Source organism: Dermacentor silvarum, chromosome 2, assembly GCF_013339745.2.
Source record: "Dermacentor silvarum isolate Dsil-2018 chromosome 2, BIME_Dsil_1.4, whole genome shotgun sequence".
Taxonomy (NCBI): Eukaryota; Metazoa; Arthropoda; class Arachnida; order Ixodida; family Ixodidae; genus Dermacentor; species Dermacentor silvarum.
Genome location: NC_051155.1, coordinates 36,369,125 through 36,441,213, shown reverse-complemented (window position 1 = coordinate 36,441,213; position 72,089 = coordinate 36,369,125). Strand labels below are relative to the sequence as shown.

Genomic DNA, 72,089 nt, shown 5'->3' with positions numbered 1-72,089 from the left:
TTTGCGGAATGCCCGCTTCATCTGTGTACGCCAACTGAAAGCATGCTGTACGTTCATGCACATACGTTCATGTAGACATAGGCAAAGAACATATTTTTCAAAGGAGATTGATTTATTTACAGTACAACAAAGTGCCCAGCATAGATTCACTGTAGGTACTTAACACGGAATGGGGACTTATATACCAAGCTCGGAAAGTAACAAGTGAATGTGAAACACAAACTGCAACAGGAAATACAAAAGCAAATAGGCAGTGTTAGTTCCTGCAGCTTTTAAAATGTTCAACAAGCCTAACGCATAAACTTGCATGAACTTCATGCAGTTGCGACCAACCACAGTTGGGCCTCTCAATTCACCGTTTTCTCGTTTATTAATAAAGTTTTGTTTATAAGCAAAACTATGCAAAAAAGCAGATAACTACAACACGAGGAACAGACCACACATAAGTAGTAAACTTACTGTAAGGCCAAATTTTCTAGGGATAAGTCATCTAATGAGAAATTCAGAAAGCTAAGTGCTCGCAGCTTTAAAGAAAATATAGCTATCCACGACTAGCATGAAAAAAGAAAGAATAAAGGTGCTGCATGAAAATGTACATGTCTTAAAAAAACACTTGAAATACCACGCCGACCGGCAGAGAGAGCACGCTGCGGCTACAGAACGCATGTAGCAGCGGATTTAGTCAACAAACTGCCCTTTACCGCGTTTGGCTCTGACCTTTATTTGGTGAGCTACAGTCGCCGAAGTGAGCCGGTGCACAAGCTTTTGTCGGATTGCTGCCAAGGTAACAATAAAAGCTGTTGAAAAACACCGTGTGTGTGAAGTTTTGCTACAAACTTGGCAAACTTTCACAGAGACATTTCAATTGCTTAACGAAGCATATGGGGAAAACTGTATGAACCGCACTCGGTGCTATCAGTGGTTTGAGCATTTTCAACAAGGCAAAAAGTCGGATGGTGACGATCCCAAGCCTGGACGACCTTCCACGTCAACAGATGATGACCATGTCGAGAGAGTGCATGCTGTGATTCGTGGAAATCGTCGTTTAACTGTTCCAGAACTAGCTGACGAAGTGGGCATGAGCGTATGATGATGGCATCCTATTGTGAGTGACAAACTCGAGATGCGCCGTGTCAGTGCAAAATTTGTGCCGCGTTTGTTGACAGATGACCAGAAACAGACGCGTGTTGAAATCAGCCAGGAAGTGCTTACCAGTGGCAATGACAATAAAAACTTCTTTAACATCATAACAGGCGATGAGACGTGGGTTTATGGCTGTGATATTGAAACGCAGGTGCAGTCGTCGCAGTGGGTGGGTGAACGGTCTCCTCGTCCAAAAAATGCACGGATGAGTCGGTAAAAGATCAAGGTAATAGTGGTGTTTTCTGATTGCAAAGACATTGTCCATGAGGAGTTCGTACCACGTGGTCAGATGATAAACAAGGAAGTCTACCAAGAAAATCGAGCGTGTTTGCAGGATGTTGTGCGCAGTAAGAAGCCTGAATTGTGGGAAGCCCAGACTTGGTTGTTGCAACATGACAACGCGCCAGCTAACGCGTCGCTCGTTGTCTGCAGCTATCTAGCAAACATCACACTCTCATTGTGCCTCATCCACCGTACTTTCCAGACCTAGCCCCAGAAGACTTTTTCTTGTTTCCTTAACTTAAAACCACGTAGAAAGGACGTCATTTCCAAGCCATAAAATAAATTTCAAGACAATGTGACAAGAAACCTACGCGCCATCATGGAAAAAGCGTTCCAAGAGGCTTTCCAAAAATGGCAGAAATTATGGGAACAATGTATTGCCAGAAGTGGGGACTAGTTTGAGAGGGACAGTGCCTAAAATGTTGTACAATAAGCAACGAAGATGTTAAAGCAAAAGTTTGGTTTCTTTTCGAACACGCCTCGTACGTATTTGAATTGAAGAACTCTTTTAGGAGCCAAGCAACATAAAAAATCTTCTGTCCTCCGGAGCACATTCCGCATACATGCCGCAGTGGTTGGGTTAATGCATAGAGATCCGAGTGAAGTTTTTTTTATGTATACATTGCTAACAAGAGAAAAAAGCGTTTTTAAATATGTGTTTCATTTTGACATAATTGTTCCGTCGTCTCAAACACATTGATATCATTCACGTATACTCAGAGTTATTTGTCCTGATGACTCCTGGACCTCCAGGTGACCGTCGTACCTGGAAGGAAAGAGAAATTCCGCTCATGTTAGACAATTCCGAAAACTGCTTCACCGTCGCCCTGCTAGGGCTATGTATTGTTCAATAGTTGTTCGAGGCCAATATAGTTGTGATCTTGCACGAAACGGATCTCAATGTTAACCTCTAACTTCTGAGTGTGCGAGATAACGAACCGAGGTCTTTTATTTTACTGCCCTTATTGTGGTGTGGCTAGAAAACCACACTTGACCGCGCTTAATTGCACCTTGGTGGGGGAAAGAAGCATTGTTCAGACTGTGTTCAACACCCATTGCATTGCCCTGCTACTTGACATTTGGATTGTTGCTGTAGTGCACGGCATCGCACTGATGTGCACACATTCCCTTCTTGTACATTTTAAATCTCGGCTCTCCTGTTTCCTTTCATTTCCTTTATTCCCCTTCCTCAGCACAGTTGCTTGTATTTACACTGGTGAACCCGCCTGTCTTCCTACCTTTCTACCTCCTTCCTCCAAGAGTATCTATCAGCATTATTAAACTAAGTGTCCATGACTTGCTACAGACAACAGAACATTCTATATGACGCACTACAGGTGTGAATAACTCATAAGAGATTGTGAACGACATACGAATGGGCCCGACCTTTGAAGTTACAGCATTTTATTTGAAATTTCAGTGGTATTATTAGCACTAAAGTCATCTTCCCCAAATAATCTGAATACAATGAGCGCATCCACAGTATAAAAAAAGTAATCAAGCCATGACAATAGACACAAACGAATAATGCACTGTGCAAGAAACTAAACAGAAAAAAATACGTTCAGTTGCATCTTCGCATTATGCACAAACACATTTCCCATATACTTGGCCTCTTCAAAATCAACTCAATGTGCTTGGGCTTATGGTTTATTGCACAGTCATATTTCTTCACACCTGCAGGTAATAATTTATTTGCCAAAATTGTCAGCTGGCTCTCAGGGGCACTTATGTCCCTTACACTAACTGGCATTCAGTTGCACTTGCATTTACACTCGTCTAAACTCAGTGACTTCCCACTATTGTGAAATCAGCAGAAATTAATAAAAGGCTCTCGAATGTGCGTCTATCTGTAGTGATATTATAGCTCGTGTAAGTGCTTCAATGTCATCCGCATGCAAGCATATTGTAAACACTTGTATCTTTCTGAACCCCACATAACTTTTGAGGTGGCGAAATATGACCCTTTATTCGTGTGCTTCTCTTCTTCTTTCTATGGTTTTGCATCATAAGCATATTGGCACGTGTACTTGTTTATCTTTCACATGTGGCCGCTTTCCACTGGCTGACAAATGTTAACCGTTATCGCTCGGCACAGGACGCGCCTGCATGTGTCGGAAGCTGCTCGAATGTTATCGATGCTTCTATCCGTCGTCTGTGGTCACCGACGCTTATGTAATCTGATTGTATGAGCGACGGGAATGTCTAGTACTTTATCGAAGACACGCAGGCACCAGGGATTTTCTGGAACCTTCGATGACTCGCGTATAAAAGCCGATGCGTTTCGCCGCTGATCGGATTTCGACGACCGCCGACTGTGTTCGCTGCTATCGTTGTGCTTCGAGTGCAACATGCTTTTGTGGGCACAGGTACGCCCAATAAAAGTCCGTTTTGTCATTCACAGTTTTGCGACTGTTTTCTTCAGCCGTCACTACTACGTCACAATATGATATTTCCGCGCTGCACTGAACAGCCATTCTGGGCCTGATCTTCGCTTACCGGTGCTGTGGTCCAATCTATGGTGAATTCCATTGGCAGATTCGGAGCACTTCCGGTAGCAGTTTTTCTGCTCCACGCGGAGCAAGTCTGTTCATTGGCAGATTGAGAGTGCTCCCTCTATGTTTCATTGGCAGATCTGGAGCAGCTCCGCCGCGAAATCCACTCCACGGAGCAGCTCTCTTTACTCCGCGAAACGCGGCGGATTCGACCGGAAGTCGCAAGCGCCCGGCGCGTGCGCAGAACGTGGCGCACCGCGTGACCAACGCTTCGCGCTGCGCGGGCAAGCCCGGGCGTGCCCTGTCGCAGCTCGGAAGCAATCATGAGTGGTGCATCGCAGCGTCAGCTCGCGCTTTACTGCTTGCGGAGAGCGACGATTCTAGCTCTAGTCCGAATCGACCAGTGAGGACTCAAGCGATGAAGAAGCTAGAATATACGAAAAGGTTTTCGACGTCATGTTTCGGCCGCCGGAGAAGAAAGCGAAAGTTGCGAGTTTTGTCGACGACGTCGTTCCTGCAGTACTCAGCGCTGGTAAGCTCGGAGAATTGAAGCGAGATAAAGTGTTTGCGAAAATGTTTGGGCGCAATTAAAAAATCCACAAGAGACTTTTGCTGCTTTCATGCATGCCAGTTCCAGCAGCATAGCTGCAGTGCTTCATTGATATAGGCACTTGTCCTGTGGAAAAAAAAAAAAACTAGCCTTGCTGATTTCATTCGTGTGTACAATCTGATCGCTTCTTTTGATATTCATTTCCACCCTCGTTACTTTCGTTTTTATTTTTCTATATCTATATGGCTGTGAAAATACTGTGTATGAATGTATATACCGCATTACGTGTGAAACTCGCAAGTTTATATGGAAGTGAACAAACAAATGCTTAATAAAATCAGTTTATTTATTTTCTCTTTCACTCGTCGCAGTTATTCCAAGGAGACGGCTCAGCATTGCCATTTTCTCCTTGTGCTGTCTCGCCTTCTCTTCCCGGCTTTCTTCTTTCTGCTTTTTTCTTTCCTCGTGTCGTGCTGCTCTCTGTGCTTCCTTCTGCGCATGCAGCTCCTTCATTTCTTCAAGAAAAAATTTCATATCTTGCAGTCTTGATGTGGAAACACGCGGGGACCTGGTTTTTTGTCTTTCAGCGGTGTTTGTCTGCCCTGTCGATGAACTACTCTGAGTACTCTGCGAGCTTTGAGATTCTTCAAATTCCGGCGTCTCCTCCGCCTTCTCTGACGAACTATAACTACCTTTTTTGCTGGACACACTCCCAGTATCTCTTCTAGACACAACGCCGTAGCCATCTCGCAACTCCTCTGGTTCAACGCTGTCGTCTAGAGCAGCTATCTTGGCCAGCTCCTCGTCGTATGGCACATCGCTGGGCGAATTTCCCGACTTCTTATTTTGGGTAGTTGCAGACGTTTTGCGCCTAATTACAGTCTTAAAGCGACTGCAGCATTGTTCTCCGGTCCTCGTTATGCCCATTGTTTTATTGAGGTTTTCCGCGATGCGGCCAAACATTTCCTTTTTATTTCTAAATTTCTTCATGGGTCCCACCTGGGGGAAATATTGCTCATAATAATCAAGCATCAATTTCGTTTCGCCCTCCGTCCATTCGCAAGCTGCACCTGAAAAAGTTAAAACCACAATTAGATACGTCATATGAAAATTAGCGGTAAATGGGCTTACTGCGGCGGCTGGTCCTCTGGCTTGGTCCCGTGGCTCCATGCTGCTGTAGATCGTCCACACTGCTTCCAGGATCTGAGACTGAAAATTGACATTGAAAATGGATGAGAATGAGGGCTTGGCTGTACAGCGCTGAGCCACCGCGGCAGGAGAGACGACACCGTGACGGCTGCAATCGCAAAACGGCTTCCGTGCCGAGAAACTGCGAATTCACCGCACTAACGCCACTCTTCTTTTTAATGTTAATAATTAAGCAGTTTAGTAGGAACCTGAAGAACGTGAACGAATTTGATCGAACGTGAACGACAAAGAATACAGCATCCTTTTTTTAACAAACTCTATTTTTCACTGGGATATCAAGCAAGGTAACCGACTCATGAATATTCATTATTGCATCGGCTGTTTTTGCAGGCACCTGCAAATAAAATAACAAAATGGCTTGCGCAAGAGTATTGTTACCAGCGAATTACAGGGTACACATCCAAGGAAAGAAAATAAAACTTAAATTATGGCGTTAGATCATGTTTCTAGCTGTTATTCAACAAACGACGTAAAAGGGGCTTAAATGTAAGATAAGACGCATCCGTGCTACCGTTCCACAAACTTCACACACACTGTGGCAAAAAAGCAATGAGAAACATTGCGTCAGCCCGTGCACAGCAGGCCACGTGTACGGAACGTTTTTAACGATAGCCAAATCCACTCACCTTCCGCGTCGGTACGTGCCCGGTTCACCATCGACAAGAGGAGGACACTTGCACGCGGTGTGACTTCCATCGGAACACAGGAAGCAAAAATTCAAAAAGGAAGCAAAAATTCAAAACGGAACTTCTTTTCACGTACACCTCGCGCGCGAGTTCATGCCGAACAGGTTGGGGAAAACAGCGCGAAACGCAAGGAATGCTGGGCGCTTCCGGAAGCGGATGTGCGCTAGCGCCCCCTACCATTTGCTCCGGAGGGAGCGCCTGTGTTCCATTGGCAGATTTCCTTCGGTTACCCTCCGCCGGAGTGGAGTGCTCCGGCGCAGAGTTCGTCGGCCACTCCGAATCTGCCATTGGAATTCACTATAAAGGTTCACTGGAGTGCCCGGAGTTCTGCTTTCCTTGATGGCGTTTTTATTAGTGTCGACCTCCTGCTTTCATCCTGTATAGAAAAAAAATCAGTTGAGCGAGAACAAAAAGAAAATGCAGAAATTTGATAACTCGAGAAGCATAAGCTCGCAAAAAAGACCTTTTTATGGCCTATGTAGGGGCTAGTGGGCACCTCATAGTCGCAAATCAACACTGCATAGGAATCACCACTTGAAACAAAATGTCCGGCTTATGTTGTTTTGCTTCTTTCATAGTTTTTTCAGCTATGGAGCGCTGCTTTCTCGCAATATTTATGAAATGATGCAAATACTGAGAACCAGATTTTTCTGTCTGCTATAAAACTTGAGACTGCTACAACTGACATGGCATATCTCACCGTTGAAATTTTGCCAGTGGCATAGACCTTCGCCCCTTGTACAAGTAACGAGTGTATTGCTCATCTCCGAGAGATATTATGGCAAATCCTGCGGCTAGTGCAAACCGACACTATGGTGGCTAGATTGAGGTAGGTGCCTGCCGAGCGTTGTTCACCACTTCTCCGCATCATGACGCTGAAGTGGCGCTGCGGACGGTATAACGGTTCAGCTGCGCCCAACGTCGGCTTCGCTGTGTAAAAGAGCGGCGTTTTTTATAGTATCGCTGCCTTTAATTTTAGCATTGAAGTACGCGTTATAATACCGTCCTGACCAGTGTAGGCCAAGCCAGAATGAGGAATTTGTTGTCGTCTAGTCAGACAAAAGCAAAATGCTGAAGTCAATTTTGTAGCTTGGCGATTGGTCACATTAGTATGAACGCGGCGCTCCAGCCGATTGCATTGAAGATGTAGATGCATTTCTTATGCATAAAAATACTGCAGTGGTTTTATACGGTATATGGAAACGTGTTTACGCGATATAAATGAGTTCTAATGTTTCAATTTTGAGAAATCCAGCCATTGTGTTTTATTGCTTGGTATGGCAGCCTTATATGCATGGCTTTACTGCCTTGGCATGGCAGCATTTTGTCTACATCCACAAGGAGAGAGCTGCAGATTGAATTAACAGTCGTTGCACCACCGTTCCTTGGACAGCAACATTTGCTCGCAGATATGATCACACGCTTCCAGGAGGATGACTTTAGTGAGCTTGATGCTGTTTCCATTTTCACGCAAATTGAAAGCACGGAAGCCGTTATACCGTCCACTGAATGCCGTGTCCAGCGGCCGTGAGGCAGAACCACGGAGGAAGAAAAGTTTCTTGCTCAGTGGGCAGAACACACGAGCTGACGATCTCAGCAAGCGTAGGTGTAGAAAACTGGAAGTTGTCGTTGCCATTTGCACAGGCTTCATTTACATCTCGTTCCTGGGATCTCTCCGCATTCTCAGAACAGCTTGATGTCTTAATCACCTGTTGTGATCGCAGTCCCAAATAATTCTTCGTTTTCCTTTTTTTGGGCATCACTTTAGAAAGGAAGCAAGAGCACCTGGCAGAATTGATGGCACTGCATCGTTGGTAAGCCATGGACGCTACCTTGGAATCATGTCAGCTCTCCGTTGACCACATCGGTGAAATCGAGCTGAATGAAATGTTCTAGGAAGTGTCGCTCGCACACAACTGATGTCGGCTGCAGTAGCTTGTCCGCTCGATGAAGGGCCAGTTCCCATTTCCTAAAATGGTCAGGGTCGTTTGGCACCGAAAACAAGGCTATTTAGGCCTCTTTCTTAGAGATTTAGAACCCGACATGCACTTCAGAGCGAAGCAGTGTGTCCTTGGTGGTCTTTTTTGATGGAGCAATACCGCCGCTAATCTGGCCGGTCATTTTTCCGACCAGGAACATTCCACATCTTTCAGGAACTTTCAAACAGTAAGAGAGACCCGGAGCTCTTCACCTTTCAAGCTGGCACGAACAGACGACATACAACTATTCCAATTCGGGCTTTATTTTTCGCGCGCCGTCTGCCACTTGTACCAGACGACGTGCGCTACGCAGCCGTTATATTGACCACAGCGCCAATTTTTCGGCATGACGCGGAGAAGCGGTGAACGACGCTGCAGACGCGCCGGTCGCCACACCTACCCATCTAGCCCCCGTATCGACACCTCGGAGCAGCTATTTGCAGGGCTGCATATAAACGCTGCGTCCGCTCGCGGCTGCATATAGCGGGCCTAGCCTGCCGCTGCCCGACGTTGTCACGGATTATCCCAGGCAGCACATTGCAGGGGGCCAACTAGTGCTCATGTTGGTTTTGAGCCGCCACTGGTGGGGCCTGGGAAGGCCCGCTGTGGCCTCCGTAACGCCAGTGCTGGTAATGCCACGGTATCCGACATCCAGCGCTGGCCCTGGCTTGCCGGCGGTGAATGCTCGTTAATGGCTAAGTCGGGCAACGCAGCTGGCTATCCGGGCCTGCTTTGCCGTTAGAGTGCCGTCATTGACTGTACGTCTCCAAACGTTGGCTAACAACGTCCGTTCAATGCTATAGGCATTGCCACATTGTTTAGCAGTTTTGGTAGACCCGTCAATATCGTCTGGTCAAACAGGACGGCATATTAACATTAGCTTTCTCCTAGTATTCGCTGGCCATTCCTGAGTGTATATGTTATACACCACCCAATATTGATTTTATTTTTTAGCGATCACGCTAACAGCAACTACATCACTCGGCCATTTATTTTTTTTTGCTTCTCACGAAATTACGCATGTTGTGCATATTTTTTTTATTGCGAAGGCTGTTAATTTTGACGTAATTGTTCTTATTGTGTTGAATCGTTCGATCGGAGATTGTTTACAAGTGGCGCAAGGGCAAGGCGTTATAACGCATCAATGTGCGCTTTCCGTGTGCATCCTTGAAAGGCGCAATAAAAAATTTATGGGGGTATAGAATTAAAAAGCATGTGCCCTTACACTTGCGTGTTTCAACAGTTTTGAGGATAGGGAATATAAAAATACTCACAAAATACTAGGTAACTTTATGATGCAATCATCCGTGCACTTTCCGGTAGTGCCGTTGCTAGCTGAACTTCCTTAGTGACTATAACTTTTTGCTAGTACAATGCAAGCCATTGCAAATGACTGCGCCCTGTACTATTTTTCTGTATAAGAAGCGTATCGCACCGCATAGCAGTGTCTCCTGCTTCCCGCTTAATTATAAGCTTAGGTCATTTCCCGAAAGCTCTGTCTAGCGTTCCTTTTTTTTTGATACTAGATTATTTTTTAAGTTTTTTTTTTGTCACCAACTGGCACAGCAGGCGTAAATTCCTACCCGCAGAATGAATCCGGAAAGAAAGAGGCGCCATGCTGTAGGAGAGTTTTCTGTTGGTACATATTTATAATGAAAAACAGCAAATACAAATAGAACGTCTAACAATGTGAGACAAATGCAACACTAACTTATAGTTCAATGTTTATTTTGCACGACGCCAGATATATGTACACTGAAGAGAAGGGGGAAGGCGGAGAGGCTGAGAACAGACAACACCACGACAGAAATAGGGGGGGGGGGGGGGGAGAAGAGGTTTGGTCGGACGAGCCACGACTACACAAGACACCCTCTGTTGGAAGGGAAAAAAAAGGAACGTTAGAGGCCCCCCGCACCATCACAAATCTTGGTAGACGGCTGAAGGGGTGAAGTTATCGGCCTAAAGAGAATTAAGGCAAGGTCACGTGGCAAGGGGCCCAATAAGGACTGAGAACAAAGAGCGAGTATAAGATTAAAGGATATTAAAGAAAATAGAATGGCAAAAGAAAGAAAATAAACGCTACTGGATACAAATGTAAGCTACTGAATAACATTAATTTCTGGTTTAAAAATGAAATAAGCGTAATAAAAAGGAAAAATACGAAAAAAATATTTTCAAGTAGATGAACTCTTTTTGTGAGAGGAACACAACTGGCTTCCTGACACACGTTTCCCTCTCACAAAAAAAAAGCGTAGGCCTCGAAAATATCCCGCACGTGTTGGTCTTCCATAGTGCCGAAACGAAATGCTCCACCAACTGAGTACGGGCCCGCGTCCACGCGAGCTGCACTGCAAAGGCGGAATCCTGCTTGAGCGAGCTGGTCGTTTAAACTCCACATCGTTTGCTCTTATACGACCAACCGCTAGGCAGAGGTACTTGGTACACCACTTCCCTGCGGCACAAAAGAAAAACCGTAACGTCTTTCATGTCTCATGGTGCAGGCCCGCCCGACTCGGCATTCACCTTCTATTGCATTGGCTACACAGGCGACCCGAATTTAAAAACACAACGCGCACTTCAACTTTCCCCATCATACGTTTCATCGTATTCGACACCTTGTGCACGTAGAGTGTTTTGGCAATGTTGAAGTTGTCCTTGTTTTATTGCGATAGCAATTATATGGACACTCCAAAGCAGATTTCTGCCGTCGGCGTCGCCGTCGCCGTGAGGTTCCGTATGACGTCAATGGAGATGAAATCGTCGCCGCGCGCCGCCGAACGCTGTATGTGCGAGTGAAAGGGCGCGAGGGATGCGCGCTTTCACGGGGAGTGAACGCACGGCGGAGAACAAACGCGCGTTCTGTGCCGTGCTCCCTTAAGGGCTGCAGAAGTAGGCGTCTCTTTCCTCCTTTACAATCACCATATATGTAGAGCAAACGCGCCTTCTTTTGACGCACGAAAGGCCGTTGGGGGGGGGGGGGGAGCAGGGAAGGGAGGCGACGTTTAGCTGCGGCACCAAGTGCCTATTTATATCAGAGGCTCCGGCAACAGTCACCAACGCCGCACGCATTTTGTGCGAACGCGGGAAAAACGCCGACGGCGTCGACAACAGTGCTGTGTGTTGCCGGTGCTGCTGCATGTCCAAGTTTGTACAGCGGATAAAACTACTATCCTTACTCCGTATAGCTCTCTACTAAGTTGCTATCGCAATTGATGCTTCGCCTTTCGGGTGAAACTGCGACAACTTTTTCTTGGGACCATGGTCTCCAATACGCGGTTACACGAAGAGTAGCTTCTTGGTGATACTGCGCAGGTGGTGGCTCTAGAACGGCTGTAAACATGCGCCCCTGACACCACTTCACCCAGGAAAGCTCCAACGACATGGTCAGTTGTGGCCTGGTCATTAATTGTGGGCTGGTTGACTATTTGGAATTCTTTTCAATAGTCGATTAAACTGTTCGCTGACCTTTGTTTCTTATATAATCTAATCAATAAATGAAACGATGTTTTGCCTTTGCATTGGCATATATAAGCTCTCGTCTTTGTGTTCAAAGTGTCAAAGAAAGAGTATTGCGCATTCGGTATCAAATTCAGGCTGCCACTTACCCTCAACCGCACACCTCTAGTAACTTTTTCCTCTTATAGATATATCAGGCTACACATCACACACATTTTTGGAATATACGTGTTGAGTTCTTAATTAGCAATGCCAACCGTATGCTTGGTATTTTTCTCTCACGTGTAGCCAGTGCGTCATCTATAAAATCATCGCTTGGTCTACCATGTCTCGAATCACGGCGTGTGTTATTTCACTTGAGTTTGTTTATTATGATTTATTTTATTACTCCCGCTCCTTAAAAGACAGTTTCTTCTACCTCCCACCTACGTTTCATCTCACAGCGGCCACTAATTGAAAGTGGTACATGACGTAATAACCATTTTTACCGCGCACGAGCAAAGACTCGAATCATCTCATTCCTTCTTCAAAAAAGCCGCGTTTTAAGCTTTTCTGTTTACGAAAGAAAAAAACTGCCCACTTTTATTATGTAAAGCTTTCGGGCTTTCTCACACTATACAAACGTAAGTAAATTAATATGGCCAACTTGAAGAAGATCCCTGTGCCCGCTTCTTGGGCATAACTTCTACGTTATGCGCCACGCAAGGTTTTGTCGCGAGGTTGCTTAGATACGGCTGCCGCTGCTTCGTTTCTATTCATTTCTTTTTTCTGAGGGGGGAGGCTGTTTTTTTTTTTAGTTTGAAGCAAGAAATGCAGGGGGCACGTTAGCAAGTGATGCTGTGCGCCGGACTACCCCCTTGCGCACACGTTGTCTTGCTCTACCATTCTCCTGGAATGAGCAGCGCAAAAACCAAAAGTGTTCTACAGCAACATTTGTCATCCTTTACATTTCAGCTATAGTATATAATAAAATCAGCACAAATGCTAGTGCTCGTTCAGCCACAGCACCTTCTGCAAAATAAATAATAATAAGTAAATAAATAAACATAAATAAACAATTAATATTATTAAAAATAAATAAAGAGAATTAAATGAAGATGAAAAAATTTTTACGTGTCGTTCTGGACTACTGCCAGCAGAGTATGGAAACACGCAGTACGTAAGCAGGTGAAGTGACGTCAAAATACCAAGAATGCGTTTCGCTCTCACAGCTTTTCCCTCCGTCCCCTCGCTTTGCAGCACCGAAGGTGTGCGCTCTCTATTATGCGTGCAGCCGAGCCTGCGCTGCTACTCAGAACCGGATGGGTGCCGGAAGAAGCGTGAATGTCCTGTCAAATTTGTTGCTCCCTACGCGGACCTCGCCCGCATCCAAAAAAAACGTGGTGACACTCGGTCTCTCGGAGGAGGAGGGACCCGTACACATTGTGCTGCTGCCTGTGTGCTGTCGTTGCCCACTTGGCTTGCACCACGTTTTGCTTGGGAAACATGCATCAACTTGCCCAGCAAGGTGTTCAGCACCAGTGGCACGACCTCCGCGATTACAAGCTTGTTGCCGCTCTGCTATGGGGTGAAACATGAACTGGGCAAACGTCGCAAAATCGCACAGTCGGAAAACTGCATTTACTGCGAAATAAGATCGTGAGTACCAAAAGCCAAATTATTGCAAGGTAAGTACAATTGTCTTATTTTTATTGACAAGTATATTGTTTCTACTAAGCGCATTGCCTAATACTTGCTTTTTTCACAGACATAATGTACAGAGGCTTACGATCATGGTAACTATAGCACCGCGGCTGTTTTTTTCTATCTATAGACGGTGCTTCAGCGTCAGCTGAAACGCACTATGTGTTCGAAAACACGCATCACGGCACATTTCGGCTGGGACACTCAAGAAGACCAAAGTTGGATTGCCGTAATTCCTTATTCAGGAAGTACATTCTGCCAGCTGACTGGCGTTCAGAACTTCCCGCATAGCTAGAATCTGTTTTATAGCTTGGGTGTTTAACATGAAATAATTCACCCTTTCTTTGATATCTCTGTTCTAAAAGCTTATGCATTGCAAAAGACTGAGTACAGCTAGCCACAAGCACTTACGAGAAGTCTTGTGATAAAGGCCAAGCATAATTCACCATAATTGGCGAGCTAGAAGAAAAAGCGCATATTGTGATGCAGCCTCAAACCCCTGTGCCGTCAGAAACACAGCTTTCGTAGTTGGCCCGCAGGACTGGGAATACGAGCAACAATCTGTATCAACCTATTTTACGACCAATAAAGAAACTATGCTTCATTATTTGGTGATTTTATGGTAGAGCATGGTAGGTTGCATTGCGCTACCATGCAAAATTTGTACGATTTAAAATCGTAGGGAATAATGGCATCGCCTACATACATCGCTACCTGCCAATATGCCCATGCCAGTGGGTAATGCGGGACAATAAATAGGCTAAAAGCGGCAGAGCCGGCTATTGACCAATACCGACACTGCCAGTAGGCAAGGTGGGACATTAGAATGGCAATTAATGCCCGCACTAGGCCATTCCTGACGCGAGTAGCGCTGCCTGCTTCGTGCCTATATTTGTGCTGCTTTTTGCGCAGACATCGCCGTGCGGGGGCCAGCCTGGTTGTGCTGACTGGGATATTGCTTGAAAGTCTATTTATATGCGGTACTTTATGCTGGAATGAAAATATACCGCATGTGTGCCGGACGTTATACGGGACTTGACGAAGAGTGTAGCGACAGAAGAGACAATGTGCAACGCCTTCTTGAATCCCGTATTCAAAAACCAAGTGTGAGCGTTGCCATGTTTGCTGAAGTTATGGCCCGCATTTTCCGCAGAGAAGACCCAGAAATGTCGGTAGAAAAGAGGTTGGGCTATCTCTTGCGGGGAGTGAAGGAGCAACTGTTTGCCGGACTCATGAGGAATCCACCGACGGCAGTGGCCGAGTTCACCAAGGAGGCTACCACCATTGAACGGGCGCTACAGCAGCGGTACCACCAATATGACCGCACTAACTCGCAGATGAATGCTTCAATTCTCCCTGAGAATTGTGGCACATCGCCGCGTGAAGTCATCCGAGGGATTGTGCCAGAGGAGATCCGGCAGTTGGCTTGGCTCCTGTGGTACCAGCGGTGGCTTCTGTCAATGATGTCGTCCGGGAGGAAGTTCGACAGGCCTTTTCTTCGCGCGACTGGCAGTCGGTGCCGCGACGATTCACTTACGCGGGAGCTGTTTGCAGACCACTTCCCGCCACTTGGATGGATGCTGCTAACACCATCGACCAATCCGCCGCCACCCCCAACGCCCTATTGTCGACAGTCACCGCCACCACCAGCAACGTCGTATCGTCGACAGCCGATCGCTGCCCACCTCGGTCTTACGGAGAATTTCCTGCTGGCTACCCACTTTGGAAAACCGATTTGTGGCGCACCGCTGACCGCAGGCCACTATGCTTTCATTGCGGCGAAAGCAGGACATATTTACCGAGCAGCTGGGTTTCCGAGATTCCTCTCCAACTACGATTATCCTCTCTTTGAAGGTGCTCCACGTACCTGCGACGACAATGCTCCTAACTTCCGTCGGAAGGTTCAACGACGCTTCGATCGCGTTTCACTTCACCAACCCGTCGTGCTTTTCCTGACGTCTCCAGGGGCAGGTCCCCTAGCCCGCGCCGGGGAAACTAGAGGAACCGACCTTCGAGGGTGAGGTTGCAAACCGTCTAGCTTCCCAAGAGCCCCGCCCCTCATCACCGCCGATCGACGACTCTAGGACTACGACGACTCCCAACACACCCCATGTAAACGACGACGTCAGCGCCGATCTTGTAGTTTGCATTGATGGCCACAATGCGACCGCTCTAGTTGATACAGGTTCCCATATTTCCATAATGAGTCTAAAGCTAGCCGACAGACTCAGAAATGTGAAGACGCCGTAGATCGGGCCAAACAGTGGAACTTCCGGGGGCCAGTTGATGACGCCGATTGGAAAATGCACAGCCAGAATAGTTATCGCCGGTTCAGCCTTCGTCGCCACCCTCGTCATTCTCTTTGAGTGCTGTAAGGAAGTTATTTTGGGGATGGATTTCTTCAGGGAGTACGGTGCAGTGATTAAATTCCGCGACCGGATGCTTACATTTTCTACGAGCTCAGGCGACGTCGACCCGAGCAGCGACATCGACCTGTGGAACAGCAGCGACCGCCCTTAAGCATCACCGACGACGACGTGACGCTTCCGCCGCGAAGCTGTTCCCTAGTGCCTGTAATCTGCGACAACTTATACATCGGGACTGGAGTCGCTGAACACATCAAGGCAATGGTTCTTAGTCACGGCGTTTCCATCGCCAAGGCCGTAATTAATGTACTCGACGGACATGCTGAACTCCAGGAGACCAATTTTAGCAAGGAACGTCGACACATTGTTAAAGGCACTGCTGTTGCTTACTTCGTCGAATTTGCCCTAGTACAAGACTGCCTCTCAGGGCAGCTCGCGGCGTCCAACGTGCCTATGTCCGCACCTGTGGTTTACGTCAGTCTAACTTTATCGCCCGTCGAACGCAACAGCCTTAATGAGCTCTTTAGTCAGTTTCACAGCTGCTTTTCATCTACGTCAAGAGTTAGCCAGATGCCACTCACCAGGCACCGTATTATCACCGACGCCGACGCAAGACCCATTCGGCAGAATCCTTACCGTGTAGCACCAAAATAGCGCGGGGCAATACAAACACAAGTGAAGACGATGCTTGAGGGCGGGGTTATTCGCCCATCTAAGAGTCCTTGGGCATCGTCTGTTGTATTGATGAAAAAGAAGGACGGTAGCCAGCTCTTCTGCGTCGATTATAGAAAACTCAGCTGGATTACAAAGAAAGACGTTTAGCCAATACCACGTATCGATGATTCCCTGGACAGGCTACGAAACGCACGTTACTTTTCGTCGATGAACTCGGAAAGCGGCTACCTGCAAATGGAAGTTGATGAGAGAGACCGTGAGAAGACCGCTTTTGTGACGCCCGACGGACTCTACGAGTTTCCGGTGCTTCCCTTCCGGTTGTGTTCTGCGCCAGCAACATTTCCGCGACTAATGCACATGGTACTCTCAGGCCTCAAATGGCAAACCTTCCTCATGTACTTCGACGACGTGATTGTTTTCTCCGCCACGTTCGAGGAACACTTACGGAGACTGAAGATGGCCTTTGAAGCGATACGCTCAGCTAGTCTAACGTTGAAACCTGACAAGTGTCGTTTTGTTTTTCAAGAGCTTCAATTCCTCGGTCACGTCGTTAGTCATCAAGGTGTCCGATCTGACCTTGATAAAGTCGCTACCGTCACTAATTTGCTGACGCCGTCTGACAAAAAGGCCGTGCGACGTTTTCTGGCCCTTTGCGCCTACTACGGGCGGTTTGCTGGGGAATTTTTGCGCATCGCGTCGTCATTAACACATCTTACCAGAGAGGATGTCCCCTTCGGGTGGGGCGAAGACCAGCAACGGGCATTTCACGAGCTCCGGCAACGGCTGCAACACCTTCTGCGCTCGCCCACTTTGACGAAGACGCTCCGACGATTCTTCATACCGGTGCTAGTAATGTCGGCCTTGGCGCAGTTCTTGTGCAGCGGCAGGACGGCATCGAAAGAGTTATTGCTTACGCCAGCAGGACGCTATCAAGCACGGAGGCCAACTATACTCCACTACAGAAAAAGGATGTCTCGCAATCGTATGGGCCGTCCTGAAATTTCGCCGATATTTGTATGGTCGCTGTTTAACTGTTATCAGTGATCAACATGCATTTTACTGACCGACTAATTTAATAGATCCAGCTGGTCGGCTTGCGCGCTGGAGACTTCGGCTCCGGGAGTTCGACTTCACCGTTGTTTACAAATCGGGGAAGCGGCACGCCGACGCCGACTGGCCGTATTGCTGTCCTGCGCACGAGGATGACGACACTGCTTTTCTAGGCATGGTCGATACTGTCGCCGTTGCACGCCAGCAACGCGAGGACGCAGAACTAGTGCCTCTTCTATATTACTTATAGGGAAGAACAAGCAGCGTGCCGAGGTTATTCGTCAGAGGGCTGCCTTCGTTTTGCTTGCGCCACGACGTCCTCTATAAAAAGAATTTTTCACCTAGTGGCAACAGCTACCTACCTACTCGTCATTGCCGCACCTCTTTGGGACGAAGTCCTACTTGCCTGTCACAACGAGCCGACCGCTGGTCACTTGGGCTACACCCACACATTGCCACGAATCAGGCTAAAGTACTACTGGCCAAGACTTGCCCCAGTCGTGAAACGTTATGTTCAGACATGCCTGGATTGCCAGTGCCGAAAAACTCCACCCGTCAAGCCAGCTGGACTGCTGCATCCTGTAGACATACCGGACAAATTGGCATCAACCTTTTAGGTCCATTTCCAATGTCTGCTTCCGGAAATAGGTGGATAATCGTCACCACTGATTGTCTCACTCGATACGCCAAAACAGGCGCTCTCCAACGGGAAGCAGCAGCCGAAGCAGCATAATATTATCACCGCTGCAGGAGCGCCATGCCTAAGGCATGGCGATCCCGCAGCGGTGATAACACACAGAGGCACTGCGTTCACGGCCGTACTTCTGGAAACTGTTTTGCGACTTAGTGGTACCAGTCACCGAAATACAACCGCTTATCACCCCCAAACCAATGGGTTGACAGAACGTTTGAATAAGACTCTGGCAGACATAATGAGTATGTACAGGGTCGTCCACTCTTAGTACGAACACGGCGCCGCGTGGCCGCGCTCCGCGGAGCGCCAGCGCACATGGCGCGGCCGCGCATCGAAACTAAGCGGCGCAGGCGCACAGGGGCTTGGAGTCGGTGCTTCGTGTCGTCTGCTAAAGTGCGCGAGTGCGCTGTGCTTTAGTAGACAACAGGCGGCACAAACACGGCTCGCTCGCGCGCTTTAGCAGACGACACGAAGCCCCGCCTCCAAGCCCCTGTGCGCTTGCGCCGCTTAGCTTCGATGCGCGGCCGCGCCATGTGCGCTGGCGCTCCGCGGAGCGCGGCCACGCGGCGCTGTGTTCGTACTAAGAGTGGACGACCCTGTACATCGAGGTCGACCACAAGAATTGGGACGAGGTTTTTACCTTACGTTACATTTGCGTACAGCACGGCTCGTCAAGAGAAAACACGCGTGACACCTTTCAGCCGTGTTTACAGCCGGGAAGTTACAACAATGTTGGACGCGATGCTCCTACATGAGTTCGGCGATGGTGAGACTGGGGTCGAGGAGTTTACGCAACGCGCAGAAGAAGCCGTCAGAGGGCTGCCCCATGGCCGGTATTTTGTAGCGATGCCTTTCCGATGCTAATGCCTCTTAGCGCTTGGTCAGAGGTCACAGCGACGGTCCGCTCACGTTATCAACGGGATCAGCCGGCCGTGAGCGGTGGATGATAAGAGTATAGCATAAAGCATAACGCAACGCTACAAAATGCAGGCCCATGTCTACGTTTGGCGCGCCGAGTCGCCGACGCCGCGCACCGGCTTTCATATACTGAACGAAGGAGCACGTCTCACTCGCGGCGCATGCGCAGAAGCGCGCAGCTGGTGGAGACGTCGTAGTGGAAGTGGGGCGATTGCTATGGATAGTGTACGGGCGCGAGTGCGACGCGCCGGGATGACGTCTCATCGCATGCGCAGTAGCACGCAGCTGGCGGGGCTCGGCGGAGCCGTGCCTGTGTCGGGCCGCGCGCCAGTCGAGCCCGGCCGTGGTCGGGCGAAGTGAGGGCGCGTTCACACTGAGACATTCGGCGTCTGGAGCGGCGCGGAACCCAATTCGGCGGCGGCGAGATCCGCCGGAATAGCCCTTTCCGCGCCGATCGGTCTCGGACCGATTTTTGCGGCAGCTGCCGCCGGATTCCCTCACCGCGGACCAATCAGAGCACGAGTAAGAATTTCGAAGATGGCGGCCGAGTCGGACGCGCGCGCGTTGTCGCAGTCGTGTCTGTCGCGACGTCGCAAATGCTGATCGAATTGGTCCGAAACTTAATATTTGTTGTCACGAATAACAATACATCTAAACTTACTCTCTGTAGTACTCCACGTTGCGATCTCGCAGAAGGGGTAGTAGTTTGGTGGCGTGACCAAGCTTTTCGCGCTTTTGCAAAGCAGCATGAACACACCATCGCCGCTGGCGTCGTCTCTTCTGCGAATACTTCTGCGCGTCATGCATCGCCAGAAAGGTGCTTGCCAACAAGCCTAGCAGTACTGCCTCTTCTTGATCAGGGTTCATTGTCGTTGCTTGCAGCGATGAGGCGCAAAAATAAAACCACGCGAACTCTACGCGAGCGGAGATAACTGCACAGTTTCGAGGCTGCGGGCACATCCGGTATATCCGGCGCTTGTTTGGAGGTTAGCGCTTTACACCGCAGATGGCGCTATTCGTGTTCCGGCGTAGGGTGCCTCGATGCCAGCGGCCGCGGCGCTGGCATCGAGGCACCCTATTCCGGCGGCGCGGTGGGCTAGCAGTGTGACCGGCGCAAATTTCGGCGGCAGAAGAATTCCGTTCGCTGTAGACGCCAGATTCCCTGTGTTAACGTGCCCTGAGCGCGCACCTGCGCCGGTGGTTACTAGGCAACGTGACGTGACGTCATCGCTCCGGGGAGTTTTCTGTTTACGACTGACAGATTACGCTCGGCATAAACAGCTCCGCTGCTAAAAGCTGGTGGCGCGTCGGACAACGGGATGTGGAATGAATGAATGAATAAACCTTTATTTGAAGCAGTGAGTTGGCAGTCGAGGTGGGAGGGTCCCTTACTCCAGGAACCCTCTGGCTTGGATCGCCCCCCGGGCCCGGGCGACGAGTTCGCGCAGGTCGACCAAGGTCGCAACACTACATTTGCTAGTAGGTACAGCGTTTGACCGCTGGCGCCACGCTGCGCCGCTCGCACGTACCGCGTTTCTAGGTGGTTCCGTTCACCGAGGGCGCTCGAACGCAATGATATGGGGCGCGATCTTGTATGCGTTCCAAAATGGAACGGAGGCGTTCCGTTCCATCGAGCCGCACAGGATTGGTCAATTTCAACCGCGACGTTCAAATTGACCAATTGTGTGCGGCTCGATGGAACGGAACGCCTCCGTTCGATTTTGGAACGCGTACAAGATCGCGCCCATGGTTTGCACGAATGCAGCCCTTGGTAGCGTGGCTGTATGGCTGAGTGGTTACGGCGCTCGCTTCCGGATCTTGCGTACGCGGGTTCGAAACCCGCCTGCTCTGGCTACTTTTTATTGTGTTTTTTAACACGAAAGTGTTTCATGCCGGGGTCCACCAAGACTTCACTAACGTATTTCCGTCACGGAAATACGTCATACGGAAATACGGAATGACGTTCTTACAGAAAAAAAAGTTCCACAAAGAAAGAAACCAGAAGAAAAAGTTCCACAAACATGCAAAATTTGGAAATCGAACCCACGACCTCTCGGTCCGCGACGATAGATCGCCGAGCGTTTAACCCATTGCGCCACAAACGCATTTGCAGAGAGCTACACAGACGCGCCTTATATATCTAACACTCCTCCGTGTACCCGCGCTCTTGCTCGGGGCGGTGCCGCCGCCTACGAGCAGAAAAGAGAAGTACTGCATTATGACACTAACGCGCACCGACAGTGAACGCTTCGGTGGTCTCAGCACTACGACGCCTCGATGCCAGCATTCGAAGGGACGCTGGCATCAAGAAGCACTACCAACGCCACCTAGGTGGCGTTCACCGTACTCAGCACAGCGGAGCGTGGCCTCCGCAATTAGCTCTGAAAATGTTTCTGAAGTTGATCGCGGAGGCTGCAATTACGACGCGCTGTACGCGCTGATTTGACTCGGTGACGATTCAGTTACGTGCTTTGTCTTGTGCGTTTTTTTTATATCACGCTTTGCCCTTTTTTTTCTCTCACTGTTTGCCAGCGCGGTCCGCGAAGCGGCGGTCGTTGGGGTGTTGCGGAGCGCAGCGTAGCAACACCCCAAATAAAAAAATGTGGTTGATCCCTCTTATATAGGAATCCGTATAGAACACGAAAGTGAAACGTGTCTTCACAGAAGTAGTGTAATGTTTATTGCACATTGATATATAATGTCTATTGGTGTTTTGTGGCTAAAGCGCTTTTAGGCGTTGATGCACCCACGCTGACGCCTGGTGGCACGTCTCCTCCATCACGACTACCAACGTCGATGACCATGAGCAACCGTCGTGCATATGGAAGCTGCACTACGCTGCACACGCTAGCACAACGCGAAAGACGAAGCACGTGACTGACACACTAATACAACCTAATACCTAGGTGGCGTTGGTAGTGCTTCTTGATGCCAGCGTCCCTTCGAATGCTGGCATCGAGGCGTCGTAGTGCTGAGACCACCGAAGCGTTCACTGTCGGTGCGCGTTAGTGTCATAATGCAGTACTTCTCTTTTCTGCTCGTAGGCGGCGGCACCGCCCCGAGCAAGAGCGCGGGTACACGGAGGAGTGTTAGATATATAAGGCGCGTCTGTGTAGCTCTCTGCAAATGCGTTTGTGGCGCAATGGGTTAAACGCTCGGCGATCTATCGTCGCGGACCGAGAGGTCGTGGGTTTGATTTCCAAATTTTGCATGTTTGTGGAACTTTTTCTTCTGGTTTCTTTCTTTGTATTATGTTCGTGTACATTGTAAGAACGTCATTCCGTATTTCCGTATGACGTATTTCCGTGACGGAAATACGTCAGTGAAGTCTTGGTGGACCCCGGCATAAAACACTTTCGTGTTAAAAAATCACAGCATATCCAAGGGGTGAATGATGATGAGTGGGCGAAGCTCCGGAGGCATAGAGTTTCTAAATAAAAAACCTAGAGGGAAAAGTGGCGCTAGTGTCTACGGGGGTTCTCCTGAACGTCGCCTCAACCTACATGGGAATGATGGGAAGTACAGGCTTCGGATTGACTTCTGTCTTGAAACTGGTGGCGTTTGCATGTGGCGCAGTAAACGAAGCTGTATTAAAACATTTTCGTGCAAAAATTAATTTTATTTATGTTGTGTTTTATATAATGCATAATACATTGAATAAAGTTTGTATGACTTTGAGATTGAAGCATGGTTTACCACCAGGGTATGCATTGTTCTGCCTGATTTAGCGCCATTGAATAATTATTTATTTACTTTCACAACAGCAATAACAACCGTGCATGTGCTTATATAAAAATACTCATCAAATATTTATGGAAATAAAAATTTTGTATTATGAGAAAAGTGTTGCGCCTTTGAGAGAAATGTTACAAGTGTCGTCTGCTACGACGCCTGCTCGCTGCGAACGCGGGGAAAGTGAACTTTTCTCGCAGACGGTACGCACTTGCGAACTCTCTCGCTCTTTCGAAAGGCTGCATCGGCTGTCACGATTGATGAACGCCTTCGAGTACTTTTAAACACATCTGCTGCAGTGCTATCTTAGACGCTTGTGGCCTCTTACGAGCATGCTTTACTATATTTTATGTTGACGTACCGCTTCTTCTGAAGTGCGCGCCAGCAACTGTTACGTCGTGGCTTTGCGCTTACCCGTTTTGCGACAGCAGACTACAGCCAGGAAACAGCAACCTTTCTTACCACAAGTAAGTTTGTGTTCTCAAATGTCCTGAAACAACCATTTCAATGAACACATGCAATGAAGCCCTCAATCAAATTTGATTGTCAAGCCAGTAGAAGAGCAACTATGTAGCAAACAAAATGCTTTATGCAAGCAGTCAGCAGTCTTTCCATTGCACTCTGCATCATGAGCAAAAAAATATTACTGGCAGCTTAATTAAACACCCAGCATATGTCTGCAGCTACACTTAACAGCTTTAAGGCTAGCAGCATGTACAAGAAGCCAAAGTGCTGTAGCAAAGCAGAAAGTTGCATCTACGTACTGACCACACAAAAAACGACTGAACGAAAGTTGTTAGGTGCAATGGTAAGAGTCAGGAAGAGAGCAGTGTGGATCAGAGAGAAAATGGGGAAAGCCGATATTCCGTTTCATATTAAGAGAGAGAAAAAAAGGAACTGGGGCAGGCCATGTTATGCATAGGGCATATAACTGTTGGACTATTACAGTTACCGAATGGGGTGCCAAGTGAAGGGAAGCGCAGTCGAGGTCGGCAGAAATTTTGGCGAGGTGATGAAATTGGAAAATTTGTGTGTGCAAGTTGGAATCGGCTAGTGCAAGACTGGGGTAATTGGAAATCTCTAGGAGAGGCCCTCGTCCTGTACTGTACATATAAATAGACTGGTGATGATGATGATGACTGACCACTTTCTGCACTTTTTGTGTTCAATAAACAGGTTTCCAATTGACAATCCCATCCTCCTGCAAAAATGGCTTCAAGCCATGGGTCTGAGAGGCTTTGCTCCAACCAGACGTCATGCTCTGTGCTCTGCCCACTTCGAGCAATCTAACTTTTGCGGTGGTCTACAACGACGCCGACTGCGTGAAGGGGCAGTGCCGACTTTGTTTCAACCAAGCAGTGACAACACAAGGGTAGAAGTATGTTTGTTTATTTCATTTCAACTTTCAATTTATTTTCACTGCATACCAGGGAAGAGAAAGGTGTAGCAGATCCCAAAACGTCAGTCTCTCTCAGGTCCTAAAGAAACATGGAAAGAAATTCACAAAGATTGTTAGCAGCTGCGAAGAGCAAAACTGACATTAAAGAGCAAAATTTATGAATATATGTTGCACAATATAAATGTTCTAGCAAAACATGGCAAACCCCTCCAGTTCACAGTAACGATGATTTCACATTATGTTTTTGTCTCGAACTCACTATGTTCATGCGAATGAACTTATCAGGGAAGAAACTGTCTGATGGGATCAAGAATACTGAAGAGTACTGACACAATTTTTGTCCCCTTTTCTTTCTTTGTATGTCTATTCCAATCTAATAACCAAGGTATAAAGCTTCAACCCCTCAGGCACACAAGCAAAAATTATAGGTTCCTTTGACTTGAACACTTGCAAACACATGCCAAATTACATGTGTCTTCATACCACTGGTAACTTCACAGGAACAGCATGTGTGACCTTGTGGGATGTCAAGCTAGTGATGCTTGTGCCAATCACCAGATGAAGCATACACTGAGGCCACATTGCCAAATTACCCCATCCTAGCCATATCACATGAACCATATTCATGTTCTGAAGAAAGTGAGGGGGATGCTTTAGGTTGCAAGAGAAGTGATGGCAAAGAACAGTATAATTCAGCCTCACTGCATACATGCTGCCCCACAGGACGAGAAGGCTGGGCTAACTTCAAAGGGCAGAGATCCTGTCATTCCTGTGATGTCACTGTTGGTGGACACTGCGCTTAGGATGTTTTAAAACATTCGTATAAAAGGCAGATATGAATCATTCTTGTGCACAGTATGAGTTGAAGTTTCGTATCATGATTACTGGGTCAAATGGCATCTGATTTTCAAAAAACTTAATTTTATAACATAATCCTAGGTGAAAACTAAATTTAGCTAAGAACTATTTATAGTTGGGGAATTCAAATTCAAGGGCGGTTAAGAAAAGGCCTCTGGTTAATATATACAACCTGGGGCCGTATTCTGAAACGTTCCACTTCGGCGGTAGTTCGCCTTTCGCCCTCAGGCGCGCACTGATTGGCTGGTTGAGCAAAATTGAATGAGGTCGGGCTATATAGTATGCAACTGCAAACACCAACATAGCCGATTGTATGGCCGATTTTATATGTGCTGCAATCAGAATTCTACACAGCACAGATAAACAAAATTATAATTAAATCAAAATTGCAATTGCCTACAGCGACCAATTACTGTCCTACCAAAACATTAAGTAATTACAGAAACTAATACATCTTACTTTACCAATATTTTCCTCGAAAAATACACTAAATAGAACAAGCTGGCCTTGCTGTTTTAGTACGTCCACTGAAACCCTTCACACACGGATGAACTTTAGTAACACAATATTTTATATTGTTATACTATGCTACACTATTGTTATATGCTTTTTAAAATTGTCTTTTGTCTTCTACCCTCGATTTCTTGTGAAGGCATCAGCAGCAACACTTGAAGCTCACTCGATGTGTTCACCGGAAGGATGGGCAGCGTTGTAATCAACCAACACGTTGTGCACAAGATTTTGGTTGCTCAATGCTGTGTTGCTCGCATCTAGGTCTTCTATGAAGTGCACACTATGACATAGTTGCCGGGCCTCAAATGAGGAAGCGCATGAAAACACGGACACGAGAAGAAACGAAGACGAAGACAAGCGCTAACTTTCAACAACAAAATTTATTTCGTCTGTCTTACTGTGTTTTGCAAGCAAACCAAAAAACTGTGCTTGATTGTCCTATTTTCCTTTTGCTACGATTCCTTCAACTGTCAATCTTATGTAAACCCTGGCAACATTACAAAAATGAATGACTACAGCGACACATATACACACTGCATTTATGTTAATACTAATCTCTAAACTAAAAAGTATAAGGAGTCAATTTCATGCGGACATTAACCAAGTTAAATTGCAAGGAGCAATGACAGCACGACACCACCACACACTTCCAGGTTTTGCAATGCACCAATTTTATGAGCAAGGAATTGGTCAACCTCATTACTATAGTGTTTTTCTTTCTTCATCTGAGCTACAGTATTTGAAACGCACCATTTTCTTTTTCAGTTATCACATGCAACATTCTTCCGTCAGTCAAGTGGCACTGCGTTAGTAAACTAGACAGGAAAGTAAGAGCAATCGCAAGCTGAAATATAAATGAAAGCTGCAAGCTTTCATATAATTATGAATGTTGTGCGCCGGAAACGTATGCTGCATACCCCCATAATCTAACGAACGTAGCTGGTACGGATTTCTATGGGCTCGTGTAAAAGCGAGCGTACTTGACACACTACAACGGAACCACAACCGATCAGACATCCCACACGTAAGCCATCACTAGATGCAGTATCGCGACGCGTTACAATGATCGCATACGCCGGCCCGATCAGTCATCCCAGGAATTTTAATGAAATCCGCCACTGAAACTTATTTGTGGGGATATGCCACGTTTTCTACGTGCTTTAAAGGTTTTAAGCAGAGAAGATGTGCGTAGTACTGTGCTTTAAAAATAATTATGGGGTTTTACGTGCCAAAACCACGACATGATTATGCGGCACGCCGTAGTGGGGAACTCCGGAAATTTGGACCACCTGGGGTTCTTTAACGTGCACCTCAATCTAGTACACGGGTGTTTTCGCATTTCGCCCCCATCGAAGTGCGGCCGCCGTGGCCGGGATTCGATCCCGCGAGTACTGTGCTTGTATGTTACCTTCTTTTCGATCTTCTGAAGTTTGATAAAGCGGCTAACGCTACGGCGTCAACCTAACACACTTAACAAAGCAGGGTCAAAACAGTCAAAACACGTTCTCTCACCTTTTACGATGCCGTCGCTTTCTCGTCAGGGCTTCGTCAACACGCCGCGACACAAGCATCGTTCCAGTCGCTAGCTCAGCACGCTATCGCCATAGAATAAAGAACCCTATCGCTACTTCGAGCGACCGAACAAATACAGAGAGCTCGAGAGTTTTGCGCCGCACTGCCCCACTGCGGATTGTAGCAACTGCGCTTGGAGCAAAACTAGCGAAACCAAAACTGACAAAAAAATACCTGTAGACTAGTTCGCCAGTCAACAGAATACCAATCCGTAGCCTGTACTTCCCATCATTCCCATGATAGTTGAACGATCGCAGCGCCACATTGCCCTCTAGTTATAGTAATATGAAACTCTATGGTGCCGGCGAACGTGGGCGGAGCCAAACGTTGGGCGGAGCCTACGCGACGTCGCTATAGACGATTTGCAGCAGCCGGTTTGTGCAACTGAAATCAGATGGCGCCACCGGAGCGCCGCGCGGATTGGACATCTCTGGCCTTGGGCGCGCAAACGAAACTACCATTGCTCAGTCGCGAAAGCGTAGCCAGCGGCGTTTAACAAGCGCGGTTTGTAAAACGTCGAACAATATTCTGCTCCATGTGGAGATTAAGAGGGACAACGTGTGCTGTGGTCGGATGCAGAAACTGTGATGGCGACATTAAGCTGTGGAACACGTCGGTGTGTGAAATACACGCGCCACAGCTGCATCAAGAATGCCCGTGCCCGAGGCCGTTTTCCATGCGCCGATTTCCTCAAGGAGAGAAAAACAACCTCACCCGACAATGCTGGATAGCGAACCTACAGAGAAAGAACTTCAATCCAGGCACATCGGCAAGAGTAAGTGGCAGATCATAGTCTCGAATAAGCGAACGCGCTCGGCTTGCGGAATAGTGGAAAAACTTTTCCCATCATGCGCTTGCTGTACATTAGAGAGTTTTAGAATAGGGGCCCCAAAAGTTTGGGGCCCCAAAGAGCTTTGCGGGTGTTAGCGTTGGGGCATGCAAGAGTGAAGAGTTTTAGAATAGGGCTTTGCGTTTGCGAATAGCGTATTGCGCTTGCAGCGCCACTACGGTGTCAAAGAAAAACTATTATAAATATTAAAATAAACTATACCATTTTATGATAGGAAGAGTAATTTTGACTTTCGTGGTTTTGCGTTTAAATACAATTGAGAGGTTATTCTATTAGCAGCAAGCAATATGTTGCGCCTAATTTTGATTAACCAACTTGACGTGCCTTCACCAGCCAAGCTAATCCATGTTAGGCCTACGAGCGATGAAATAGACAATCGAATTCGGAATCAGCGGCGTCTAATGAATCAATCTTCATTACACACGTTAGTTGAGAGAAAGCGATAACCGCAGTCACTTCTCTTAGCTTACGAACTTCACGCGTTACCAAGAATCAAGCCGAGTTTGGTACTCGGAGAGCCGTCGCTTCGATGGGTGCCGCCATGTTTGTTGACGCAAAGCTTTTGGGGCTCCCGCTAAATCGGTGAAATAGCGTGCCCAACGCAAAACCCAAGCGCAGTTAGCGTCTCGCGCATGCGCAGTGGTGTCGACGGTATTTCTTTGGGGCCCCAAAACGTTTGGGGCCCCTATTCTAAAACTCCCTATTATGGTCACCGTGCGTTGTTTCCGTGGCAGAACACAAGCATTAGCGATGTCGTATTGGAACAGTCACCTGCTATCAGTGATGTTTATCGTTAAGCGAAATTACACGCCACGACGTGCGTGATATATATGCGCCGGGATCGGTGCCAATTAAGGCGTACTAGTTGTCGCGTGAGAACTCCTGCAGATAAGATTGGAAAAGTGCCATCTGAATCGCATTTTTAAATCGTTTAGCTTTACGAATTCCTGCCTGCGCGTCTGATTTTACATATGTTGGTTTCGCTGCTGTATCGGAGGCACGGTGTGATCAGAACGTAGACCTGGCGTTGTTTGTGGCCAGCAACAGGTGCGCGAAAGCTCGCTGTGCTGACGCTGTAGGACAAAATAATTGTTTCAAACAAGGCTAGAAGCGTTGGTTGCGTGTTTATCGTTAAGTGATATACAATAATGTCACAATTTCGTGATGTCAAGAGAAAGCATGAAAATAAAAGTAAATAATTTCAAACTCACCAGTTTGACATTATTTGATTAGTGGCATTTTAAAGTAGTGGTAACTACAAATCAGCTGTTTCCTTCTGCCTTGTGTCTTTCAGGGTTCCCCTAAAGCGCATGCTGAATATATGTATTATTTACTTGAATTTTCATAGCCTCTTTTGACATCGCGAAATTGTGACATTATTTAATTGACACTATGAAATTATGACATTATTTGTGATTATGGAAAAGACATTGGCAGCACATTGCTATTGCCTTTTTTTGTCACATTTGTGGCAGTTTGCAATAAGAACTGCATGCGTTACCCATGTGCGTGCTTTTTATTTATGTGGACTCCTTTATTCCTATGTTCAAATAAAAGCAAACCATTGTAAATATTACATGAATCACCCTTTTCTTTCAGGTATATTCTATTCACTTTGTTGATGGGCGTCCAACCAAGGACTATCCCTACCCAACACTGCAGCTTGGAACACAGCTTTATGCTGCAGATGCCATCCTTGGATTGACACAAAGCTTTCCCAACATTGCCACTGTCAAAAAAGGTTGATTCCCTCTGCAAACCCCTTGTAGTTCTGTGCAGGTTTCCCATCTTGGTCGATTGCCTTGACCATGTAGTCGTAGACAACTGAAATAGGGGAGAAACATTTGTATGTACTGTGGTAATAAAAAAAATGGCAATGAAAGAAAGCTGATTTTTTTATTTACTCAAGACATCTGCAGATGTTTAAAAGAACTAAAATAACACGATAGATAAAGTCTTATATTAAACTGATTGTTTGGATTTATAAATTATAGTTCTGGCGTTTCAATAATTATTACATATTTGATTACTAAGCTGGTGCTGGTCTCCTATGAAGAGTTTGAAAAGTTGAAACGCGAGCTCTCATTTATAAAACGCTTGAGTTACAGCCAAAGTTGTGCCCCTGTCACATGACCACTTTCGATCGCGATCGAGCCTCGATCCGGCTCGGACTTTCGATCGCGATCGAAAATGATCGCTGCTACACAGTCCAAGGTTTAGGATCGTGTTGTTTGGGCTCGAACGCTTTAAGTGTAACTAAGTCCGAAGCAATTAATAAACGTGCCTAATAGGTAGTAAAGGTACAAATCAATTTACAGAAAAATTAATTTTTCATTCGGTATATTAGGTAAACGACGTGCCACGTCCGCCGATTCTGATCGTCTGCAAATCTCAGAACAACGTGCATGGCGTCGACGCAGCACAAATTAATTTTCAAAATTATACGTGCATAAAAGTCTTTTTTTTTTGCACTGTCGTTAAAAACGGCCTTTTTAGAGGGTTATTTCTTCGGATCTCTTTCTTTCTCGTTGTACCTCGTTTTCTGTCACACTGAGCTAGAAGCTGCTTAATTACGTCGGCCTCCGATCGAAATCGGACACTTCGATTACGATTTGCGGATCACGACCGACTGGATTCGGATCGAGGCTCAATTGCGATCGAACGTGCCCGTGTGACAGGGGTTTTACTATGAAACAACACCCGTTCGGGGGCATTCCGTTAGTACATCCAACAAACACAATCTGCCGCTCTGAAGTCAACTACGCAAAACTATTGCGTGCCCGCCATACTGGTGAATTCTGCAGAGGTCAGTGCACCAGTATCGAGGCAAACGCTTACCTCAACTATGTCGGAAGCTAAAATACCAGCGAGCGAGATGTCAACACACAAGCGGACACGGATTTTTCACTCGGCGCTCAAGCATACACATTCGAGGCCGTCAAGCAAAGCGCGAGAGGCTGGGCAACCACTTCAAACAGCTCAGATCGTAGCTTAAGTACACCGCACTAGGCACAAAAAGAAAAAGAACTAGCGAACTGACGTGAACGCCGCACAAGAGGCCTACATGAGCTTGAATCGCTCGGCGCGAACGAGCGACGCGCATGCACGATGATCGAGCGCCAGAGCGCTCCGGCGCGAGCACATACAACGTTAAAATGACAAACAATGGTTCACTTACATGATCATTGAAACATGGGCCAGAGCTTTGTGTCGTCGAACCAGCCGCTGTCCATCTGTGGACCCGAAACAACGCCGCTTACCCCACCGTCGCCCATGAATACAGCAGTACGGCTGCTTCGCTGGCCTTCCACCCAAGGCCAGTCATGCCGGCGCAATCACGTGATCAAACATGGCCGCGCCCGTGCGCCGCTGCTGAAAACCGTCTATAGGGCCTAAAATATATCGACGGTGCCTACCGCTGTTTACAAACATGGTGTAGGTCTATACGGCGCGCGGCGACAATGGGTGGATAGCAAAATCTCGGTTGTCGCAAGGGATTGTGGGGTACGGCGTATTCTGCTACAACTTCCGGTTCGAGACCACGACGCCGTCTATGCCGCCGTCACTTCATGCCCATGCTTCACGCGCTTTGGCTTTTATATACTGCGTAACTTTGGTGAAAAACCACGATATAACCATCGCTGGGCAGTTCCAAAACATAGGTGTGGCTCCTTCGTACTTATGTTGGCATGAGAGCGATATTGTGGGCGATGGCGACGAGCGACGGCTTCGAGCGACGAAACGGGCCGTCGCGCGAACAGATCGCTTGTTGTCGCTCGATCGCTCGGCTCTGGAAATCTAGAATTCGTCGCTATTGGCTAGCGACTAGCCAATAGCGCGAAGTCGGAACTGGATATACATCGGTCAAGTACTACCGATTGTCGCGCGGAACGAGCAAACGACTATATTTTGATACGTGTAAAGATAATAACGTAGTGCAAGACCTTTAGAAATATTAATGCTACTCTTTGCACTAAAACACATCAACTTAAATTAATAAAGCACACGTAACGCCAGTTTCGGCGAGTATTTGCTGCCTTCATACCGGCAACACCGGAGAGACGTCGCTCAAAGTCGTCGCTCGTCTCGTCGCTCGCATGTGGTACGACTTGTAGGCGACGAGTGAACGCGACAGCCATCTCCGTCGCGTCGCTTGTCGCTAGACTCGTGTATTTTTATGTGGCAGGTATTTCATGCCCTAACGTGTCTGTGTCGCGTCAAATAGTCATAACGTTTATCAAGCGCAAACGTTTGTCGAGCGGATATAAACGTTCGTTAACTTAGAAGTAGTTTTTAATAAGTGGTAAGTCAACCTAATAAGTGGCTGTTGGTACCGCTTCCCATAACAAACCGTACAGTCGATCGCTTCGTCCGCTGTTTTGTCTGCAGCGGTGCACAGCGCGCGCAATGTCGTCGGCTGCTGTGCCTCTCCCGTTTTTTGTCAAGAGACGCATGTCGTGTATAACTGCAGAGAGAAAGCATTCATTTAAGTATCTCAAAAGTGCACGAATTATTTTGACGTTACCTCGCCTCCCTCTTTCGTGCAGCCTCAGTTGCCTTTTCGTTGTACCGGAATGGAGACGGCACATAATCAATGTGCTGAGGATCCTTGCTGGGTGCACCTGTGTGTATTTAACTGATTGTTATAATGGGGTATCTGTACTAGAACGTTAGTAGACGAAGTTATTCGCCAAAACACTTGCCTGTGGCGAAATGATCTTCACATATTCTGGCTCCTACGTTCGGTACCCACAGCTCGCCGTTCTCGGTCACTCGTTTGACGGCAACTGCCCATTTACGTTTGTGCGCTCCATTCCATGGAAAACAAAACACTTTTTTTTTTCCTTTCACGGAAGAGTTCGCGCACCCTAATGCCGAGCAGCCAACCATAACCACGTTGCTGAAGCGTGTTTTCTTCGCGAACAGCGGGAAATCGTACTGTAGAAACTGCTGACAAGGCTGGACGAAGCAACAGAAGCGCTGACCCGCGAACCGGAAGTCGCTAGCTGACGACATCGTCATTTTGCTATTCACCTATTTTATCGCCCTTAGACTATACGGAACCTCACGGCGACGGCAGAAATGCGCCTGCAGTGTCCATATAAGCAATAAAATAAAGTGGGGGCCGCGGGGATAGTGCCCCCGCCGAACTTTCCCGGTGAGGGCGTAGCCCCCGCCGGTGGTGTTGCCGTCGCCAGAACAACGGCAAGCAAGGAGGTTCAGTAGAGACTATTAGCGTAATTTACTCTGCACATTTACAAGGTACACCAGGAATGAGTGCCAGGACGCTGACAGGGTAGGCCATTGTGCCCACGGACCATTATGGATAGAGTGAGATGGGCATGGTCCTCATATTTGGTCACGGGCCACCGTGGAGGCATTGCTAAGAAAACCCACGACTTGCCCTAAGCACCCCCCAACCAGTGGCGCAGCCAGCAATTTTGTTCGGGGGGGAGGGGGGGGGGGGGGGGGTTCACTTTGCAGCGTGGCTTCCTCCTTATAGAATTTGTCGAGGGATCAAATACATGAATAATAACTGCATAGTCGTTGCCAATGCCATTGTATTAATAGATGCAAACGAATTATTGAACGCTACGCACTGTCACAACCAGTAAAAATGTATTTATTTTTTAACGCGACAGCGTTAAGGACCCCGTGTCGCAGAAAATCCGGCGTCGGCGTTGATGTCGGCGTCCGTAGCGGAGAAAAATCATCTCCAACCACCCCGACCGCGCAGGCCCTCCACGTGGTGCAAGGTTTAGGTGAACAAAAATTGAATTTCTCAAGTGAAATCCGTCAGAAAAAATTGTAAAGTACGACTTAACCACAGCCTACAGACATGGTGGCGTCGTATTGTAATTTGAATGTACGAGAAAAACATAATTCTGTTACGAGGAAACTGAAACACCCCACAAACACATTTTCCAGCATTTATAACAGCGGCGCGCTCGGGTAGTTTACTCGCGAAAAATGCATTCCAGATGGCGCTCGCATCCTCGGCAGGTTAGGGAGCCTACATGCAAGCGCTGTTTGTATGTAGGCTCCCTACGGCAGGTCAAATTGGGACTTCACCTGCCTAATGCGTTTTGGACACGCGCGCGCGTCGGGGCAATAGCAAACAAATAATAAAAAAGGTGCTAGGGCCTTCACATATTAATATAAGACGACTTATATTGCCCCCTGGAAAAACGTCTTCCCATCAATGCATTTCTGTTTAAAAGTGAAGCCGACTTTAAGGGGATCGGTGTAAGCTTGGTCTGTGTAAGCTGACTTTCACACGTTCTGTGTTGCAGTGATGTCGACTGAAAAAAAAAATGCGATGCGAACGGGGCCCGAAAACGCTATCGCGTTCCACTCTTAAAGGCGAAGCTTAAGCATCCTCCAATTTTTTTTCATAAAAGAATATCTTCGTATGTCCCAAAAATTGTGCAGGCATAACTGATATCAATGCTATCGCTTTTTTTTTGTCTATTTATTAAATAAAGAAAATTTCACGCCCAACTTTAGAACAATATCAGATCGAAACCAGCAAAGCAGTGCATGCAGCTGATATGAAACACGTAAAGGCCATGAAATGAGCAAGTTGAGGACAAGTATTTGGATGAATCTTTGTCATTCAAGAGCCTTGTTTACATTTTTGTACATGTGCAACGGCCAGAAAAAAACCTCAACGACGCTGTCTTTCGTTGCAACGGATTGCGCAGGAGCAGCTGTTACCGGTCGTGTATTGTAATTGCACCGAACTTATAGTCGCAGCAGTGAGTACATATAAAAAGCAGTTCTGCAAAATACACATTAGAAATGCGACGATAGAATGGAATATACAAATGCGAAGATACAACTTGATAAAGGGCAAAAAAGTGTCGCTGGAAACAAAGTTCCCTGCTTGTACACACAAAACCTCGCAACAAGATATTTAAGTATATAAGTCTTCAATAAATCTACGTATCTAAGCAAACGTCACTGTATATAATGCGTCAAACAAGACATATCTGCGCAGTCACAGATAGTAAACTTCATGCATATAAAGACAGACGATCCAGGCAAGAACAAAACTATGATCGCAGAAATCGTGATATATACTTTGGGCATGCTGCGGTCGCGACAGCACGATAAGAGTAGAATAATAGAGGAAGATGCAGAAATCAGTACTAAAATGTGTATTTTAACTGCCTTCACTGCGGCAACAATTATTCTGCACCCAAAATTAAAGAAGGGTATTGCTTCGTTTAAAAAAAAAGTAAAAGCAGGTAGCTAAAAAGGAAAGAAAAGGACCAACGAAGCTGTTACCTAAATAAGGCGGAAACCACGCAAATATTCTTATAAGCGTGTAATTTTATACGTTTTCACTCGTCCATTATAGCGGAACGGTGAAAGCCCAATTATTTACTGAACTGAAATAAAACGCTTGGAACGTAAAAACCCGGCGTGCGGCACACATCTTCACAAAAAGCAAAAGCCACAATTTGTGAATTTTGTACAAAATTGCAAATACTGTAACGCTTTACAATAAACGTTTATATCCAATTATGCGCCTTTGGACAATGCTTGACAATTGCGCTATCTCAAAAGGACGCCCGCAACGCCTGCGGTCAGTTCGGAAAGCACGCCAGCAAGCCGACAGCGGTTCGTCAGTGGCCCTGTCCAACCACGAAAAATTACAATGAAACATATATACTGACCTTAACGGTATGGATTTTAAGATGCGATGAACGCACGGGTACAACTGAATTTAGGTTGAGTCCTCGATCAATAGCACTTCTCGCAAAAAAAGAAAAAAAAAAAGTATCTCCGAACGGCTGATCAACACGCACGATCAATACGAAAGACCTGGCTTTAGGGTTGGAAGTAAGGAACTGCAATGACGTCGAAAATACTCTCTTGCTTCATACTTGACTTGTAGCGCAAGAAAATGGGGACAACTAAAGTTCGCTGCAACTATTTATTGTCCAGTTTCATGAGTAAAACGGACTCTAAAGTGAAATGCTCAGACTCCATACACTTTGTCCATGTCTGTTGCACACCTCATCGCTTCCGCCGATGAAAAGAACCGCAGACGATCCAGGTACGTTTCAAGTACGACGCCATTTTTAAAAGGTCGCATGATGACGATTTTGTTGGATTCTGTGACTGGTTGGCAGAGTAACATTAGTATATTCTAGGCACTATAGCAACACAACCCCGCGCGGTCCGTGTGCCTTTGTTGCCAACTGCTGTTTTTTTTTTTTTTTTTTTAAGTTGTATCCGACTATAGCTCTCGCTACCAAATCCTAAATTTTACGACTAAAGTTGGGGGTGCGTTCATTATGCGAGTGCGTTCACTACGCGAGTAAATACGGTATGTCTAGGCGAAATCGCCTGTGTACAGAAAACTATCATCATCAGCATTGGCTCGAGTGTCTTGTTTTTTCGCTGCTGGCTCGTTGGGGCCCCTCGGGTTGCGCTCGTGCCACTGCTCCCGCGTTCGTCATCTTCCACAGCTGGCTGCGTTACCGCTCATCATTCCAGCGTTTAAAAAAAATTAATTATGGGGTTTTACGTGCCAAAACCACGATCTAATTTTGAGGCAAGCCGTAGTGGGGAACTCTGGAAAATTTGGACCACCTGGGGTTCTTTAACGTGCACCTAAATCTAAATACACGGGTGTTTTCGCATTTCGCCCCCATCGAAATGCGGCCGCCGTAGAATTCCACTTCTCTTCTGTCGTCGTAATGAGCAGGCCACGTTTTCGGGGGTATGAGCCCCGTAATGCCCGTCTTAGGGGGTATGAGCCATTCATTGTTCGTGTCCTAACGCACGCTCCACCGGCGCGTTAGGACACGTCTTCAGTTGCTCCTCTGGGTGTGGTAGAAGGACCTAAGGTCTAACGGCTAGCGCCATTAAAGACACTTAAAGGGAACATTAAGGTCGCCTACAGTTTTTCTCGCACTTGACCTGATACGAGGAGGGCGAGGGAAGGGGGCCTGGGGTGGCCCCATACTAGCACAGAAATAATGGGAGGGGAGGGGGGACAAGTTCCCGGTGTGCCACCCTACCCTCGCTACGCCACTGAAACCGGATGACGCCGAAAAAGCGTGGCAGCCCTTCTGTACTGCGCGAGTTCAGCACTGAACTTGTACCTTCACTGCAGCAGAGCAAACGCATAATTCGTGGCGATTATATCCGTTCGCGGGGCTCCTGCGTCGAAGAGTTCAAACATCACTGCCACGAAACAATACTGTCAGTATGAAAACTTCGTTGTCTGAGGCATAATAAAGGCTTGTAATTACATGCCGCCAGTAGCGGACGACCATCTAGAAATTACTGCAGGCTTTGAGACATGTTGGCAACATCGCGCTGATACGCAAACCACGGTGAAGCAAACTATCTTACCTGCTCGTCGGTTCCTTTGGCAAGTATTCCGGAGCAGTTTGGTTCAGAGCCAGCGTGGGAGCTCCTACTCGGCGGGGACACTATCTGCGCGGCGCGAAACAGTATAAAGATCATAAAAGATGACTGACCATGTATCGACCAGCGGCTCGGCACGATGATGCAGCTGTGGGAAATCACTGCGCAGGTGGCCGAGCCGGTGCTTTTGCGGCGGGAGTCAGAGGGAGAACATTACGGTTGACGAACGGTTATCTGTGTTATCATAGACACTAGGGCACGCCTCACTGCATGCTCAATTTTCTCAGCGCATCATTAATACCAAACCATGCCCCTTTTCTCGTCTGGATCTGCCAGTGCGCACAATGCTCTGCGCGCTACAGGCTCCTGTGCCATGCGCGGCCAATGCAGCGACGGCGGTTGGCACGGGTGCCGCTGGTGCCTCAGATCCTTCAAATTCTTTTGCGAATACTGCGATGAGATACAGAACTAGTAGTGTTCGAGTCCTTCAAACGGCAGGAAGAAAATTTTTCCTGGCTCTTAGAAGAGAAATCTAACAGCTCCATTTTGGTGCTACAGCAATTCGCTTTATGTCACCACCGCCGCCTGTGCTGTCACCCAATACCGAGAGCGCGGGAACTGAGCACTCCGCATAGCGTTTACGCCATCTACTGGAGGCCTCGGTATCAAGACACGCTGGGAGAAGCTTCGGCATACGCCAGGCTACAACAAATGAAGGCCTTCCTTAACAAGCAGCGTTCGTATAAAGGCACTGGTCTTCAGCAGACGACCTAGACGCATTGCTAAGCGCGCCACTGCCGCGCTCTAGATAACCACATGACAAAGGCCGGTATTTTGTAGCGATGCGTTATGCTTTATTCTATACTAGTCTTATATTCCACCGCTCACGACCGGCTGATCCCGCTGATAACGTGAGCGGACCGTCGCTCTGACCACTGACCAAGCGCGAAAAGGCATTAGCATAGGAAAGGCATCGCTACAAAACTCCGGCCTAAGTCTGTACCAAGGGTTCCCACGATGACCATTTTCTAGGCTCATCAAGCCCTACTTCGTTAGTGGAACTCTAGGTAACGACACTCGGGCGTCACGCAACGCCGCAATAAACCAGTCGCGCATACAAACCTCGGCGTTTTATTCGCTAATACACCAAATATCGAGGCATCTACACCACAACACTGACACAGACATCCAGCATTGAAGGTGACAGCTGTCCATGGTAGCCCACGTGGGAAGGCTGCCTTCCATTCAGATGATCAACGGAGGATTATCGAAAAGCGTAACTGCACTTTTTTGAGAACACAGTACGAAGAAAACGTTGGGACAGACCCATGCTAGGCCCGGAAAGTCATCAGATGGTAAAAAAAAACATCTTTCCAGTGGTACAATGTGCAACTTGGGAGCACTAAAAGATGTTCTTGAAAGCCTCAGCTAAACGGTGACAGTCCTGCTGGTCGGCAGAGTGACTAATCGGTGGTAAACTACCATGCCAGTAGACTTGCAAACAGCTCACATTAACACCGGTCTTTTAGATCACACACGAAAATCCCGTTCCGACTTTGACACTTGTGAATAAACTACGAATGCCCTACCCTGACAACAGCGAATGTAACAGCAGCCAGCACCTAATATAATTTAGCCAATCAAGCGCAGCCAACAAGAAAAGTGACACACATTTCAACTGTATTTTTACTGAATTCATACAAAATGTAAAGACACTTGTGCTTTGGTACCACTGTAACTGCTATAATGAAGACACATGAAAGATTTAGGTGCCTTGTAGGGATAGTTTTTGTATGTCCAGAAGTCCTAGTGGCCAAGCCTCCACTGAATTACGATATGGCATCATAAAATGGCCACAAATGTAATTTTGCAACATTTACTGGGAACAAACAGAGTGAAAGTCACGCTACTTGCACAGCTGTGCTTTCTTGACACTAAGATCATCACAATGAACAATAACTGCTTTTATAGTTGAAGGAACTTCAAGGAGTATTGACACAAAAATTTTGTTCCCAGCTTTTCTTGCTTTTTTAGGTAGCTGTCGACTCCATAGTTTGGCATGAAGACTGAATTCCTTGAGAGCAACACAAATGAATAATTGCAGAACCTTTCGTATGACCCATCCATAACGCATGTCAATTGTGGCGTGGCGTCAGAAGTAAAAAAATGTCACTCATCGCATCACCGAAAGCGGAGGTGGCAGGGTGTGATGGTCGAAGGCCATACAATGATCTCATTGCCGAAAGGTGCCAAATTGGCCCTTCCAATTGTATGCTTCCATAGGAAATGGCGCTCTTTCCTCTTGTCCAGTTGAGTACTGAATGGACTCTGCTGTTGACAGCACGGTATAGTGTCTGTGTACACGTAAGTGGTATTTGGTACCATAAGACCACCACAACAAGTTTCGGTGACGTGATGAGTCTCTTTTTTCACATCCAAAGCCATGTTTCTCTTCGCACGCATTTTGAAATAGTCATATTCAAAGGCAACGTAAATAATTACTTGTTGCACTTATGGGGAATTGAGGCTCCATAGCGTAATTACAGGGTCATCAGCTATCCAATGAAGTAATAAAACCAAGACAAGAATTTTTTGTCAGTACTCCTTTTAGAAAAGTACATGCTATGCACATCCAGTCAATAGTTTCTGTGATGCTGTATTTCACCGTTACAGTCACCGTCAGGTATACAAACCTTTCCCTGTAGCCAGTGAGCTCAAATAGCTGTTTTGCCACAGCTCTCTTTGGTCGTATATCAGTATCTAAGCATAAAACTAACTGGGCACAACATTCTGTAGCGTCCAGAGCCAATGAACATACAGCTGATTGCCCCTAATTAAAAGCTAGGGCCTTTGAAGAATTTTTTGCAACCTGGTGGTAGCAAAGATCTGAAACTCTATGGCAAACACTGCTTCTGCAGCAAAGTGCAGGAGGCTTGCAATGGCACTCTTCCACCTCACAACATCCATGAACAGTCAGCGAAGCCGTAATGCTCCGATACATGCCACTGCCTCTTTCTGGTGGGCTTTTGCCAATGTGTGCAATACGTTAAATTTATCACGCTATGCGGGAGGTTCTTATGATAGCCCTGATGACACATTTGCATTAAATGGCCTAGTGCTGCATGTACGTAGTTTGTCCAGAGTAAACCTAGCCACAAATTCATGATTCGGCTAAAAGGAGCTAGGCTTGTGCATCTTTGGCTTCTTTTGTAAACCGTGCTAAATACCACTGGCATGGAAGTTATCTGCTTTGTCGAAAGGTTTAGATGTTGCAGCTAAAATCTTCCACATGCACAGGCCTGTCACTGCCAGCTGATGCCAACATTCCAGCTCTTCTTTTTTTGTTCACCTCCCAAGTAACCGGTTCAAAAATGTAAGAGAGGATTGTAGCATCAAAGAGTGCACAGACATTTTGAAATAAATAAAAGCCTTGTGCCATATCAATGATCAGAGACAGCCCTGAAGATTATATTACAAGAATATTTCAGCAAACAATGCAAAATGTTTTTCATTTACAAAGCCAAATATACATTGGCAAGATGTTCCTCAGGGCTATACTCAGCTGAAGTGAAAAAAAGAAAAAAGGAATCCCACAAATTAATTAGTTACTCATCGGAACATAATATTCTTATTAAATTCAAAGAATTACGGTGAACGCCGTGGCATGACAACCCTAAACACTCTCTATTAACACAGGGACGACAATAAATACAAGGAATCATCAATTAGGCACCACTGAGCGGAAATAACTGCAATCCTTTCTGCTTTCAGGCTGCAAACAGACACTGCATTCAGACATGCAATATTTGTCGAATTATTTAACCTAGACAGTTGCAACTTACAAGAAGCAATGCCTGCATTAATGATTGCATTAACTGACTGCATTAACCACTCAACCTGTCACAAACGTGCTCACCACACTGGAGTACAGACACACATACTGCTAGTCCCGTGCATTTCCACGGCAATACCACAAAGAGATAAATTGTCCTGCACCACACTACCACATTCAGATCATCTGATCACCTAATGGCATTCACCTGAACAAAAATGTGCTCACCATTGCAAAACGCTCATTCTGGCCATAAAATACTGATGTGAACAAAAAAAAATAAAAGCTAATCTTGGATGTTGCTTCTGACATAGAAAATGGATGCATCTGCCTAACCTTCAGTGGAACTCGCAACGGACTTTTACTGAAACGGCACTATATTGCTGGGAGGCACTACGCAGCACACTTATTGCATCCAGCTCGATGCGAACTGATGCTCAAGAGAGAAAAGCAGCAAATGGATAAGCAAAAGCACACGTCAGCTGCTGCTTGCAGCAGCAACACTGATTACAGTCACAGCCACTGCACAGACAAGTCTTAACTGGTTTCTCTGCATCACACTGTTCCATTATGTGGCCCGAAAATTTCATATTGCAAGTTGCCAGTAACAAAAGCCATTTCTACACCTCACACTGCACACGTGGTAACATATCAGATCAGCAGTAATTGGACAGCTAAACTCTGCAGTCGCTCAAGAAAGCAGCCTGCCCTAGCGAAAAGTTTTGCTATGGTTCACTGCAGCATTCCCTATTCAGTGCAGGACAAGCCTTAGCAGCAGCTCACTCCGCACGTGACTCCTGCTGAAGATGCTGTGGCCAGATGCCTGTAAATGTCCTGTCCAAGCACTCAATTTGCCAACTTCGGCCAGCCCATTGCAACTAAATACTTGCCATCTATGTACACTGAACAAACCATGGTCCAGTCCGTGGTCAGAATTGTCCAGCCACACATGGAGTGTCGCAAACACAAAAATATCCCACTTGTTCCTCTCACGAAGAATATGGTCGCCAAAACAGATGCACTCTTCACTGGTGCGGTTGGTCTACGGGGCCTACAATTGGTGTCACTCGGAGTGTTCACAGCAGAACGGCTCAGAGCAAAGCCGATGAGAGAGGCGACGAAACTGTGCGCACAACATTGCACCGGCAGATGCTGCCATTAGCAGGTGTGACTAAGCTATGCCCACGCACACGGCAAAAATAAAAGCAGCAATGCGACAGGTGCCAAGATTATTTGCAATGTCGCAGCACGCTGCAAAAATGCCTTTAAGTGCCACAGAGCCAAGCCCCAAGCAATTCACGCATTCCTCAGCAACAAAAGGCGCCAAAACTTTGCAATGCCCGATCCACCAATTCCCACTGTTAAAGAATGTACTCTTTACCTTGCCAGTTCAACACTGCACTTAATAAACTACTTTGACATACTGCACATATACCACAGGGTGGATTCGTAACAGGTGCAACAGTAGTAATGCATCAAACAGAATATGGCAGATAATTCGCCTATCACCTTGTTTAAAATGCTGACTTGCACCCCGCTACAATACACAATAATGCTACTTGTCGCCGAACGTTGCCAGCTACTCCCAAATGACTACACTGAAGCACAATTATACTTTGGTGAGCACACAGTGAAATACTTTATATAGAATCGTATATCCTCTAATGTAACGGTCAATACCATAATAATGTTCAGCGAGATCGCAATTCTAAGCAACTGCAAATAGTTAAATACTACATACTGCACATTGCAGTACTTGTGACTCTGCCAAGAAAGACGTCATACATGAACTTCATAATCAAGCAGCATTTGTGAATAACGTAAACTGAAACAACATGTGCCAACCATCTGCAAGGTGCATTTCACATGTGCCAGTTACCATATTTATCTGAATATAAGGCAGGAATAGTCATTAAACAAGTAATTCAAGGACATTAAACAGTGGAATTTAAAAATCAAGATAGAACAACTCGGATTTAAAAAAAACAGTCTACATTACACTGCAGCGTATTGGCATTTCAAAAAAATAAATATGAAAACAGTATACTAAATAAATAATGGCATACATAGATATATCTTAATTTATTTACAATTCAGCCTCCCACGAACCCTCTTAGAGATGCCTCAAATGCCATGCTTGGCACAAATTAAATCACTGCTTCCTCTTTATGAAGCAAAAGCAACTGCCTGTCCCAACTCGAACAGTTCCAAGTGATTCTCAAACTTTAAGGAATGGAATGCAAAAACAACGAGAAGAGGTATTTGCTACTAAAGGGCATAAACAAATTTACAAACCGGTAGCCCATCAGAATATTCGGGAAACTGCCAAATCTCTTAAAACAGTATGTTTTCAAAATGGCTCTTTGAGTATGTTGAAGAAAAGAGCACTTCATTCAGCAATTCCTGGGAGGCCTAGCAACAGCTTGTGCCCCCTTTACAGAGATCAGAATGATGCTAATCCCTTGGATACCCAAGTTTTGATTGAAAGCTTCTCCAGTATGCTGATCAGAAAATCTGAGTGGTAGCTACCAGAATTTTGTCAGGCTATCAAAATGATGATTAGAGTCAAGTTGAAAGGCACAAATACCCAGAAATGTTTCTTTGCAGACTAACTATTTTAAGAGCAATGAGGTTAGCTTGCGAACGCAGCGAGACTAATGCACAATTCTTATTTCAGAACTTATTGTAATGCGAGAAATGCGGACTGTCAGTTTTTCAAGAAAGCAATGAACTAAAAGGGGCAATGCACCTGCCTTACATCAGTGTAAATATGGCACAAATCCACCCTGTGCATTGCTCATGAGGAGGACTCCTGAGGCAGACCCGTGATGTGAGACAGGCGTGAGGCTTGGGCTCGGCAGTTGGACTCTAGGCAGCCCGTGTGGCACAGGGCTGGCGGTCATTAACTGGTCCGGTCCTGATACAGCAAGTATGCCTTGAGAGCCGTTGGAAGGTTCAGTTCATGCACCCGCGATAAGCGGGCCTTGCCGACACGCTGCCGTATCACCCGCCGGCAGATATCTTTGAGGGGAAGCGGCTCCGCTGCAAGGACACAAATGCCAGAGTCAAGCCATCAGGGCATTCCACTAAGCCAATGCTCCACGCATCATCCTTTAAGTGCACAACATGCTTTCACCTTTATCCTATTCACAGCATGAGCCCGAGAAAGCCACAGTATGCTACATAACGTATATGCTGTATGTTGCCAATGACACCCGCACTCACCAAAAATATTAATGTGTTAAAATTTAAAGGGACATTTTAGAAAAAAAGATCAAATCAGTTTGGAGAATTCTTCAAAAATTTAATTTGCATCTGGCAAATTCTGGCATATTCCGGCATATTAGTGGCTTATATTCTTCTCAAGGGCCTTGGTCAAACTTCCCGTAATGTTTTCTCCCAGATTCAGCAACACCAGTTATTTTCACAATGATTTCACAATGATTTAAGGCTGCGCACCTCTGTATCATAGGAAATCTGACCAGTTCTGTAAGAAATGAGAAATTCAATCATGCTTTCAAACAAACACCCCTAAACACCATCTCCAAAGAACTCGTGTACAGTCAACGACCAATTTTCCGGACATGCCCGATATTTCGGACGCCTTCACGGCACCGCAATGTACCCCTAGAGCCAATGTATAATGACGTCTGAAATTATTGACGCAAAAAACCGCCGCCGTCCAATTTTCCGGACTTTTTGCCATGTCCGCAGGTCCGAAACGGAATTTATCGAAGCCACCACCTCCACGATTTTGATTATCTCACCGCCTCGAACCGGCGCTCTCGCACGTAGATCCGCTGACAGCCATAGGCACCCTGCAATGCAGTTTGGCTCTACATGTCGCGCTACCTAGCAGCGGCGATGAGCACCCTCGCGTAGGCCCTCACCGCCATTTCAAATTTGTTCGTACTGCGCTCAGGCACGCCTGAAAGCCTCCTTTTCTTGCTTTTCAATGGATTCACCGCGACCTCTCGGCAGCTCCTCCGTGAGAAGTGTGAACAAAAAGAACAAGCGCAAATACTGCTGCTTTAAGTATCATCACAACCGCGAAGGGGGTGTCGGCATCAAATTGTACCGCTTCCCTTCCAGTGTTGCCAGGTCCGACGAGGCGGCGCAGCCAAAAACTAGATAAGCTGTAGCCCAAATGTAGCCAAACAGAAAAAAAGTGCAAAATAATTCGTAGCCAAATATAGCCATTTTTATTTGCAGTTTTATTTGTGTATACATTTTCACATTCGACTACGGCAATCCTTTTTTTTGCACAACTCGTCGTAACAAAATGTCCGTGCCGCCGTGATGGTTGGCCCTTGATATCAACAATAGCGACATCATGCTTGCACAGAACACTTTTTGGTTGGCTCCTGAAGCTCTTAAGTTCCAGCGAATCGCTGCAGAGGGCGAAATCAGTGCTTTTATTTTATGACAGATAGTACCAAGTTATTTTTAGTTATTTACAGTAATATTAACTACGAACTCTGCTTTTTAGCTGTCGTGAACGCAAAATAATGTTCAGCGTCATCGATCTGCCTACGGCGTAGAAGTTCAGCTGTCCAGCAATCTGCGATGGCGACGTGCTCACGGCTTCTTTCTTTTTTTTTATGAGCTAAAACAAGTCTTTTGTGCTATGATACTTTTTCGTGCTATGATACCTCGCATTATTTGTCTCATTGTCCTATCTTGTTTTCTCGTTTTTTTTTTTTCGTTTTTTTTTTTTTTTTCAATTCGCTCGGTCGGATTAGCTGGGACACACACTACCTATATAGTGTCCATTTACATCAACCTGGCCGCCATCTTAGGTCTCTAGCACGCCAATAAAATGCGTTAAGAAAAGGAACAGGCAACAAATGCCATTCACTGTCTGAATCGGTGTAAGCGAAGCTTTAAAAGATTACTGCGCAAAACGGCACACCAGTGTAAGAAGCGCGCAATGTTTTTCGGCAAGGAGCACGTCCCGAACTACTCGCTCGAAATGGTAAAAGCCGCGACGGCGCAAAAAGGGCATAGGTAAACAACAAATTGATAACAGTGGTAATGCTGTGAAAACCTGTTACTGTCAAAAAGCAAACCATGTTGATGGCTAATAAAGTTTTAGAATAGGTGCCCCTAAAGTTTGGAGCCCCAAAGTGCTTTGCAGGTGTCCACCGCGTTCTAGTGACGTTCACGGAGTGAAACGTCACTGTAATTTTTTTTTTTTATCGCTTACCGAACTAACAGGTGCGTCTTATACACCGGTGCGACTTATATACGTTTTTTTCCGGAAAAACTGTCGTTTTGAGGGGGTGCGCACCGTCTTATACAAAGGTGCGACTTACAGACCGGAAAATACGGTATACGCTGCGACGAATTTCAGAGTTTTCGATGAGGTTGTTAGCGCCATCGTGATAACGTTCAGTGTGTGCACGTTGCAACATGTAGTTTCATGCGAGAGCTGCCGTGGTAATGCAGTTTGTGATACAAATGTCTCCACGGCACTCAATCTTTCTTTGAACGGGGCTGTTATATCAGATACATGCCGCGCACAACGTGAGGCCACCGCATATGGTACATCAGCGAAAATCGAAACACCGGAGTTTCAGGTGCGCCTGAGTAACATCGGTAAAACGCAAGCTCCAGCATGCAGAATAACTATGGGGTGGCAGAGCAGTACACCTTCTTTGTGGCCTGGACACGCTGCCTGATTAATCGGTGCAATTAGTAGGCAATTATCAAAGAAATTGTATCTCATATCAGCGTCTGTAAGAAACGGGCTGTCCAGAGGCGAACAGAGTTTCGGCCAGTTAAAATGCGGGATACTTCAACAATAGGGAAACATGCAAAATAGGTGCAGATTCTCACAAGAGGGGTAACATTATTTGCACAGAAACTTATTTTCTCAATCATTAGTTTGGATAGCAGCCATAGACGGCATTACGAAGGGAGTGGCTAGTAATCAGTCCCGATCAGGCCATGCACCCCAATCCAAACCTGCATATGGTGTGCAAATGTGTTTTGATTTGCAAACAGATTCTTTGGCTTCTTTTTTTTTTTTTTTTTTCTCTCTCGTTTCTGTTCTCTATGCGAGAAACAAACAAACAGCCACAGCTAAACGAAGCAGTAGTCAACTTGGGCACATCTTGAATGTAAAATAGATAACAGAAGTTTTAGGAACGAAAAATAGCGGGAAAGCTTTGCCACCAAATTGCAGGAATACACGTTTAATGGAATTAAGGTAAAAAAAAAAGTCCACCAACGATTACGATACTCCCTAATGAGAATTTTCAGTGCAGCTGTTTAGGGTGTTTTGAAATCACGATATATTGTAGCGAAGAATTTGATTCTGAACGACAGGGTGCTCTATGTGGCGGGGCTGACCCTTTGCTCGAGCAGCTCGTTTAGCAGCAGCAGAAGACGAAGCATTTCCACTGTTTGCGTCGCTCATTGTTCAGGAAGAAAGCATGAACACAGGAATGCATGGCTCGCACGGAGCGCATTCTTTAGTGGCGGCGGCACCGCAGGCGAAGTAGCGCATGCACAGCGGGTCCAAAGCCGACGCCAGCCCGTTGTTTCCGCGCTGGCCGCATGCTTGGTTGCCACCGGCCCTCCGCTTTACTCCTCACCCTTTCGCCATACCCTCCTCAGCTTTCCCCTTCATGGTTCTGCTGCACCCTCCTCTCTGCATTCCTCCTCGTGCCTCCTCCTCTCGCCACTTTTTTCATCGCCTGCTGCGCGCCGCGTTCGCTCTCATCTTTCGCTGTGCTCGTTTGCTTGGTTACACCGGAAACGCCTACACTCGCTGCAGGAACGGGCGCCTAAGAGTTGCGCTATAAAACTAAAAAGGTTTGTTACATCATGGCTTCCATTAAATCAGATGTATTGGGATAGAGCACGGCTAACCATAAACCAGACATGAAAATGAGTACTCACGGTCGAGTCCACCGATGTACTTCATGGTGATCTCGCAGTGGCCCCAGACGGCGCTGACCACAGGGTAGAGCTTTTGCCCCGCAGGCCCCGAAATGCCACGCCCAGGTATCGGCCTTCAACCACGAAGGCCAATGTGCCTTCGTCCATGTCCAGAACAACCAAGAATGCATCCGGCACCAAGAAGATCTCGTCAGCCGGACGGCTGTATTCATGCGAAAGATGAGCAGAAGCATAAGCTCTAGCATAAGCTCAGGAAAAGACAACTAGATTAATTGCTTTTTTTTTACATCTCAACGCTACACCTTTGATGTGAGGGATGCTATCGTGGAAAGCTCGGGATTATTTTCAGCTGCACCAATTCTTTACCATGCACAGACATTTCAGAAGATGGGCACTGTTTAACAGCACTCCCATTTTTTTTTAGGCCAAGTAAAAAGTATGACTTAAACGGCAAACCCTACACTCTAAGATATGGATGCAGCAAATTGGGTCTTTAGGTGATAGTCCTGCGATCACAGATGAAAAATTCTGGTTGAATTGATGAGTGTCTATGCGTGAGCATCTGGAGTTGCTTAGGTGATCCTGTTAACCCACTGCCCATGATATACAGCGATGCCTTGCGAAGCAAATGCTTCCCTCAGTGAAATTTCACAGAGTGAACGGGCTGACTCACGACTTTCAAGTCGCAGAGCAAACCCGATTCTGCTGAACGAACCAGATGCACCTGCGCATTTCATGGGTTTCAATGTTACTGGACCACCACTTTCCATCGCCTAGCCTCGCTCTCATCTCGCCTTCAGAAATGAGTGCCGTTTGCCAGCTGCGGTGCATTTAGAGCTACCCACATGAGCAATGCCTTTCCCACCAATGGCCTGGCCTGCCCAGGAATAATCTTACCTCTCTACACTTCTGTAAGTACGCCCGATTACCTTCATTTAGACAGTATTACTTTGGGAGGGGGGGGGGGGGTCATCTATAGAGACACCATCCCCACCATACATCCTCATCATGCCCCATCATCATCAGCACCGCACATGTGCATGTTGCTTGTGTAATGAGTGAGCTAGAGGAACGCGCTCTTACTCTCTATCGAGCTCCTCACTGCAGTCGCTGCTCTGCTTCACCTTCACTTTCCCTAATAAATGTAAGGACGACGGCTCGCCACATTGACCACTGTCGCATCATTCTTTAGACGTCGGATACTATTCAGCAAGATATTGTGAAAATGACTGTATCTTCAAGAGTGGTTGTCCTAGAATACGGCTCCAGTTAACAGGGAGTGAGCGGGTATGTTGGCACGCGTCTCCTTTTCTAGTGTGGCTGTGGCTGTGCATGGCTATCAGCGTGGCTGACATATATGCAGCCCTCACGCCCTGTTTTACAGAGGTAATCTGCTGCATGTGCAAAGACTGGGTGAGCTGAGATGGCGTGGCATTGTGCGCTGTATTCCCACACAATTGTGCAGGAGGTTGCGTAATCTCAAGTTTCGCCTTCATACCTCTGATGTGAAGATATTGTCGACACGGCATGGAACCGTATCTTTCGTCACCGACTAAAATTCGACAAAGTTATTCGTAAATTTACTTTTTCCGATTGCCTGACAATTCGTAAAGTGTTGCGGTCCCTTCTGTTGAAAAAAAATCTATCTGCAACTGTACTTACTTGCACAAAAATCTAATTTCAATATAAGAAAATTTCAATATAACAAAGAAAATTGCCGATTTTACCAACTTTGTTATATCGAGGTTTAAGTGTATTAGCAAATGCTGGACACGGAGAACTCACAGGACAAATAGCAAATGCAGTCTTTACAACTTTGCAACTTGGCCTGTCTTGACAGTGCTTTTACTGATCGGTCATATTGTTGAAGGAGGGTATATTCCCTGTGGCACGCAGGTGCTACAGAATAAATAAGAAGCTACGAAATAGTGGAATCTTGTTGATACTATTCAGCATGCTACGTTTTTCGTGATAATACATTTCTTTTTCTTTTCGCGATAATACGATTTGGTTGGATAATACGTTGGATGACACGATTTTCGGTTGATACAATTTATTTTGCGGTTCCCGCGAAGATCGTATCAATGAGATTCCACTGTATTCTGGACAGCTGCTGCACAGAATTTAATTTTGTAAATATACTTGCTAACCCCTACAATACAGTATGCCAATATTTGAACAGCACTATGCAATATTAATACACACAGCTGTGTATCACAACAAAACACTGCAAATCTGCTCAAACATTTGCTGTGCTACAGAGTGCTTCTATGGTGCTTCTGTCCAGAGTTTATCCTGCACTCCCAAAAGAACAAAGACTTGTGCGCCCATTTTCATTATTCCCTCCAGAGCTACACCTGCAATTGCATCACTCATGAACAATAACAACTCCCCCTTAAACCTGTGTAAAATGTTAAATCCATTTACTCATGTTCACAAGTCAAAACATCTGTAAGAAGGAGTTAGACCTTCACAAGTTGGCTCAAGGTTTAAAAAATGTTTGACAGCATGAAGGGCAGAACAGGACAGAAGCCAAGAGGGAACTAACACTGCCACACCAGAAGTGCTGTGGCAGTCTCAGTGCCTGTGCTACACCGTCTTCCTATTGTAACCTGCCCTGTATGCCTCTATATTTTAATCGATTCGCCTGTTTGCATTTCAGTGACATCAACGATGGAAACAAGGTAGACTCACCAATCACCGGGGTATGTGACAGCGGGGTTGTTCTTAACATCGTGGTAGAGCTTGTTTCGGCCCAGGTCCCATCCCCAGGACTCACGGTTGCTGCCCACCAAGGACTGGTAGCCAACCGAGTGAAGTGGGGCGTCCCGTGTGGCCACTCCCACCACAGCATGTGTTCCCCGCTGCCGCGTACTCCAACGAACTTCCCACACGTGCAGCCCTCGTGTGTAGCCCACCTGCACAACAAAGTACGACAATTTTCAAGGCAAAAAGACAATGAGGCAAAAGGTTAGCACTTATGTGTGTGTTTCAACTCTTTCTCGCATAATAAGCTGAAAGCTCTGCTCCGTAAAAAAGGCAGCTAAGCAAGTGCTGGAATGAAGACAGCAGAACTAATTATAGAAAATCCACCACCAGTCTTTCTTCTACATCATTATGCAATTCCTGACTCACTGACCTGAAGGAATATTCTTCCGCTAGATCACCAAAATTTCAGTTGCATGCATTTCTACAATATGCAAGGTTCTTAACTAGATTTTATGCTTCCATAGTTGTGTTCTACTGTGTATATATTTATGCTCACTCTTCTATGTTTATATAACATGTTTGGAAAGTAATAGCGCTAAACGAACAAGGACTCAGGCAATAAAGAGCACGACACCGGCACCAACTCACAACTGAGTTGTGAGTCAGCGCCAGTGTCATGTTCTTCGTTGTATAAGTTCTTGTCCGTTTAGCGCTGTTACTTTCCAAAAAACGAACAAGGACTCAGGCAATAAAGAGCACGACACCGGCACCAACTCACAACTGAGTTGTGAGTCAGCGCCAGTGTCATGTTCTTCGTTGTATAAGTTCTTGTCCGTTTAGCGCTGTTACTTTCCAAACATGAATTACCACCAACTCGCCCAAGTTTCCCTTCTAGTACAGTGTATGTAACAGTTTGCTCACTATTGTATAATTTATTATTTTCCTCTTAGTATTAGAGGAGGTCTCACCTTGCAGTCCTTGACATTGGGACTTCTTTCTGTATACCGTATTTACTCGAATCTAGGCCAACTCCGATTCTAAGCTGAGCCCCCGAAATCTGAGGCCAGAAAAAAAAAAAAAAAAAAAGCTTGCCTCGAATGTAGGCTACACAAAAAAGCGAGGACAGGGTTCACAAAATGAAAACAGCATTTATTGAATATGAACATGCCAAGCTCATTCTACGTCATCATCGCTGCTACCCTTGTCGCTACCTTCCTTATCGCTGCCAGTTCCAAACAGTGCACTATATTCAGTACCATCAAGCGCATTAGAGATGCTGCACTTTTTGAAGGAGTGCACGATCAAAGTTCCTGGATAAATGTAATCCTCCTTGCGGTGCATGCAAAAAGCATCTCCCGTTGCCCCCTCCAACAACAGACGTTTTTTCTCATCGATGCCGAAGTCCTGCCTGGCTTGAACGTTTGACAATGCCTCTACAGCTAGCACAACTGTTAGTTAGAAAGTGGCACTATAGTGGCATCGCCTCTTTGGTGCCATTACGATAACGCCACGCCGCACGCCGGTGCTACACCATACCAATACTACCGATATGACAGGTCAGAATGACGACGTCGCTAGTGTACTTCGGTTGGCTACTGGCGCGGCTAGTAGCGGCTGCGATGCTGGCTTTTCTAGATGGTGCTAACTATGCACCATATTATCAGTTTCAATTAAAAACTGTCGTGTTTTCAATTAAAAACTGTCGAACTTGCGTGCTGAAGCATACATTCCACACCAAAAGCACTATTACAGTGAATGCTGGAACAAGTGGTGATGTTCATGATGTTCAAAATGGCAACAAAAAGGAAGCATGCTCACTCACAGAACCGCCCATCACTGCACACGAACCATTTCTCTGGAAGAAGGTTGTTTGCCAAATGAATCGCCAATGAGAAAGGAATAATAGTTGCAGATATCATCATCATCAGCCTATATGTCCACTGCAGGACGAAGGCCTCTCCCTGTGATCTCCAATTAATTCTGTCTTGCCTCTGTCTAACTTGTGCCTGCAAATTTCCTAACTTCATCACCCCACCTAGTTTTCTGCCGTCCTCGACTGCGGCTTCCATTCTCTTGGTATTCATTCTGTAACTCTATGGTGCAAAAGTTATCCATCCTAGCGTTACATGTCCTGCCCAGCTCCATTGTTTCCTCTTAATGTCAACTAGAATATCGGCTATCTCCGTTTTCTTTCTGATCCACGCCACTCCTCTTCCGGTCTTTTAACATTAGACCTAACATTTTTCGCTCCATCGCTCTTTGTGTGGTCCTTAACATGTTCTCGAGATTCTTTGTTAACCTCAAAGTTTCTGCCCCATATGTTAGCACCGGTAAAATGGAATGATTGTACACTTTTCTTTTCAACGACAATGGTAAGCTCTCAGTCAGGATTTGGCAATGCCTGCCGTATGCACTCCAACCCAATTTATTCTTCTGTAAATTTCCTTCTCAAGATTCCTTCTCAAGTAATTTATCTAGATAAACGTACTCCTTTACAGACTCTAGAGGCTGAGTGGCGATGCTGAATTCTTGTTCCCTTGCCAGGCTATTGAACATTATCTTTGTCTTTCGCATATTATTCTTCAAACCCACTCTTACACTTTCTCAGTTGAAGTCCTCAATCATTTGTTGTAATTCATCCCCATTGTTTCATTTCATTAATTACACCCTCAAGGCCTGTGAAGGCTTTACAGAGGGGAGTGGGCTACAGGTAAATTCAAACAGTAAGTATTACAGAGAAACAAGTACAACATAAAAATACAATTTGACAAATAATTCAATAGGAATACAATGAACAATGAAAAGAAAACTATTACAATAAAAAAGACAAGATACAAGTACATGAAACGGCATTCTAGCAAGTAATGTTGGTTAAGGCATCACGAAACAAGGAATTATCGCCGATAGATACAATGTTTGCGGGAAGGTGGTTCCACTCTAATGACGTCCGAGGTACAAATGACAGGGAAAATGCATGTGTGCTGCAAGAAGGGACGTGAACCTTGTAAGAATGATCGATGCGACGAGATACGTTGTGTGGAATATGAATGAATACATTATGCAGTGTTGCATGATGAAAAATTTTGTGAAATAATGATAAACGGGAAACTTTACGTCGAGTTACAAGAGATGGAAGAGAAAGGTTAGTTGTCATGGCTGTTACGCTGGCAGTTCTGTTGTAATTCGAAAGAATAAAACGAGCAGCGCTATTCTGAACTAATTCTAATGCGTTAGTTAAGTTTAAGTTATTAGGGTCCTAGACTGATGTAGCGTATTCTAATTTCGGGCGTATTAAGGTTTTATAAAGCAATAATCTCAAAGAGTGTGGAGCCTTAAAAAAGTTTTGCCTTAAGTAACCAAGAGCGCGGTTAGCATTGTTTACTATATTATTAATGTGGGTTGCCCAGGTAAGGTTGTATGTGATATGAATTCCTAAATATTTGTACGAAGTTACCTGTTCTAAAGGAAGGTTATTTAAGTAGTATACTTGAGAGACGTTAGGTGTTCTAGATACATTCACTTGGCAGCAGCAGTCGTGGCAACAAGGACACACCGCTAAGCAATAATTTTTGGTTGCGCAGATTGGAGCCCAGCAATCGGCAAGCGCTGATTTCCACCGCCGTTGTGGTGACAAGCATACGGCATCTTGGCACGTGGACTTCACGCCCACTATTCTCGCCAGTCGATATCACCGTGGGCACCTGGTGACATCTGGCAGCGCTACCACTGAACTGGACCGCTCCGTGGCGCCACCAGCACTACAAAAAAGGATCCGCCTGGTCCCGCGCTTCACTTGGCAGCAGCAGTCGTGGCAACAAGGACACACCGCTAAGCAATAATTTTTGGTTGCGCAGATTGGAGCCCAGCAATCGGCAAGCGCTGATTTCCACCGCCGTTGTGGTGACAAGCATACGGCATCTTGGCACGTGGACTTCACGCCCACTATTCTCGCCAGTCGATATCACCGTGGGCACCTGGTGACATCTGGCAGCGCTACCACTGAACTGGACCGCTCCGTGGCGCCACCAGCACTACAAAAAAGGATCCGCCTGGTCCCGCGCTTCACTTGGCAGCAGCAGTCGTGGCAACAAGGACACACCGCTAAGCAATAATTTTTGGTTGCGCAGGTTAGTCTTCGCTTTTATACGGCATTTGCCACTTCTGTTCTTAACTTTTGTCACGCCTGCTGCTGCCAAGGCTACTCCTGTGGTTTCTTAGCTATGCCCAGTAATGCAGAACTTGCTCGCGATGTTGACGCCCTTCGGAAAGAAATCGCAGAAATGCGCGAAAGTTTGCGCATGATGAACCAGCTGTACGAAGAATCAAGGGCGAAATGCGACGCTGTCAATGCAGAGAACAAAACACTCGCAAAAGAAAACGAAAAGCTGGCTAGAAGGGTATCGGACCTCGAGCAGTATTCTCGTACAAACAATGTTGAGATCAGGGGTGTGCCGTCCACACAGGGCGAGAATTGTGTCGCTGTTCTCCAAAAAATCGGCGACAAGATTGGCTGCCCTGTGGCACCATCTGACATAGACATTGTTCACCGCGTCCCTGCGAAGAAGGACAAACACATAATTGCACGCTTCTGTTCCCGCACTAAGAAGGCTGATTTCGTAAGCAAGGCCCGGAAAGCACGACTAAACACTACTACTCTCGGCTTCCCTCCGTCTGCAGAGGCAAAGGTCTTTATTAACGACCACTTAACACAAGACAACAAACGACTGTTTGCTCAAGCCCTCGAACTGAAAAAGCAGCACAACTGGAAATTTCTATGGACGGACAACTGCCGCATCAAAGCACGAAAGACAGAGGGAAGCCGCGTATACGTCATCTCTTGCACACGCGACCTCTCGCTAATCGCCTCGTAGCTGCCCAAGGCTTCTGCTTTCATATCTAATCAAATAAATATCCCGGACAATGTATTTTTCTTCAGAAGAACTAAAACGTTCACTAAATAACAGCAGGCTCACCCATAAATCCCTGATACACTTTAACATACGTAGCCTCTCAAAGAACTATGATAACATGATAGATTTCTTTTCTAATCTAAATAACCCTTTCACTATCATTTGCCTCTCAGAAATATGGCTGACAAACGCTGATAGCAAACTGTTTGGTATACCCGGATACGCAATGGAAGTATGTGTCCGTAAGGATGTTCGGTATGGTGGTTCAGCAATTCTTGTACAAGATAACCATTCATATCACCGTCGCCTTGATCTATCTTTCTCTTGCCCTAACGTTGAATCTGTATTTTTGGAATTCGATAAATCTTTTCTTTCAGCTAACAGTAGAAACACAATAATCGGATCAGTATACCGTTCCCCATCATCTTGTTCCGCAAACTTTTGTTCTCAACTAGATGCTATCTTGAACATCATTGCAAACGAAAACAAAAATGTCCTCATCCTCGGTGACATAAACATAGATATTACTAACCCCAATGATAGTCATTGCTCTAATTACACCAACTGCTATGCAGGATATGGCCTAGATTCATTAATAACCGTACCCACAAGATGTCCTCCGTCCGGATCTCACTCCTTAATAGATCATGTGTTATCAAACTTACACCTAGAGCAATGCGCTGGCGTAGTCACTGTTCCCATAACTGACCACTATCCTGTATTCGTTCTAATAAAGTCTATTAACCCACCGTACCAACGAAACATAAAAAGAGTTAACTTTCACACCACTAAGTTCATTAGTCAAATTGAAGAAATCGACTGGAACCCGATTCTTTCTATAACAGACCCAGTCCTGGCATTCGAACAATTTAACAACAAAGTTAAAAGCGTATACTCGGAGTGTACGAGCCCAACACAAAACACTCACTGGTTCTCCGCCCCTAGAAACCCATGGATAACAGGATCCCTCTTACAAAGTATTAAAAAACGTGATAGCCTTCATAAAAAATTAAAACGCCAACCTTTTAATGTAACTTTAAAGTCGCGGTACATAACTTATTCTAATACACTTACCAGACTTTTGAAAGAAGCCAAGCGTTCTTACTTTGAGAAAGCGATTGTTAGACACAAAAATAACACCCGCAAAACCTGGGATACCGTTAGGTCCTTTCTTCATTTGTCTTCACCAAACCACGCACTTAACCAGCTTAACACAGGAACAAGGATAGTAACGGAAGCCACTGAGATCGCAGATGAATTCAATAGTTTTTTCTGTCCTACACAAGATCATTCACCAGATAGTACACCACGGCCAGTACTCAGGCAAACCCCTTATTCATTTTACTTGTTCCCTACATCACCCAAAGAAGTATCAGATTCAATCGCTAGTTTACGAACTACAGGTCCCGGCCTTGATGATTTACAACCATCTAAAATCAAATTAGTATCATCTCATATCGCCGATGTACTCGCGCACGTTATTAACTGCATGTTCATAACAGGCGTTTTCCCCGACGAATTAAAACACGGTAAAATAACTCCTATATTAAAAAAAGGTGACAAAGAATTAATATCAAACTATCGCCCTATCTGCATGCTATCTTTTTTTAGCAAAGTTATTGAGAAACTACTTGTACACCGCTTAACAAACTACTTTCACAAATTTAATCTTCTCTCGCCTGAGCAACACGGGTTTCGTAAAGGGCATTCAACTGAAATAGCTATAACATCATTCACTGACAAAATAAAACATGCCCTTGACAACGGCCATATTGTTGGTTCAGTTTTCGTTGACTTCAGTAAAGCATTTGATACCATCTGTCATAACATTCTTTCTTACAAGTTAGAAGCTCTGGGCATTCGTGGCCCAGCTCTTACGCTCATCCGCAGTTATTTGACTAACAGAACACAAGTTGTAAATTTCGGAGGTTCACTATCACGTACTAAATCAGTCACTAAGGGTGTCCCACAAGGCTCGCTTTTAGGCCCTTTACTATTCCTGGTGTACATTAACGATCTTCCTCACTGTTTAACCAGTACTTCATCTATACTGTATGCTGACGACACCACTATATTTACTAGTAGCAAATGCATAAATACCGTAATAGACCGACTAAATTCCGACCTAAGCAACTTGTCTGCGTGGTGCACAACTAACAAACTTCACATCAACCCTTCGAAAACTCAGTTTATGCTTTTTCATACACATAAACGCGTCATCGCGCCCGCGCCACCACTCGTCTTACAAACTCATGTTCTCTCACCTGCACATGAAGTTGTCTTCCTTGGCGTCAAACTGGACCCCCAACTTAAGTTTAACTTGCATGCTGACATGGTGTCAAAAAAATTGCCTTTGGAATAAGAGTACTAATTCTAACACGTTCATATTTTCCACAAAACGTAAGAACTTCACTTTATTACGCATTTATTCATTGTCACTTGCAATACTGCATCTCAGTTTGGGGAAACACATATTGCTCGCACATAATACATCTGCAACATTTACAAAATCAAGCCTTGAGGATCATCAATTTCTCCAGTTACATGTCACATGCAGTACTAATTTTCAGTACCCTAAAAATACTACCATTACGTTACATGCTCCAGCTCAAATTGGTTTTACTAATATACCGCACACTAAATCATGAAATCATTTTAGATACATTTAATAGGCCTGCTCTTACCAACACTAACAATACGAGATTTTCCGCTAACAACAATTTTTTACTCCCTCGAATAAACACTAATTATGGAATGTTTACTGCTCTTTTTACGGCCATTAAATACTGGAACAAACTACCCCCCCATATTAAAGCCTGCCGCACAACATTAACATTCAAGAGAGATACGAAGAAATATTTACTAACGACACTACTGGCCACAGACTCATTACTATGAGTCTATATTGTATACAGAATTATTTTCCAGTTTTCAATGTTTTTGTATTTATCTAATGTATTGATTGCTTTTATTTATTTTTATTCTGTATCTTCCTTTGCCTTCTTTTTTTTCTCCTTCTCTTTAGTTGTTTTATATTTTTTTTGTCACATAGTCTATATAACACTTGTACTTTGCGTATTGTGAGCATATATTTGTTTCTAATTATCTGTTAAATTAACCTCGTGTTCTTTGATATGTGTCATTCCTATGTTTCCATAACGTGTCAATTTATTTATCTATTCATACGCTGTATGTATTTAATTTGCCTATATTTTGAACTTCAATTATTGTAAGCACCTTTCTTGTATTTGATTATTTGCTTCACTAACTTTGTGTATTCTTATGTCTGTTGCTGTTATGTTGCCATAATGTATTAATTATTGCATTGTTAAATTACTAATAGGAGGTCCCCCTGACAGTTCTTGTAACTCCGGGACCTCCTTCTGTACTAATGATGAATGATGAAATAAATAAAATAAAATAGCTTTACAGTTGTTAACATTTAATTCCATTAGCCATAAACTGCACCAGTTAGATATTATATCAGGGTCGGATTGAAGATGGTTAGTATCACAATCTGCAGTTATTTCTCTGAAGATAACACAACCATCAGCGAAGAAATGAATGTTATAAGTTACTTGCAAAGGAAGGTCGTTAATATATATTAAGAACAACAAAGGACCGAGAACCGTTCCTTGGGGCACTCCGGAAGCAACAGAACACATCCGTGAATTGCAGCCGTTAGCAGTGACGAATTGTGAGCAATGAACAAGAAAACATTCGATCCATTTTAAAAGATTACCATCAATATTCAAATGGGTTAGTTTGTGGATTAGAAGTTTGTGACAGACTTTATCGAAAGCTTTTGAGAAGTCTAAAAAAATGCAGTCAGCACATGATGAACGATCAAGAATTTGATGCAACTGATGAGTGAAGGATACGAGTTGAGTCTCGCATGAGTATGATTTCCTAAAGCCATGTTGTGCAGGTGAAAAAAATGTGTTATCTTCAAGAAAGTCGACGAGGTTTTTGAATACAATGTGTTCGAGTAGTCTGCAGCACGTGCTGGTAAGTGAGATGGGGCGATAGTTGGTTGCTATGTTTTTGTTACCAGATTTGTGAAGCGGAACCACCTTCCCAACCTTCCACTGATAAGGTAAAGTGCCTGTGTTGAGTTACTGTTGGAAAATTTTGGTTAATATAATAGAACTGTAGGCGGAAGTGTTTTTTGAACTTGGTGTTAATTGAGTCGAAGCCAGGTGAAGAATTGTAGTCGAGTTTGTCAATAAGTTTAGCAACACCAGATATATGAACTATTACTGGGAACATGACTGGATAATCATAGTTACGCAACTCGGGAAGTTGCTTATTAAGATCTCCCGAAAAATTTTTGCTAAAGGCTTCGTTAAGGTGAGTTGCAGCACCATGTTGAGGAACAGGCTGCCCAGTAGAGTCGTCTAATAGGATTAAGTTATCAGAAACAGGTCTAATTATTTTACAAAATTTTTTTAATGCTAGTTTTAGGAATAGATGGAAGAGTAACAGTAAGGAAAGTACGTGTTGCTGAATAGGACAATGTCATCTGCAAACCGAAGGTTGCCGCGATATTCGCCGTTGATCCTCACTCACTCCTAAGCCTTCCCAGTCTGAGAGCTTGAATACTTCTGCTAAGCATGCAGTGAATAGCATTGGAGATGGAGTTACAGAAGGCCAAAAAAACCGTGCAGCGGCACACTGTGCAGCCATGCAAAGAATGGTCCCATTTCTCTTCCCATTCCTGTTACTTTGCTGCCACCCATATTGTACAGTTATGGCATGGCCCAAATACACGATCATAGTGACGGAACAAGAAAGAAGTCACAGGTTGGCAAAATGTTTTGACACCAGGCGGGAAAAGATCTCAGAATATGGCTCTTTTGTAGCTCCGCTCAAAGGTATACCTATAAGCAGACAGGTTGAAATAATTATTAGCCAGAAGCTCCTTTGTTGAGAGTAGGCAAAGTAAAAAAAATGAGGGCAATCAATGGGATTCATGTGACAGTAATTCGTTAGCATTACTTTTTACCCCGTAGAACGCGCAACATCCATTGTTACTTTTACCTATACAGTACACAGAACACAAACGTAGCCATTAACGCAAATATCGGAACACGCAACACGTGTCCGGACTTGCCCAGAGCAAAGTGTATCTGCTGGCAGCCAAGTGCCAATCGTGCGGGGCTGCATTCCAGCGCGTTGCGCGTGACGCCTCCATCAGGTGCCTCCTCTCCTTCCAGCTGCATTGGAATCCTCTCCACTCCTCTCACCTCTTTCGCCATACACAAGCTGACAGACGGGTTTTCGTTCGCATGACCGTTCTAATGCTCACGCATTAAAAGAAGAATGTCGCAACACCATGCATATGTGTTAGGCTGCCCTGTGCACAGAGCAAAGGGAAGTGCACACCTTGCCACGAATGCAGTCTGTGCTCTGGGCAACAGGGTGTCGATGGAAGGTGAGTCGATCATCTTCCTTGACGAAAATGTTTAGTGACCGATCCTCGGGATTCCAGGCGTGCCGGCACTGTAGCTCTGGACTAGCTGGTGGCATGTCCAGTAGCAGTTCCAGTCGCAATGGCCGTTGGGGCTCCCGCACCTCATGGATCCAGCCAGGCCGGCTTGGGTGGGCAACTGACGGCTGACCCACCAGGCTCTCTTCCTCCATTGGCTGAACCACCTGCACAACAGAGAACTCGGTTAGGGAACCCCATCTGTGTATACTTTGAAATCATGTCCAAACCAAGAAAACAGCAGATTCAAACAAAAAGAACAAATGAAAGCACGCTGTTCAAAATTGTATGGATATTGTTGAAACACTGCACTCTACAGAAACATTGTTTCCAAAGTGAAAGGCTAATTTAGGAACAAGAATGGATTTCTTAATTAGACTTCAGAAACAACTGCACACACTTGTGCACTGTAACATTACTTGACGACATTTTACAACACTGATCATGAAGAACTGACTTTCACATAAGCAGATGTTCAAGATCAATGAAGCTACGTAAAAAGTCACCTTTCATAAAAAAATGGATGGCAGAGACTTAGCATTACCAAGTTACCTAAGTAATGACTTCTATTTGACGGAACACTTAACTTATAGTTTTTAAGACACGAAACCCGTGGCATGTTTCACCCGTTAGCACGGTAAGCATGTGTTTTTACACTGCCACCTAGAGTAACTTATCAATAGATAGATTTTTCTTTTTTTTTGCTGTGTACTGATCTAGCAATAATGAGGAATACCTACCAATCTTTCTACCAAGTACCATAGCATAATTTTGGCAGAACAACGTATTATACGGACAATGCAGAGGTGGACAATTCATCATGACCATATAAAATAAATCTAAACGAAGTACCACCACAAACACTAACACAAAACAAGGGTGACAACTTTCCATAGTATGTGTAGTCACCTTTTGATTACATTTAGTTTTATATGCCAATTGGGCCCACAACTATCTCTTCCCTAAAGCATTACTATTTATGTAACTCAAACAATTCAGCTATATATACTATCTCCATGAATTACCCATTCAAGGGTAAATCGTCCATGTAATTCAAGACAAGCCTTACTAGTCACACAAGGATGAACACACTCACTTTTGCTCAGCTGGAACTTACCAGTGTAAATTATTTTCAGTAGCACAGGCTCTGAATAGCACTGTGCCTTCACACCGTTGCTGTTATACTGCGCATTATGAAGAAAAATGCTCTACAGGCCAGTTGCAATCAAATTTATCAGTACTAAACAAAACAGTCATTATGGACATATAATATTTTACTGTTATGTCAAACAAAAGCATCATTTAGATTTTATAGAATGCATTTACATGTGCATTTACTTCTAAGGAGCTGTGTTTCAATATCATTGCTAAAGCAAGTACTTCAGCTAACCAACAGCACCTATAGCACATCTGCACCCTGATCCAGCAAACAATCTGGCAGCCTAAGGAGATACTAGAAGATGACTCCAAGCAAAATTCGACATTGATTTGACACTTGAAAAAGATGCCCTATGGGGCTTGAGCTTTACAGTCAGGATTACCTACCTCCTTAACATGACCTGCACTTTCAATTACCGTCTTCTTTATACCTACATGGCTGAGCGTATTTCTGTATGAAAGCAAAACTGCTCATAGTTCAATATACAATGAAACTAAAATATTTAAAGTTCTCACTTGAATAATCCAAACTCACCACAGGAGTGTTACATTTGAGTCCTATGCAAAACAGTTTCAGTTCAATTCCCTCAGTATAAGGCAACTTTCAGTTCTACGAACTTTCTTGCAATGCCTGAATGAATCATCCAGCCCATCTTTATGAAACTGTCCGAGGCTAATACAGCTCATTGACATGAACGCTTGTAGTGGTACTCTGCTTCAAAATGGTTATAAGGTTTCATAACCTGGAAACACCAAGCTGCACAATTATGCTGCCTGCTTTTTCAGTGCTGAAATGCAACCTAATTGAGCCTGCAGTGGTAGTTGTTTTGGTAACATCTGTAGAGTATTTGCTTGTGTTGGTAACATACCGAAATTCCCTGCAAGTATAAAATGGACGGCCCACAAATGTTAGAGATTTCATTTTAGTGTTGCACGTATGTTTTGGTTCTTGATGAAAGGCTGCTGTGCACATGCCTCAGTAAAAACATTCTTTTTTTTTTCTTTCCAATGAAATTTCTTAAATTTAAGTTTTACTGCACTAGTGAAGCCCAGTGTGTGTCTTTTCAAGAAGCACCATCTGCAGGTTTGCAAGGTCTGACCTTGAGGCCGGTGGTGACCTTCTGCCCCATGGTGGCACTCCTGTGGTGGTGTCGGTGCCTGCGCTGCTGTCTCCTCCAGAGCGCACTGGGAGCGAGCCTCAGGGACTTGGCTGGGCAGGCAGGGCCATGCTGCTGTGGCCACGGCACCACTCGGCCCAGCCGGCCCTCGCAGCACAGGAGAAGGCGCGGCGGGGGCAGTGCTGCAGCTAGGCACCTGAAACACGAAGCAGAATTTTTAAAGACGGTAGTCTTTTTTGGGGCTACCTAAACGCGAAAAACTTTGTCTGTCTGTCACTCGATTCAACCGCATGGCCAAAACCAAGCATGAGGAGAGGAGGTGAAGAGAGAGAAAGAAAGAGAAACAGCGAGAGAGAGAGAGTAATAAATAAACAAATAAATAAAATACTTTCTTGGTGAGGCGGGATTCGAGCCCGGGTAACCACGGTTCGAAGGCAAGCACCATAACCACTAGGATATACACCCACGCTTGTAGAACATGCATTTATGGGAACCATATGATTGCGTTGTACCAACGATTGTAACAGAACTTGCTATAGGCGAGAGAAAGAGAAAATGAGAAAGAGAGAGAGAAAGAAAGAGAAATACAGATAGAGAGAAAGAGGGAGACAGAAAAAAATGAAAACCGAAACGCTGCAAATGAAAAAATCTAAGCTTTAGAAATGGTGTCGAAGAGACGCTACGCGTTAAAAAAAGCCGACTGAAGCCGCGGCTCTGTAGACAGCATCCAGCCAACAGTAATAAAAGGTCCCTACAGATGGCGTGAAAGCAGGGCGAACGCAGAAAATTTGAATAGAATTCAGCAAAACCTCCATTGCATCCATCTTGGGAGGAGTGAGAGGGGAGGGGAACAGCGTGAGGGGTGGGAGGGGGGAGAAGAGAGGGTGTTACGTATCAGGGGCGGCAGAAGACTATCGTCTTTCGACGACATTTGCAGCGAAGCAAGCAGTACGCGGCCAATTTTTTACTCTCCACCTAGTCATCAACAGCATGACAGCATTCTCTCCGATTGAGAGTTCAAGGCTGAGCTAGCTGACTTAGATTCAACAAGGCGAACAGCACAGACAAATAACAAGGTAAGTACAAGCACATCTCTCTTATTCATATCACAAGCCAATTCAATTTTAACACAATGTTCATACACAGTACATATATTTACACGCAACAGTATCTATAGCAAAGGGCTAGTACCAGATTCACCAACTGTGATATACACAGAAACTGAACGACAAAGGCAACGTAGCATTTTAAGAGTATTGGTGAATTCTGCAGGTAGATATGGAGCAAGTTTTTTTGCTCCACGGTGAAGAATCCCTTATGCGCTTCGAGATCTGCAGCACTCTCTTGTGTTCTGCCATTGGGGCACGGATTTGGCTGGAACTTCGAAGGTGTGTTGCATGTCACTTCCACCTTTTGAGAAAAGCGACAGGGGGAATTTTTTTTTTTTTTTTGTGATACATGGTGCCAGTAGTGGCAGCTATGTACATAGTTCAAACATCACTGTGCCGTACAGCGTTCTGATCATTCTTGCGAATTTAACACCTAAGTCGGGCACACAGGACACAACTCGCACTCTGAGACAGTGCCTTCACTAACCACAGGTTGATGGAAATGCACCGAACAGATGTGTGACCCTGTTTCCAGAATTTGATGCATGCGATGGCTTCCACTGTGATCCGGCGCGAAGCATTTTGTTTTACACTGGCATATTCGGATTTGTGAAATCCAAGTGCCCGTTCAATGATCATGGTGACTGCTAAAGGTCTACCCATAGAATTCACTATATGCGCCACTCTTAAACAAAGGGGGAAGGTAACAATAAAAGTGGCAAAGATGAACTTTACAAGTACAGAAAAATAAGAAGAAATGACAAAAGAGCACTGGAAGCAGGTATATTAAATCAGGTTTAGCTTTATAACCAGTACACAGCTAGCAATACAAGTACACTGAGAGGCAAAGAAAAAAAAAAACGCAAACTAATTTAGGTGGTATCAGGTAATTAGTATTTCCACCAACTCTTCCGCCACCATCTCCATTGCTCGGCATGTTCTCCCAGCAATTCATTTTCATTATTTTTTATGTCGAACTAAATCCCGAGAGTTTTCAGACATCCAACAAAAGGAGAAAAAAGTGTTTGCGTGGCTGCACCATGCCTAGCATGAGCCAACAAACGCTTTTTACTTGATTTTTTCACTGGCTCCCATTTAGAGCTACAGCCAATGAACATAATGGCAACATGTCACTGGTAACACTGAATATCTATCTAATCACACTAAGAAGAAACATGGTATCCGACTTTGAAAAGCAGTGAAGCTCAGAAATGTTCTGTTGCAGAAATGGCAAATATGGTACCCTGTTAGTGAACATGGCTACCTTGTTCACTCTTCGAATTGCTTTCATGCTTACTGAGACATTTTTTTGTAATGGTAATCCATATACAGAGTGTCAGTGAAATGTACTGCCATGGAAGAAAGTTATGCCTCCAGAAGCTACGTTTTTCTACCAAAGGCGTAGTTTGGCTTACTTTGTGCAAATTGACCATGCAACAAATTATTGTTATTGTGTCCCAGGCCAAGCACACTAAATAAAAAGAAAACAATAAATTGCATTGCCAAAAATTAAAGGGTACTCGAGCACAATGTGGGCCTCCCAAAGCATTACTGCCTCTCATAAGCATTATATATATAATTTATATAATATATATAATTAACACTAAAACACCAATGCATTTCTCCGAAAAGTTTGGAAATTATTATCTTGAAACTGGTGTCATCCCGAGAATTCGTTCCAAGGGATCGCCTTGCGAACTCCACGGCTACAATTTGTAAATTGCAATATGGGCCATCAGGTGATTAGTTAAAAACTTAATTAGTGAATTTTTGTTAATTATTCGAGTATGCATTTCAATTTCTTGTGCCAGTAATGTCCGCCTCTTCGAGTAGACCAGCTCATCAACTAGAATTGTGCTATTTGCCACAGGCAACCTTGAAGAATTTTTGAAAGTGTTCGCTGAAACACCTTGTGTGTATATATATATATATATATATATGTATTATGCACACCAAGCTTAATACTTTTGGCTTTTGAAAGTAAGCAGATTTGTGAGTAGAAGAATTACCACTAGTCCTGCGGTGTTCTGAAAGTGAATGTACATGTGACTAAGGTCAGTCAAGGATGGAATACAAGTGACGCTATTTGGTTATGCACAAGAACAAAGTGTGGATGCCCTGAAAAGAAGAAAAAAAAAAGTGCATGCAAGGATGAGCAGGCCTGTAACAATAATAATAAGAAGAAGAAATATAAGAAGAATATACGGAACACATGCTTAGTGGCAACGTGCTGGGCCTGCCACTCGACCAGACAATAGCGTTGATAGCGCCAGAGCCATCGCGTGCTCGAAAGGCTGCTACATAACTTACAGCGGCAACGTCATCTTGGAAGCCTGCACAAAACCACGGCGGGAACTGTTTGAGCCGCACGCAAGATGGGGCGCGGCGAAATCCGCGAGCTCCGAGGGGTGTGAACGCTCCCGCGTCGACCGCTCGCCACAGGAACACCGAGATCGCGCACTAAGGTCCTGGTGCTCGAGAACGCGCCGCCGCTACAGTCCGACACAAGACAGCCGCCACAGATTCCCGACGCGCGTCGTAACTGAACGGCGGCGCTCTGACGTTGGCCGCGTGTATTTGTCAACGCTGCGCGCCCGTTAGTTGAAGACCTTATGTGGCCCCCGTGCTCGGAGAAGCGTCGGTGGGTAGCGGCGGCAGGCCACACACGGCAGGCAGGCAGCGCGCGCACTCTTCCGGTCGGCCGAGCGGCCAGCTGTCGGCGGCACGGAAACAGCTGCTGTCCGCCCCGACGCGCGTTCTCCAGACTCGAGGGGGTACACCGGACCCCCCCCTCCTCCAAGCTCCGCACTCGCTATTCACCAGAGCTCAAATCGACGCACGGCGAGAGTACGTTACGCGAAACCTCGAACGGCAAGAGCGGAGCGCACGGCCTCCCCTCCTCCACTGTGGTTCCCCCAGAGTGCCATTGACCTCGTTCGCGGGGGGCCGCACCTAAAGAAGTGTTCCCACAGCGGTCGTCGCGCAAACTTTCACGGCCTCTCCAGAAGGCAATACCGAACCGAATTTGTAACCGCTACTTTATACTGTTTTCAATTCTCACCGAGATTTCCGCGGCACATCGCCACAAATCAGTTTAAATGCCAAGTGTGGAGAGTATCACCAGCGCAGAATGAAGCGACCGTCAGCGCGTAGTGTGGTAACAGCCGGGATATGAGGTCACGGTACTATCCGTGACGTCGGACGTGGACACGAAATATTTTCCTCCGATGTACTCGTAATCGTACGAAAGTTATGCGATCAGTCACCTGCTCAGTGCGCGAATTAAGGGGGGGGGGGGGGGGGGGGGGGGGGGGGGGGGGGGGGGGGGGGAAAAAGAAAGAAAGAAAAAAGGCACACGCGAACGCGCTGGAAATGAGAATTGCCATCGGCCAGCGCGATAGAGATGATGCGCTTGGGCTGGAACTGGACGGCGAGCCATTGGCAACCGGTTGTCTCTTGATTTGGTACGCTGTCTCAAACGCGCTCGTTACGTCCATCAAAATCGTACTGGGCTTTGGTAGTGCATATCATGACTAGTTTTTCAAGTTTTCTACCGTGAAAAGCCGTAGAGCTTTCAGCGAAATGGGACAAGGATTGGCTGCTTCAACGCACGACAAGGGTTGCCTCTTAGCATATTTATTTATCTATTTATTTATTCCTTCATTACAGAAAATCTGAAGCGCCATACAGGCATTCTTGCAAATGGGGAAATCGGTAAGAAATACAAAGAGGTGTATGAGTTCTGCCTCAAAATGTAGTATGCAATGCTATAAGGGCATATTAGGATTCATACGAACACGCAAACACAGAGTAGCTAAAATTATTTATTTTTTAATAAGTACTACTTTTCGCCTCCATGGAAATGCGGCCACCGCGGCCGGGATTTGACTCCACGAACTTTCAAAGGACTAGAAGCTGCACGTCGCCAACCGTTGGCCATTTCAGAAGAATGCGCCGAATCATAAAATCAGAATTATGAAGACAAGTGCGCAGTAAAAGAAAAAAAAAAATACGAAGCTCTTTCCTGCTTTAGTGTCGTGCTCTATCATGCCCAACGTGTTTCTATAAACGATGTAGACGAGCGGTCTTACATACCGCTCCCATCGTACATACTTCGGGAGTCACACCCACATGTACTGCTGTTGCAAGAACGCTGCAGCTGTCACGATGACATCGACCCTTTCTCCGAGATGCGCCGACCGACCCGGGCGCGTTAGATTATGAACGAGAACAAATTACATTAGGGCGAATCGAGATAGAGAGCATCGAGAAATTGAATGTTGAGCGCGACAGGGGACAGAAGGAGGAGGCGGGGGGGATGCAGAGGCGGCGACTGCACGCGCGGTTCCGCCCCCTTCGTCACTATATTTACGGTAACGCCGGCCGCGTGCAGAGCGAAACCAGAGACAACGCCGGGGCTGAGGTGCGATTAAGAACGGGAACGCGCCATCCGCAATATCAGCAGCCTCACCACCGGTTAGTAATTGTCACATGCGCACAAAGGGAGGGCCGTTTCGACGATAATGCCCAATAAAGTATGGGCACCAGTGAACGACAACGATTGCGGTGTCGGTCCACGCAACGAGGCTTCAGCTCCGCGTGACCGTGCTCGGGGTACTCGAGCGCATGCCCGAATATACGACGCAATCTGGCCCGATTGGCCGGCCAGTTATCGGCAGAGATTGAGCGCCAGATAGCGCCGGAACCGCGCACGCCTCAATCGGACGCGCGCGGCAGGCAGCAGCAGAGGTTCGTCTCTCACCGGAAGTGCGGTTCTCGCCTGAGCGGCACGTAGCCCAGGCCCGCATGCAGCAGCCACGGCCCAAGAGGCGAAACCAGGGCCAGGGGCGGCGGCAGCGGCGGCGGCGGAGGCCTCCCGGAACACGGAGGCATCATCGCGCACCACGTAAAGCCTATCTCTCTAGCTGCTGCACCGACAACGAATCCGCAAGCGGCTCGACGAGCAGCAGCGCACTAACGCCGGCAGCATAGGCGCACTACTCGACCACCAGAAGGCAACGCGACTGCTAAGCGGCACGGCGACGACGCTGCTGCTTGCTCGGCAGCTGCTCACGGGGCGCGAGTAGCGAGCGCGGGGGACCGTCTCCTCGACTGCAAGCGGCGCCGCGATCGATGCCGCACGCGGACTGCCAAAACGGGCCCGCGTTCCTCCCCGCGCTGCTGCCGGGTCCCGGCGCCAGTTTTTTCGACGGCGACTTCCAGACCCCGGTGGCTTCTTTCGCACCGGCTTCTTGACGATCCCGCGTGTATAGCACACGTTTCCAAAACATAGCCGCAAATCTCTGAGTAGACCTGCCCATTGCGTTGGTTGCCCTGGTTCGGTTTCATGTTACACCGGTCGGGCGTACACTTGAGCGAACTCGGGAGACAGTAAAGTAAGGCAATCAGATGAAGAAAAGGGGAGAGAGAAAGAGAAGCAAGTTAGTACAAGGACTTCCGCAGTGCAGAACAAGGAGGTGTAAAATAAACAATTGCTGGAGTGGAGCTGACATCACTTAAGTGAAGCCGGACCGCCGCCATCTATGTTACCATGGCACGAAAGAACGTTCGTAAATGGAGTAAAATACACGAAGCGCTTTCTTTCCGCTCCATGCTATTCAGTGTGGTTAATTTTGCCGTACAAATATCGTTCGACGTCTTTCTGTCATTGGTTTTAGAAATAAGCCGAAACGTCTTGACAAATATGGCTTATCATGATAGCAATACGGAACCAAATGTAACACTTTAGCAAGAGACCACGAACTTTTATTTTCCTATTAGCCTAGCATTTACAATAACTGGGGAAAAGGAAGTGAGCTGTGAGCACATTTCAGCTGTCGCGGCCCTCTTTCAGAGTAGAAGTATAGGCAAACTCCGGCCTCACCCGTGATGGTAAGAAATGCGGGGGCTGCCACTACAGCATTTTTTTTTTTTTTTTACCTCCTTGGAGCAGGGTGAACCTTCGTAGGGGGTAGTGTTTTTGTAAACCCTCACCGCTCCCCACCCTCACGTTTTGCGTGTTCTTGGATGCAGCTTCAAACGGCCTCTTTCGCAAGTTCCGTGTACCCAGCATCAGCTGTCGGTAATTTGACAGAGCTGGAACTGGACATTTTATGCACGCAGACGATTACAGACGTGGGACACAACGTGCGACTCATGTAACTACACCGCAAACACGAATTCTTGCCTGCAGTACGCAGTGACCGTCGCATTTTCACTTCTTTCAGGTAAGAGGCATGAGTAACGCCGCAGGACGGTCACCCCAACGTAACCTTCCATAACGGCGCGGCATTTTCGAGCGCTGCGCTCAATTCCTTTTTGCAATGGTAATGGTGCCCATTTCAGCGAACTTCAGCTGCTCCCCCGATGAAAAAGCGGTTAGAAGCGGGTCCCGGAGTGCTCGTTCACACCAACCTCGTCGCCGCAAATTAGTGCAAGTGTTATCGACCAGAGTTGCAGATTTTTTTTTTTTTTTTTTTTGAATAAGTGTCTCAAATTGCTCTGGCTTTTATGAGGTCTCAAGTGTTCAATGGTGGAACCCAGTCGAAGGGAAGCCACAAAAAAAAAAAAGGAGGATCCCGCCAGGCTAATCAAGAAAACCGCGCCGAAAGTCATAGGCAAGAGCAAACTATAATCTGACAGTATAAGGTGGTCAGCGCTATAAGAAAAGTATACCGTCGAAGTTTCTGCACTCAGCGGGCGAAAAAACAAGAAATGACGAGAGCTCATTTGAGATTTCGTGCGCTGATACCATGCTACTCGTTCGCTTTAACATCGATTTTACGCACTCCGATACTCTGGCTCGCGACGTGGTCTAACGTCGACCCCATTGGCATAGCTCTGCCATCCCCTGTACACATAGGTGTCTTACAACCGTGATACATTCTACACACGAATTACACGCGAGGATTTAGTGTTCCTGGTGGAGTGGTGCGACTCTACACAATCCGTTGCTACGCGACGAAGTTGGACCCATTTTTCCGTGACAAAAGTGTTTCAGCCAACGCTTTGCGCATCCTTCATACAACGGCGAAACGTATTCACTGCGACTGAATGAAGCATGTATAAAAGCACTGCTCTACATGCTTCACCCGTTTACACGCTTCGTCAACATGAAGATGCGCGCCGACTGGCTTTTTTCTGAATATCACTGATATCTGAATATCACTGATATCACTGATATTTTCTGATATCACTGGCTCGTCGTAGTCGCATCTGCGGTCGGATGAATGTGCACACTCGTCTGGCTATAATGCAAGACCGTGCAACACGCACCAATGGTTTCGATGAACACGGGGCTATCAGTGCTCGGGTCACTGAAGCGCCGACACATATATTTCCACACGATTTTTCTTTTCTGTA

The 72,089-nt window shown here is 46.0% G+C and overlaps 1 protein-coding gene and 1 long non-coding RNA gene across 2 annotated transcripts; one reads left to right on the top strand and one right to left on the bottom strand.

Moving 5' to 3' along the window:
- Window positions 1-23,274: 23,274 nt before the first annotated feature.
- LOC125942974 (uncharacterized) lies at window positions 23,275-27,206 on the top strand. The gene is made up of 3 exons (XR_007465455.1): window positions 23,275-23,385; window positions 24,095-24,296; window positions 25,828-27,206. It is a non-coding gene; the product is annotated as an uncharacterized LOC125942974 (long non-coding RNA).
- An 11,404-nt stretch (window positions 27,207-38,610) lies between these two features.
- LOC119441415 (protein gustavus-like) lies at window positions 38,611-69,639 on the bottom strand. The gene is given in 7 exon segments (XM_037706040.2): window positions 38,611-44,371; window positions 48,236-48,310; window positions 48,313-48,437; window positions 50,930-51,153; window positions 61,240-61,509; window positions 63,601-63,814; window positions 69,490-69,639. Coding segments are annotated over 7 exon segments (1,182 nt in total). The 5' UTR covers window positions 69,624-69,639; the 3' UTR covers window positions 38,611-44,231.
- Window positions 69,640-72,089: the final 2,450 nt, after the last annotated feature.